We start from the raw sequence: 59,887 nt of genomic DNA on the forward strand, positions 1-59,887 counted from the left end.
TCCCGTACACTCAAGGAATACAACTAACCCGCAAGGCAAATACCTTAGTTCCTCTCTAGGGTAGTCCAAACAATATGATCATTCATGGCACATTCAATGAATACCCGGATCATTCATGGCACATTCAATGAATACCCATATATAACGCTAACGGACCATTTATGGCACATTCAATAAATGCCCACCTAACCTATGACATCAACAGTCATAAAAACACAATTTCAAAACTTGAGGCGTGGAGAGTTCTAAAAGAGTGCGGTAAATTTGTTTACGCATTATTGAACTTTATATCATATATTATTTCAAAGAACGAAAGAGTATCTTGATTCATGTATTTTTGGTTTCTGGCGTTATTAATTTCATGGATGTCTAAGTGTCATAACGTTGCATATCATAAAAGATTGAAATATCACATAATAGTTAATACACGTACACACGTATATATTTATATGTTGATATATACAGGTCTTAGCCTAAAGTTAAGCACCTATCCCAATAGACTTAATCATAGCCAAGTCAAAGGTCTTTATGGCTATGTCTCTTAAAATATAAATCTTGTCACGTGTCTAAAATACGCCATATCAACATCAAAGTCAACATATCATGGTCAAAATCAAACTGTCATTTCCATATTCGACAGGTTCAGGGTCATAGCTATGGTTCATGGCTAAGGTCAATGTGCATGGCTCATGAGTTCATGACCAAGGTAATGGTTCGGACCCAACTGGCCAAGCCCAAACCTTAGGACCCGGAAGTCTAAAACCAACTTATTTATTCTACCTGACCCAATTGGGATCTATATTAAGTCCTATGGACTGGCCCATGCAATATTAGAAACTGGCCTAAAACTGAAATAGAACTCGGCCCACAACTAACACTAAAACTAGTCCCAACACTTAATGAAATCGGGCCCAAACAAAACAATCTAATTGAAAAAGGCCCAACCAAAACCAAAATAGAATCGGGCCCAACAACAAATGAACTGGCCCAACCAAAAGTAAATGAAAAGAATCCGGTCCAACCACCTAAACCACCTAAGGCCCAAGCCCCAGGCCTAAGGAAAACCATCAGGTTGTCTTCCTCACCTCACCACCACCACGGCTAGAATCCGGCCACCACCATCTCATCTCCTCCTTCCAAATGGGTTTTGCTCCAAATCAAAACCCCTATAGCTTTAATGAAAGCTCCAACTTGATTCCTCACAACGGCCCGGCCAAAGACGAATTTCAACCCAAATTACGCGCGCCATTAGCGCCTCATTCAAGCTTTGTCATCCCCCATTCGACAGCCCACCCAACTCTCCAATACTCAATCATCCATACACCAACAACCAACATCACAACTAACCTCACTACAAAAGTGCAAAACCAACGAGGCGGAGGATGGGCGACGCCATTAGCGCTGTCGAAGCTCCAAGCTTCCAACAAGTACCTAAACTTCAATCCCGGCGTCCCCAACATAAACCAAATCAAAATCAAATCAACCACGTAACAACAAGATAGCCGTTTATACGGTTTCAAAACAATATATATCCATACCCCCACGGTATCCGATCCACGTTAGACGGACGAGGAGCCGCCATTGGCGGCTCCTCGAAGCTTTTGATTCAAAATAAAGAAGCCAACACTATACTAACATTAGCCCATTTAACACTTAGACATTATAGAGAATAACTACAGCAAATGAACAAGACCTTAGACTCGACATTATAGCAGAATATCTACAGAAAATGAACGAAACCTTAGACATTAACTTTTTGTCTTTATACCCGAAAACTATAAATCCGGTGAAATAGCAAAATAGCTACTCACCTTTAGCGCGCTCCTGTTCCCAGCAAAATCTCCAGCAAGAAACTTCTCTCTTTCCTCTCTGTGAAACTCTCTTTTCTGAAAAACTCTCTGTTCTTCACCAACCCTTTTTTTTTTTTTTTTTTTTTTTTTCTGTTTTGTTCAAAACAAAACCCCCGAAATAGGGACGAGAGTTTATCCCATAAACCCACGTCTCCTATTTCCACTAACACTTATCCTATTTTTATTATATCTATTATCTATTATTATTATCTTTATTATTATTATAGAAAAAAACAAATAATAAAAACACGGGGTGTTATAACGTGATTCTGTCATGACTCCCAGTAAGTTGGCCCAATATTGGTCCATTTCACCTTATACCCATATCCTGCTATAGTTTTTTTCTTCCAATTTGGTGTTGGAGGATCTACGGGTATAAGATGCACGTGACCCAACTAACGCACAACCCTTGCGACAGCGTAAAGCTCAACAATGTTGAAAAAATATATTAATCCCTCAAACAATGCAATGTCATTGATCGGGCTTGTAGCTCTGACATTATTGTAGGGATGTCAATCAACCTGAAACAAAATCAAATGTGTCATTAACAACTCCAATGATCAATTACAAAAAAATAATAATATAAACAAACTTAAATACTTAAACTTAAATATTTACATTGAAACAATTCATATCAATAAGTATCGCTCGATAATACTACAATGCATGCGTTATATCGTCATAGTGCAGAGCGACTACTGTGTGTCTATGAGCATGCGCCTAAGACAAGCTATAGTCCATGTTTGAGATTGGTCTGAATATCGGGAAGTACTCATAAATCTATGCCTAGATATATATACACAAATAGTTAACATATTGATAGAGTAATAAAATTAACATTAAAAATAATCTCTAAAATACTAAAGTTTTACCTATAGAATAGTCATGTAACCTGTAACTCCTTTCACCTTCGCACATGTGGCAGCCCCAAGACCTCTATACAAAAACGTCAAAATTGCTGCACCCCATGCATACTCTCATATCTCATTGAATTTCAACAACGATCTCAGATAACATAGAGGCACTCCAGTCCCAAACTTGTCAGTAAAAACGGCACATCTAAAGAAAAACAGGATAAAAGCTCTGACAGCCCGTTGGACTTCCTGCAAACTCGAGACCTTCTCCACCACCTTCCCAGCAGCGTCACATATGGGGTTATCATGAACCTTGTTAGCAAAATGCTTCCAAATGAATTCTAGCCTTACTTTTGAAGTGAACTTGCTAGCTTCCATCTCTGCCTTAATCAAATAAATTGGGAGACCCAGAGCACGGTGTAGAAGATTTATCGATTGTTGTAAGTTCAACGACTCACTATCCCCTTGCACCGCTCTTCCTCTAACTGTGACTCCACAGATTTGCACAACCTCGTCCAAAGTCACAATCATCTCCCCAAATGGCACATGGAAGGTGTTGGTCTCCGGATGCCACCTCTCCACAAAGCAAAGACCAATGATGGATCTATATGCTCGTGATAACTTAACACGATATCATACAACCCAGTCCTTCTCAGCTCATGGGCAAATCTCGGAGACCTTCTAAATTCATTCATGAAATCCTATTGGCAGAACTTCGCTAAGTGGGAAACACACTTCAACGCTCCGTGATCCTCCTGAAACAACCAAACACGCATTAGATATATATGAGCAGAAACAAAAGATTTTGTAAAAGAAAATCAAAGTACTAAAGAAAATCAAAATATTACCCTCTTCTCCCAAACATCGCGAGCGACATGTACCGCATAGTCCTACAACATCTCTGACTCATACGTGCCACCCCCATACTCACCTCTTTTGAACTCTAAATCATCATTGGATTTTCTCACAAAATTCAATACCAGAGGTGCTTCTTCCATTGGTGGTATGACTTCTACCACATTTTCTTCCACATCATCATCTTACTCCTCCTCCTCATCCGCATTGTCATCCTCTTCATCACCCTCCTCTTCCACTATACTCTTCCCACGATCCATATTTACATCTAAACCTACATTGTTATCGCTATTTACACTATCTTCACTCAATGAATGAACTTCAGGAACCTTTTTTTCTTTGTGGTCCCCTCTACGCGCTAATGTCGTTAAACCATCTCCCCGTTGTCTCTTTCTCTCAACTGCGTCACCACTAGAGGAACCGCCGCCTAACAACTTCTTCATACCCTTGAATGTAGTTTTCGCTACATTCTTCACATTCTTTTATCGAGGACCCATTGTTACAAAGAAAAATAAAACAAGTATTAGGAACTATAATAAGTTTAATCAAATCTAAATTAAATCGAAATCATATTCTGATTTTTAACACTACTATTACAACTCCAAAACTTCCAAATGTCCAAAAATCCCAACAAGAATTACTTCCCAACGAAACAGATACCATAATTACTATACCACTAAGATTATGACAAATGCCCCACAAACCAATCACTATTAACTCCTAGACCCTTCAACTTCTCAAGAACTTTGACAAAATCCTCATTAATTAATAGCACCAACCAATAGCGATGGACTACAACTTACTAACTTAACAACAATAAGTGCACTCAAACCAAATTTTTCATAATCCTAAAGTTTCAAAGCCAAGACTCCCTCACTGTACCCAAAAATATTTGTTACCTTTTTATACATTCTACCGATTTTATTATTCATCTTGCATTGTATAATAATCAACAATAGAAACCACAAATTGCATTGTATAATTTGTCGTTTTAGAGTCCAAACAACTTGCATTGTATAATAATCAACAATAGAAACCACAAATTATTCAACAATACAAAGAACATTCAAGAATATTTAAAAAAAAAAAACATTCAAACGACTTCACTAGGTCGTTTGGGCCATTTCCAAAACGACTTCACTGAGTCGTTTGATGCTTCTTCAAAACGACCTCACCAGGTCGTTTCAAGTTTTCTCAAACAATAGTTCGTTTTGTATAATTAAATCACCATAATCAACACACCACAAATTATTCAACAATAACATAACAAGTTATATAATTGATTTACAAAATACCTGTATTAGACGAGTGTTGCCCAAGAGAGAAAACGAGTGTTGCCCAAACTCAAATAGATGAGAGCAGACAGTGGTTGCCCAAACTCGAATTGGTGATAAAATGTACGGTTTTTGGTTTTTGATCATTGGTTTTTTTGTGAGTGAGTGCGCGAGAGAGATGATACTGGTTGAAAAGATTTTCCCGGGTTTTGCGATTTAGGTGGGGGTGTACTGGGTTTTCTTTTGGACTTCGTTGTTTGGGCTTGGGCTGGAGGCTGCCCAACATAATCTTCTGGGAATACAAAATGCGTTTTTTAGTGAGGTGGCATATATGCAACTCTCAAAAATTGCGTTGCTTGCTACCATTCCTTCCTGAATGGGTATTCCCCCATTTCTGAAGCAACAGTGACAGAGAGAGAGAGAGAAGAAAGATGGAGGATGTGGAGGAGAGCGGGATGTGCAGTACAGAGCAGCTAAGTCCAGAAGAAGAAAGGTTAATCATTAGAGACATCGTCCTAGAAGCTCAGTCTCACCCCACCGAGGGTGACGCCTTTTACCTCATGACTCAAAGGTACAAAATTTATTAATTTATTACAACAACACTACTTTTACTTATAAAAATTATATCTTGACAGATGGTGGCAGCACTGGCTTGATTATGTGAACCAGGACGATCTAGAGTACCATGAGTTTGCTGCTACTTCTTCAACTACTAGTATAAGGAAACCTACTTCTATTGATAATACTGATTTAATATATGATTCTGCACCTGAGGAGTCTAGTATGACAATGGAACTTCATGATACTTTAGTTGAAGGACGTGACTATATCCTTCTCCCACAGGATGTTTGGAAGCAATTATATGTGTGGTGAGTTTTTATCTTCTTCATACTTCATAATTATAGTTATTAGATTTACTAAATGAAAATATATGCATATATGAGAGTTAATTCTTTTCCTTACTATCTAAAGTCTTACAATGGTCACAAGTGGGTGTAGTAGCAAGTAGCTACTAGACCTACGAAAAGTATCCCAATTCCCGATTACAACTTACAAGTGTATCCCAATTGCTCATAACATCTGGGTAGGTCACCCCCTTAAGTCAAGGCTTTGAACGTGCCCAACTGTAAAGGTCCTTGATCGCCTCCACTACCATATGGATCTCCTTATCTCCTTAGTTCAACTATGCTTGTATTATTTTCCTACAATGCAGTCCGTATCTTCTTTCTTAGGAGATGCTCCACGAGCCATGTTTTCTTGCCAGAAAGCCGTAGTAATATTTATTTTCTAGTAAACACCTCCCTTGTATTAGTAGGTGCCTCAAAGGTGTACGGAAGGGTGAAAAGAATAGCTTCTAAATACCCTTGGAGAAGTCACAGGTTAGTAGAATAAGATCCACACTCTCTTCTTCCGCCTTATATAGAGAGTAAATGTAACCGAGCTTCTTCCATGAAAGCGGCTTTTTGTGCATTGGGTGTATTTTGTTAAATGGACTTCACAAAGGCTTTCCGTCAAGCTAGTTAGACCGTCTTGATCTTGAAACATTGAAGATTTTGATAGGTTTTGGAGTTAAAGAACTCTTGAGGTGTTGAAGAATTAATAGTACAACAATAATCAAAGTTATCCTGACCTTGTCATGTTGATTTTCAGTACATGGTTTCAAAATTAAAGCTTCTGTGTGGAGAGGTATGGTCTATATATTGTACGACGTAGTAATTTACTTAGGTTAGTGTGTTAGTGGCAAACAATAATAGGGTAATGGTGTTGCAAATAGATGGATTTGTTGGTAGTAAACTAGCAGAGGATCCTACCAAATATCTGTAGCTACAAGTGCTTGCTTATTCTAATAACTTGATAAGAATGAAACTGAATAAAATTAGAAATTTATAGTAAGTAACTGGTTAGGAATGCTTCCATAGTGTCACATAATTAACAAGCATCATGGTGCACTTTAGATCCAATTTAAAATCGTCTATTGATCTAGGAATCCGAAGGCATGGTTCAAGTTCGTTGTATTTTTCAGCTGGGGATCTGGTGATTTCCAAATGCTTGTAACTAGAACTTGTTGTTATGGCTCTCTTTCCCAGCGGTTCTGTGATTCTCAAAAATCGAAGAGAAATTCTTTTCCAACTTGGGAAAACAATGTGTTGTGCATGGTGATGCGTGTTGATCAGGTGCATGAGTGGGGGTCCTAATAGAACACATTATATCTAGTAGTTCTTTCTTTATATTTTTTTTTATTAAGACAGTAATAGGTTTACGGATCCAAAAAAAAAAGGTTTCTTTTTCAGAATAGATTTCATACTAGCAAGAAATCCAACTTCCTAATTGAGCGTTTTGACCATCTTTTGTAATAGGTCATTTTAGTTATGAGCATCCGATAAAAAGTTATTTTTCTTCATATCAATCTTCCACCCCCCTCTCTCACTCTGTGATATAGAAACCTTTATTGGATGTTTATCTTAGTGGTGTGTGCTTTGGTATTTTGCTGCCCAGTATCTTTTCACTCTAGAGAACCCCTTAGGAGACACAAGGGAGCTCATAAACCATTGGCAAGTATGTTAAAGGGACTGAGTTTCATGGACCATGTTCTTGAATGTTGCCCTTTCTCTTGGAATGTTGTGAATCTTCTCACTTGTTGGAATACAAGTCCAAACTTCTCTCCTCGCTTGGCAAGAGATCATTAGCTACCAGTTTCTGTGAGTTGAGGTGAACGGAATCAATGCCACTTTTGGAGTTTTTTGTCTGGGATCTTTCATCTGTAATATTGGTTATGGTTTCTTGTTTTTTGTCTACTTGTACGGTACCTGAGCCTACTTTTAAATTTACTAATGAAGTTCAATCTTTTACTGAACTGAAAAGCAAACATAATTAATGAGCATTGTACGTGCAGAATCTTTGAGCATCATGAGATATATTGTTAGCAACGAAACAAGGGACTGTAGGCCACCTTGAAAGTGCAGGGGCTTGTGAACATAAGGTTGCCATGAAAGTGCAGGGGACTTGTGATTATAATTATCAGAGAGTATATTAGGTTATTACCAATGGCATTTCCTTCACGAAAAGAGTGAAAATCCTTGCACTGCATTTTAGTAACTGGATACTTTTTTATATGAAAAAAGAAAAAGTTCTGATAAACCTTGTCAAGTGGGTAGTTGCTCTTATGTGGCTAAGAAAGTGTGGGGAATTATTTCTCTCCTCTCTCCACTGTCTGCCCGATATTTTTCTTGGGTTGAGAAGTATGTTCCTCAAAAAGCCATTGGTGGGTTTATTCCTTACCGGGATGTTACTGAATAAAACCATTGATCATGCTATTACGTGGACCATTTGGCTGGAAAGAAATCAAAGGATATTTGAATTTTTTTTGCAATTTGAATAGTATCATTTGTAGTTGCAAACATGCACTTTGGGATTGGTTAGATATCTTTGTACTGTTAGGAATGTGAGTTTTGATTCAGTCGTAACTGATTGTGAAGCTATAGTGTATCTTTGATGTAAATACTAATGGGTAGTGTGAACCTCTACCATTGATATTCTATTAAATTCTTGTTTTATCAACCCAAAAGGAAAAAATGGATAGCAGCTGTTATAAATTCTAACAGTTTTATGTTCCTATCTGTAGACCACCTTCCTTTTCACATTTTCTTAGAATAATTTATTCCATTGTGTCTATAACAAGTAGAATAACATATTTTTAAAAGTGGAAGGATCATGTTGCCACTAGTAGTTACCTTAACAGAAGTATTAAAAAACAAATCATTTTACCATTGGGCCATAAGTAGTGACTGTAAGATTGTAAAAGAAGAAAGTGCTGAGGTCCCTCTGTTCTAGAGCAGTTTCTGCATTGTTCTGGAACAATTTCCATGCTAATTGATCTGTGTATTATTTATTTGCAGGTATGGAGGAGGTCCTACATTGGTAAGGAAAGTAATCAATTCAGGGTTGTCTCAGACAGAGCTGGCTGTAGAAGTCTATCTCCTGCGCCTACAACTACTTGTGATGTCGAAAGGAGAAACTGCTACTATTAGAATAAGCAAAAAGGTAAAAGACTACTATTTGATAGGCTAGGATTTTGTCTTTAAGATTTCTGTGTTCCATATGTAAACTTATTGTTTGAAGGGATCATTTTGGACAGGAAACAGTTAGGTCACTCCACAAAAAGGCCTGTGAGATCTTTGAGTTTAATTTGGACCAAGTAAGAAGACTTCACATTCTTGCATCCACTTCTTTATGGTTAAATGTATTGACATACATTTGTCTCCATGTTGCAGGTGTGCATTTGGGACTACTATGACCATAAAAAATATGCATTGATGAATGATATGGACAAGACACTTGATGATGCCAACTTACAGATGGATCAAGATGTAGGTGCCTGGACTTACAATCCCCTTCATTTATATTTTATTTCGCTATAGGAAATGTTTACCAAGTTTGGTGTATAATTTTATTGTCCTACTCCAATTCCTGCACTGAATTTGGAGACCTTGTTATGTTGCATGCTCGTATTGCACTATTGCCTCTACCCCATTTTCCTACTTAGCAGAACTTTTGTTAAATTATTTTTCTCTTCCACTAACAGATTCTGGTGGAGGTCCTTGGTGATGATGTTGTGACAGGTCGTTGCTTGAATTCTGTACGAGAAAATGGGTTTGCTCAGAAGGATTCAAATAGATATGTAGAAGCTTGCAAGGGCAGCTTATCCGGGCAGCCTACAACCAAAGGTGTTTCTAGGAGTTGCAATGTGGAGCTTACCCAAAGCCAATACTTGGCTTCTCCAGTTGCTGAAGGGGATAGCTCTTATGGGATCAGTGGTGTTAGTACAAGGGGGTCTACTGGAGGGTTGACTGGGTTGCTGAACCTTGGGAACACTTGTTTTATGAACAGTGCAATTCAGTGTCTTGTTCATACACCTGAGTTTGCAAGATATTTCCGGGAAGATTATCATCCAGAGATAAACTGGCAGAACCCATTGGGCATGGTTGTAAGTAACTAGTTCTGCACTTGAGCTGAAGCTATTCACATCATTTCTTTTTCTCTTCATGTCACTAGACATTTTAGAAGTTGAATTGTTAAGTATCTCCTCTAGAGCACCTTATATATATAATATTTTAAATAGAAATTCAACAGGGTTTAGAATTTGGTTTTCTAGTCTAGCAAGTTTAGGAATTGTAATTCTAGGTTAGTTTTGCTTATGAATAGGATCAATTGGAACTGAAATTCAGAAAGAGCTGGCCGAAGCTGAGTTTAGGTTAGTATGAAGAGTTTAGGTTAGTATGAAATTTTCTAGAAATTTCACTTACGCGATTGTTGCTGCGGGAACTTTGTTTGGTGGTAAAATATTGCAAAATAATAATAATAATAAAAAAAAAAAAAAACCCTTCTTTTGGGTGGTCATTGCATCTACAGCCCTGACAAGTTTCTACCACAGTTACCATTGATTTCTCTGAATCTGCAACTAATACCAACTGTGCACTGCAGCTGTCTTCCATTTGTTTCCTGCTCAACCTGTCACATTTTTTTATTTCTTTCTAGTCTGGTGTAATTATTGATGAAAATTTCAGCCGGATATATATGTATTACAAGAAACATATCTAACAGGAGAACTTTTCATAAGGTTAAAATAATATGGATGGTGAAGTAAAGATAAGAAAGTATAACAATGAAGAGAGGTGTTTATCTATTATGCATCAGGCGGAACCTCTTTGGCCCTTTAAGCGAGTGATCCCAAACGATACTTTTGGAATCTCCACTTGGTGAGCTCTGCAGTGGGAAAAAGCAATGATTTTTTTTCCAGCTTAAGGGAATTATATTTCGTCGTAGCACGAAATGTGTTTTAGGTCTAAAATGTTTGCGAGGGGATCTGGTGCATGAATGCTCCACGTGTTTATTTAAGTTTTCCTTGGTGGTCGTGAGCCTGCTTAATCTAGTGCTCCTGTTGTTCTCTTTTCAGCATCATTATATTGTTCTTATAAGAGAATAAAGGAACCCTTTTTATGGTGTCTGGTATAAAATACGAGTAATACATATCTCAGATATGTGACGATCTGAGGCTTATTGCATGATCTCAGAGAAACTTTAGCAATTGGCAAGATGTGCCAAAACATTTGAAATGAGCAGAGACAAAATTAAGAAAGACAGTCCAATACTTAGGGCAACTCCTATTTCTAGCTTCTTGAAAATTGCAAAGTCCTGTTTCTAGCTTCTTGAATTTGACTCGTGATCGAAGTTTGTGCTGAGCCATATGGTAGACATTGAAAGCGCCAGCATAAAATTGATCTTATCAGTATCTTACGTAGTACATTCCAAAGTCGACAAGGCAAGTGCAATGAATGTTTATCAGCAAACCGTGTAAAATACAACTACTGAGATTGCAATGCTAGCTAATTACAGTCCTTATTTTTTTTTATCAATAAAATGTATATATTCATTCCAAAAAGTGTTACATAGTAGGTAAACCTTAGCAAGATGCTAATGATAGCTAATTACAGTCCCACTGGACAACTCAATTACAATAATTGACCTACAAGACGTGGACACTTTGAACTAATTTTATCCTCTATTATGAAGTGACCATCAAATGATTTGACGGTTTATCTGGGAAGAATTGTTGACTGTTAACTGCTCCATATGTTACTTTCTCTTTCTATGTCTTAATATGTAAAAAGATCAAACATTTTGCATTCGTGGTGTGTACATATTTTGAAGTTTTGATTATGTAGGGGGAACTAGCTTTAGCATTTGGTGAGCTGCTTAGAAAATTGTGGGCCCCTGGACGCTCACCAATCGCTCCACGTCCATTCAAAACGAAGCTTGCTCGTTTTGCACCCCAATTTAGTGGCTATAATCAGCATGACTCACAGGTTCGTGTACTTATAATATTTGTCATAACTCAGTTGAGATATTTTCTTTATCATATTACTTTGTCAGCAAAAATTTCTTCCTTTTTGCTAGGAGCTATTGGCATTCTTATTGGATGGACTCCATGAAGATCTGAATCGTGTAAAACACAAGCCCTATGTAAAGTCAAGAGATGCAGATGGGAGACCTGATGAAGAGGTTGCCAATGAATATTGGGCAAATTACATTGCTCGAAATGATTCTATAATTGTCGATGTGTGCCAAGTGAGTATTCTCCAAAATGTTCTTTTTTTCTTTGACTTGTGAATGAAACACCCTAATAATTAAATGTTTGGGGTATCTTTTTGTATTGGTCAAAATGTAAAGTGTCTGGAAATATAGAACTATGTTTTGTCTGTTTGTAAGTTGTAGGCGGACTGTGGATGACACAAATCTTAATGAAAGAATGCATTAAAATTTCTTGTAGTGCTGTCATGCTTGAACTATAATAGTTGAGAAACTTCAATAGCAATGAGCCAATGATCACTTAAAATAGATAAATGAAGATTGACAGTCCACTTATTAGAAGTATTGGATTACATAACGGTAGTTTTGGTATTTGAGTTGAGAAGATTGCTTACCTCTAGCTGTGTTGTAGTCAGGGTTAGAAAGAACTTGAAATATGTAAGGTCTGTAGTGTTAGTTCTCACAGTAAGAACACATCTCTCTCTCTCTCTCTCTCTCTCTCTCTCTCTCTCTCTCTATATATATATATATATATATATATATATTATCTCCAATGTCTAAAGGTAGTTTTGGTATTTGAGTAGAGTAGCTTGCTTATCTATAGCTGTGTAGTAGTTATGGATAGTAAGAACTTGACGTATGTAATGTTTGTAGTGTTATATCTCAATGGAAGTAAACATTTTTTTTCTTCTCTTGTTTGTTTTTTTCGTTAATATGCTACATACATGAGATTACTTGGTCTTAGAGTGGAAATGTTCCCCGGGGATCTCGGAAATATTACTTTCATTTTTGAGTGGTTGACTCTGTTTGTTTTTCTCATGTTGAGATGTTTAGTATAGTCCCACATGCTATGCTTAATGCCATGCAGTATAGTGTTAAAAGTGGATGTGGGAAATAAAAGATGAGTTTACCGTGAAATCCTTGTACTCGGTCTTGGCCAAGGAATTTGCCTTGTCAATTCTAGAGGCAATGGAAAGAATCATTAATTTCCCATATAGATTGTTTTGGAGAACACCCATCCCATTCCAAATTGCTTTCTTTGGCTGGCTTGCTTATTTGGGATGGATTAAAACGAATAATATTCTTAACCAAAGGGCTATGGATCTACAAAACCTTTGTCAACTTTTTAAAGGGGTGGTGGAAAGTAAGATTCACATGCTTTTTTCCCTTTGGACTTACACCCAAAGGGATGCTATTAAAATATTGTGTGTCTCTTATCAGTTGATGTGTATGTCAGATTTTGTTGAATCTGGTATCTTCCGTCAGGTCTGACTGAGAGAATTCCAACAAGACCAGTTTAAGAGCACATGTACGTTGGTATGCATGCTCACTAGCAAAGGTAAAGTCATAAGGAGATTGTGCGCAATAGATCCTTAATGACTCCAGTTAATAGGATAAGGGTTGTCAAAGAGAAAGAGGTGGAGAAACAAAGACATGGAATGGAGTGGGCAGAGCAGAGATTAAACTTGATTTAGACATTTAGTGAAAGCTATGTTGTTGGGACCATAGTGAATGCTCAGTTGGCTCCAATTTGGAATGAGTTATTTTTTTGTATTAGCATTACTTAAGCACGATTGATTATTTTAATCATTTATGGACTTTGTCAATGTTTTGATGCATACAGTTTCTTTGGGACCTCTTTATGCACAGTTTCATAATACGTTTCATTTAGCATTCATTTAAAAACTGTAGACAAGTATAGCACTCTCAAGGCTCATGCATCATGTCTGACAGTAATATTACACATTTATAGTTAATGTGCTCGTACACTTTTTAACTGCTGAGCGTGTGTTGGAGCCAAAATGTTTTATACTTTTATTATTAATTAGTCATGTCCTTTTTTATGCATACTTGATATAGCTGCCTAGTGCTAATTATACACCACCAAACTCGTTCTTATAATTTATATATCTGACTAATCCAATTTGACAGGGCCAATACAAATCAACCCTTGTCTGCCCCGTATGTGGCAAGATTTCGGTGACTTTTGATCCCTTCATGTGGCTTTCACTGCCACTCCAGTCTACCAACACAAGGACTATGACCGTCACAGTTTTTAGTAGCGATGGTAGTGTGTTGCCAACACCATGCACTGTCTCTGTCCCCAAGCACGGCCGGTGCAGGGACTTGGTCCAAGCGATTAGCAGTGCCTGTTCCTTGCAAAACGGCGAGAAGCTTTTGATTGCAGAGGTTAATAAGAGTCCACCATCTTGTTCAGTCTGCAAATTTTGTGCTGTGATTTATCTCATTGGACTGATTGTTTCATGTCTTGACAGATACGAGGCCACTTGGTTACTCGGTTTCTAGAGGACCCTGTAATGTTGTTATCCACCATAAAAGATGATGACCACATTGCTGTGTATAAGATACCCAAGTTAGAGAAGAACACAGTATTTCTTCAGTTGATACATCGCCGTGAAGAAAAGTAAGTTCAGTGCATATCTCTTTCTTTGTCATATAGGCTGCATATTTATTGATAATGCCTTGATACAACCACATTGACTGTGAGGTTTCAATCAGTTGCCTTCTGATTTTTTACAAATAATTTTTTTTAACAAGGTAACCGGTCTATAGGTATATTAGCCAAAAAAGGTTGCAAGTCTAATGTAGAAGAGCCACCTACTACAAACAAAAACAAAGCAGAAAACAGTAAATATATTTCTAATGAGTTGTTGCAAGGACATTACTAGACTGTTCAATAAAAGCAGTTGTTTGGCGTTGAGGTTTTAGCCTCTCTGATCAGGATCTCAGCTAACTTTTGGGGTTTACCTATATTGTCCTTGAAAGTATTTTATGTAATATTTTATGTCTTTTGTGCTGTTCTATAATTTACCAAATATCCTCTGACAGGGACTCTAGCGGTGCAGTGGTCTGGAAACCATATGGGACACCTCTTGTATCACCAATGTCACGTGATGACATCATCACAAGAGGTCATGTGCAATCAATTGTACATACTATGCTCTCTCCCATGCTACGAACTGAAGGGACTTCTGATCTCAACTCAAGCATGTCAGGAGCAGCGTCTCATGCAGATCACGAGGTTGGTTCAAGTGAAGCATTTACAGATTCGACAGCATTAGATTCCGGTGATAAAGTTCATAATATTCCGAAAGTAGTGCAAGCAACTAGTTTACCTCTACAGTTGGTGGATGAAAACAATGAATGCATTGACATTTCTCTGGGAGAAGAAGAGACAATCAAACTGCCCTCGTCGTCAACATCAATTTTGGTTTATATTGATTGGTCACAGAAGCTATTGGAGAAGTATGATAACCATCACCTTGAGAATGTGCCAGAAGTGCTTAAATATGGCCCTCCATCTAAGAAAGCTCGCACAGAACCCCTCTCCTTGTACACCTGCTTAGAAGCTTTTCTGCGCGAAGAGCCACTTGTCCCTGAAGATATGTGGTAAGTTTGTCCCTCTCTCTAGTCTCTACACTGCACACTAGCCTGCAAGTCCAGTTTATTAATACAAAGTGAGTTTGATCGATCAAAAAAACATAAAGAAAATAAATATGCAAGTCCAGTTTAAACTGACTTAACTGTGTTCCTACCTTAGCTATTTTGTCTTTTTGTCTGGAGGCATATTGCCTGCTAGCGTTCCACATATTTTGTTTTTGTCCCATTTGCTTTTAAGGAAGTAACATATTCTTTCTGCTATGAAGGTTTTGTCCAAAATGCAAAGAGCAACGTCAAGCAAGCAAGAAGCTTGACCTATGGAGACTTCCTGAAGTACTAGTTATACATTTAAAGAGGTTTTCATACAATAGATCAATGAAGCATAAGCTGGAAACATATGTCAACTTTCCAATTCATGACCTTGACTTGACAAACTATGTAGCTCACAACAAGAATTCCAAACGACAGCTGTATGAGCTTTATGCCTTGAGCAACCACTATGGTGGCATGGGAAGTGGACATTACACAGCTTATATCAAGGTGAATACTTGTCCTTAATACATGCTCTACTTGTGTATTCTTTACAGAGACTAAATTCTATGCAGGTGATGTCTGGTATGTACAATTACCATCATTGTCCTGGAAGGGTTGTACATTTGATCTGTACAATCTGACTGGAATACATAAGAATCTTATGCCTGTGAGTCTGTGACAATGCTAACATGGTTGGACTGTCAGATTCCGTAGTTTTAGCTGGCCATCTAAAACCAATCGAAATAGTCATTCTAGTTATTCGAAATTATCAGATTTAGTCTGTTACTTTATTATCTTCTTTGCTATATGCAGCTTCTGGATGAGAACAGGTGGTATAACTTTGATGATAGCCATGTATCTTCCATCAATGAAGAAGATGTAAAGTCTGCTGCTGCCTATGTACTCTTCTACAGGAGAGTGAAGAGTGAACATGTCTCAGTGAGCAATGGGGCTCAGTCTTGTAGTGGTCAGAACCACATTTTGTCCCCAAAGTAGATCATTCAGTTTTCCCAAGAAGAAGCAAAGATGTGTGCATGTATATAAATGGAAGAGTATTGGAAATAGGTTGGCCTGTTCTTTGGAGGCATTGGAAACAGCAGCTTAATTTAAAGAAATTGTTCCATCTGGGAAAAAATTTGTATCAGGCTTTCCATTAGATATGTATGGCTCCATATATTTATTGGGTGCCCAAGTCACAGCCAAAGGCTTTGTTTCAACAATCATCGTCTCCTGTCATCAGTTTTTTGTTCTGATGATAAGATTTACTAGGACTGTATGACTATCAACTTGGATAATTTAACACAGTAAGACATTTTGTAGCTAATTAACTCTGTTTCTGTTTTCAGTGTTAATGAAGTCGTAAAGCAAACAGTATTTATAACATGAATAAGAGCGTACTTGTGATTTACTTAATGGTTATGCTTGTTTGCCTTCGAATTTTTCGTGTAAATTTGAGCAGCAAGAATAGGGACGTTCCTAGCCTCCTCAGTGTTGCCGTGTTGGTAGGTGGTTCTACCTTCAAAAGTCCTTCCTGCCGGATGTTAATATAGGCTATTATAGGTAGACGATTGACAGCGAAAAGGCCCTTTGTTGCCTTGTTAGTGGTTTTTTATATACGAACACCTGCAATAGACACTGTTTTGTAGGAATGGCAATGGGTCAAGTTCGAGTTTTACACAAATGATGAGTCGGACCTGGTTAAAATTTGCCAAATGCTAATCCAAACCCATTGCCTAGTGTTTTAATTCAAAATTACTTCTTTGAAAAAAAAAAAATTAGAAGCAGATAAAGGACATCGATTGTTTTATGATTTACTGTATAAGCATATAAGTTGACAAGTTCGAACTAGACGTGGATATGATGCACAAACCAAAATGAAAAAAAAAAAAAAAAAAAAACAATAATAATAATTCCATTGCCGGGATTTGAACCCGGGTCGCCTGGGTGAAAGCCAGGTATCCTGACCGGGCTGGACTACAATGGATTCATGTCATTGAACCGACTCTTTTATATTAATAATCCAAAAAGCCGTTAAAAAAGTAGAAAAAACCGTTGTAAATAGAATATCCAAGTTTTAACACTTTTTCAGAGAATCCAATTTAGAGAGAAATAAGGAGCTGCTTCCTTACTTCCACAAGCTTTCTAGAGCATTCTAGAAGGTCATGTTGCTGATACAAGCATCTCCTCTTTCTTTTCCTGCTCCACTCAGGTACCCTCCCCTTTTCCTTGAATACTTTCTTGAATTTGTCAAAAAAAAGTGAAAGTTTTGTAATTTGAATGAAGTTGGAGTGTTCATTGGTAGAAAATGGGAATAGGAATTAGGAACAACTATACAATGACTGTGTATTTTGACTTGAGTTTCTCCAGTGATAGTTTTGATGTTGGAACTACAAATGAGAACAATGCCGATAAAATGCACAATCGTATGTCAAGAGGGAAGATATTAGCATTTTGTTAATTCAGTTCACGCAAGGTACATGGAGGTGAATTCGAACGCAAAAGCAGGTCAGCATCACAAAAGACTCACAGGGTATATCCCATATCTCGTTGTGAACCTTAGGCCAACTGTCTTTTGTTCCTCTTCAACCGAGCTTCCCACATACTGGGAAATGGTATCATGCTTCAAATGTTATTTCCCTTCCGCGAGTTTAATCTCAGCTTCTATGAGGCTAGTTGCTCTTTCACTGATCTGGGCACACATTAGTGAGCCTCTGAAAAAATTTAAGTACTCAAAATCCACATAAAAAGGAGGAAGGATACATGATGGGATCTTGATTAGGGGACAAATCCATTCTAGCTACGAACTTACCTATAGCCAATGGGTGAATTCTTTTTTACTAGAAAAAGATCATATCTGGTTGAAGGTGGCTAAGAAAAAAAAAGGAACATCCTATTGCCACAAACTCCCTGTGGAATTACTGTTTGGAGGGACACTGGCCGAAACAAGGAAGGAGAAGGTGCATAGTGGTGTGGATAGGGAGGGTATTTAGCTAGGCGGTGCTGGTGGGGAACAATACAACAGTGTGGGTAATACTGGTTAGGACGAGGATGGAGCTGGGAGAGAATGAACCTACTACTGAGATTCCTTCCACTTCTTCCGTGCTTGGAGGAATAGAACGGAGGTCAAAGGTATTGGTGTATTGCTATTTGCTAATCTAGTATAGATAGGTAATTTGGGTTCCGTACGGGCTATGGGGTTTAGGAATTTTGTCTCTTGCTAATCTCTTAAGGTTGATGTAATATTTTAGATTATAGCCTTACACTTCTTCTATATATTTAAAGGAAAAAGGAAGTATTCTTTGGAGGGGCAAATTACTGGCCCAACTTTGCTAAAGAGCTCATTGCAAACCGACAGGTGAAACTATATTTTGAAACAATATGTGATTTGGTGACAGACCACTTAAGGAGCAATGTTGGGATTTATATTCGGTGGCTTTCGACAGCAATACACTTCTTTTTGTTTATACAAAGATTAGAAAATCGAAAAAAAAAATGGAAGTTAAATGTGTGTGCTTTGAGTTAAAAAGATTAGACATTTGTTGAAATGAAAATTATCCTTTTGATTTATTTAGTTATTTCTGTGGATTGGAGTGAAAATGGAGGATTTTATAAGCAGCATGGATTTTTTTTTTTACCAAAACAGAATATAGTTATTTGGAGAACTTTTTCTAAAATGAGTGGTGGATGAGGTTCATTTTGTCTTGGGACAAACGACGGCTGGGATTTAATGTCTATACGAAATTTGAATGTAAGTTATTTTGAGAGAAAATAGGAATAGAAACAATGTTTTCATTTGGAAACAAGTATACATTGACTGCACATATTCATTTGAGTTTGTTACATATCCAAAGATTGTGCTGGTTACTGATAGATTCTGCTATATGCTATAAGTATGAAGATCCGCTTTAAAGCAGTTCTTGAGGCTGTTAAGTATATTTTTAACAACTCAAATGGTGGGACGTTATTACACCTTCTCCTCTGTTTGTGGACACGCCTAGGTATCCGCAATAAGTTGTTGTGTATGCAACTATGCATATTGCTAATATCGCTGATATAGCATGCACCCTGTTAGTTACCCCCCTTCACTTAAGGGCTGAAGCAGATTGTATTGTGGTTTATCTCATTAACCACCTTCCTTCTTCCCTTTTACAACGGTTATTTCCTTTGCATCTCCTTTAGGGGCGGACTCCTTACACCGAGTTGTGTGCTTGTCATCCGCCTTGTCAGTAAATATTTTGCACACAAACTACTGCTACATTTGGTTGAGTGTGTTTTCTTGGGTTAAAAGAGCCAATGTATTCCAACATAAAAATGGGGAGATACTGTCACTGTAACTCCCCTTGCTTTTGCCTTCAGCATACTACCATTGCATATTAACTTACAAATGTATCACGATTCCTGAAAATAAATTATATCTGTATCTTCATATAATATTTTGAACTAGCGGGTACCTAGGTCCTTGGCCCGCCCGTGGTGTAAGTCCAGGTATCTTGTATTTTTGGTATGCTAATGTTTAAAGTAAGTGGACCATACTATCGTTGCTTTTATTATTCTCGCTGTTGTGATTGGAAATTGTAAGATATCACTTGGAGCTCTTGGTCTCTTTTGAAGGTGTCCAGTGGCCTACCGGTCATTGGTCATGCTTTGGGAGGGTGGACCCAAGGTCTTGGAATCCCACCTTCACCTGGGAAAGGTGGTTTAGGGGAATAAAAACATTGTACGTATATATATCTTTGTTTAGTGTCTACTCATTTCCGTTATCTGTTATAATGCATGACATATCACAAATGCTTGTCTTTCATTATTGATTTGAGTTTTTTTTTAAATAAATGGCTAAGATTATAGTCCTAGCAGAAAGTAATGAAGCAGCTGTAAGCTCTTTGATAACAGTGTTGTTTATTAAGAGCGAAATCAACATCTATAAGCTCTCTTCTATTCATCCTCTATATCTTTTTGGATTTCCTAATCGCATACATTTTGATGTCCTAAATGTCTTAACTAGAGTATGCTGTTTTTACATTTTTGAATTCCAAAACTCTTTCCACTATGTTGTCACCTTGTGTGGTTTTTACATTTTTAATATATTGGTTATGAGCTGTATAGTGTTTTCTATGAGTCTATCATATTTTTCTTGCATTCTTATGTTAATTCATCCCTTGAATGCAGAGGGAAAGCAGAAATAAGAACCACAAGGTGCTCTTTGCAGCATCATGCATCAAGCAGTAAAGTTGTTGCTAGACGTGTCTTGTCAGGCCTTGCTGTTTCCCTTATATTTATTTCTAGAGCAAATCAGGTAAGATGATTTCAGTTTGTTGGTTTTTATTTCTTCTTTTGACCTGCATATTTTACTAGCATGGGCAAAATAGGTTATTTGTTTATTTTTGGGATTGTCTAAATTGAATATGAATTTTTAAGCCTACTGAACGTGAACTGTGAAGCTTGAAAATCCTCGGCAAGAGAGGTACTTTATTTGGAAGCCTATGGTCCTCAACACTAGGTGACGCTATCTTGCTTGCATGATTTTTTTTTTTTGATCGGTAAAGTATAACTTTATTAATATAATTAAAGATAGATACATAAGGATGAGATATCCTCCATTAATGCATATAGAAAAAGAAAAGAAAAGAAAAGAAAAACCATAAAGTGACAGGTCTCTTAGCCCGATAATCTCATTATGGACTCCCATCGAAACCCAAACGCCTCAAAAGGTATGTCTCATGTCTCAATATGCACCTTTGACCAGAAATATAAAAGAGCTTTGATTGCCAACACAACTTTCTCCATAGGCATTGTTGTTCCCTCAAAGTGTCTCTGATTCCTCTCCAACCAAATGCCCCACAGAATCGCAAAAGGCAACATGCTCTAAAGTCGTCTCCCCTTCTCATAGTGGACTCTCAAGTCCCATGAGGCTAATAACATCGTCACCGAAACCGGACAAACCCAAGAAACCCCCGACTCTAGAATAAAATGACACCAAACCCGCCATGAAAAAGGACAAAGCAAAAGAATATGATTCACAGACTCCCCATCCCTTAAACACAACAGACAAAAGTTGACAAGAACTTCTTTGACAAGTCTTTTTCTGAGATTGTCAATAGCCAAAATTTTACCAAGAGATGCACACCAAACAAAAAAGGCAACTTTTGGTGGAACTTTAGAACCCTAGATAATATGACTAGGAAATTTAGGAAGGGCATTAAGATCATGACGGGAGATTAGAGAACAAAGCTTAAAGTAAAAAGATCTAGAAGAAAATCTCCCTTTCTTATTAATAGACCAAAGCCTCTTATCTCTGTCCGGTCTCACGGAAGGAATAGAGTCTAACATCATCATGAGAGCAGCCACACTCACTATATCCCTGTCAGAGAGAGCACTATGAATATCCAGGTCCCAAGCAATAAAACCATTGTGTTCCCTCATGAATGATCGAACTGGCAGGTTCCTTAAGTCAGAAATGGCATATAATCTAGGAAAAATGTGTGACAGAGGCCTCTCATCTAGCCAAATATCCTCCTAAAAGAGGATGCTATCACCTTTGCCTAAAGCAAAACTAATATGTTTGTAGAACGCCTCTTCCACTCTCTGAACGCCTTTCCAAATACCACAGCCATAAGGTATGGCCACATGACCACTCTTCCACCCCAAACCATGTTCTCCAAACCTAGACACAATCACTTTCCTCCAAAGGCTCTCCCTTTCCTCCCCAAACCTCCAAAGTCATTTACCTAGCAAAGCAAGATGAAACTCTCGTAAGCTTCTAATACCTAAACTACTTTCCTGTCTAGAATGACACACCTTCTCCCAACTAACCAAATGAAACCTATGCCTCTCCTCACTGTCATCCCAAAGAAAATTTCTAATAATCGCCTCCAATTTAGCGGCAACACTCTTAGGCATGTGGAAAAGGGACATATAATAAACCGGAAGACTGGAAAAAATACTTTTAATCAAGATCACTCGATCACCTTTAGACAAAAAACGTCCCTTCCACCCAGCTAGCCTACGACTAAATCTCTCAATAACCGAATCCCAAATAGAACTCGATCTATAACTCGCTCCCAAAGGACGACCCAAGTATCTAGAGGGAAGACTACCGATGTTACAATCTACAGAGGCCACCAAAGCATCCAAATTATCCCCCTCACATACCCCAAAAATGGTACTCTTCGCCATATTCGCCTTAAGACCCGATACAGCCTCAAAACAGCAAAGGATACCCCTAAGATACCTCACTTGCTCTAAGTCCTGCCCTACAAAAACCACTGTATCATCCACGAACTAAAGATGAGATATCAAAACCTGGTCCTTACCAACTCTAAAACCCTCTAAAAACCCTAACATATTAGCCCTCTCAATCATTTTACCAAAAACCTCCACAACCATGAGGAAAAGAAGCGGGGATAAAGGATCCTCCTGTCTTATACCTCGAGAACTCTTAAAAAACCCCGCTGGCGAACCATTTATGAGAATAGAAAAAGAGGCCGATGAGACACATCTTCTTATCCAACCCTTAGTCACCAGAACGTGAAGCGGGAGCGAGAGCGAGAGCGAAAACGGGAGCGAAAAAGCGGCTAACTTGGGAAGCTCCATAATCCAAAGCGCCTTCAGAGCGCCGTATACACTTAGGATATTTTAAATAATTTTACAGTAAATGCATACCATATTACTATGATACATATTTATTTTTGATCGAATAATTTTACAGTAAATACATACCATATTACTTTCACAACTAAATTTAAGTAGGCACCCAATTTTACATAGACAAATGTTGTAAAAATGGAAAAAACGCCTAATAATACATTGATACCCATGAAGTCCAAAGCCCAAATTCATTGATGTTGGCTCATAATTACCACTTTAGCTAGGCACAAAAATCAATAAGTCGGAAACAGAAGAAAGAATAGTGTGTTTGAAAATAGGGCCCCTTTAAAATAACCATAATTTATTCACTTTCTCACTCTTCTGTCTCTCTTCCTCGTTCTCAACTTACAGTTAAACCAAACCAGAAGCACATCGGAAAAATTAACTCCCATAACCCCCCAAACCTCTAAAATCTCAAGCCAAATAGGATTAGTAGTCTCAACTTAAGAAAATATGAAGATTAAATTTAAAATTTAAATAATTTTTGGGTTGTTGTATCATGGGTAAGGAGACGCTTTTCTTCAATAACTCAAAGAGCGCGGTTTTGTAATTTAGGGAGCACGGTTTCTAGAAACAAGGAGCGCGGTTTTATGGAGCTTCTGCTATGAAACCGCGAGAGCGAGGTTTGAGATCGGGAGCGATAGGTGATATACACGGTTTGTGTGACTAAGATCCAACCCCTCAACTTAACTCCAAAACCCATACGCATCATAACGTAATCTAGAAAATCCCAACTCACATGATCATATGCTTTAGCCAAATCGATTTTACATAAGATGTCTGAGTTGCCGCTCCCTCTTCCTGTCATCAATAGCCTCGTTAGCAATTAACACCCCATCCAAAATTTGTCGTCCAAAAACGAAAGCCCCTTGCTCTTGAGCGATCACTCTAGATAACACCTTTTTTAATCTAATAGAGGGAACCTTTGAAATGATTTTGTAAGCACTTCCGATAAGACTAATGGGACGTAAATCACTAATATCCTCCGCCCCTTTGTTTTTTTGGAATAAGCTTTATGAAAGTGTTATTAAGGCTATGGGCTAAAAAACTCAACTCATAAAAATCTCGGACCATATCCATAAAATCGTCTTTCACCACTCCCAAACTTTTCTAAAAAACTCAATTGGAAAACCATGTGGACCCGGAGATTTATCACTCTTCAGACACTTCATAGCTTCCCATACCTCCTCCTCCTCCTCCATGCTCTTTTCTAACTCATCCATTTCTCCATCTGAAATGCAATCTAAGCCAAGATTATCAACCCGAGGGCGAATACGATTAGGCTCGGTATACAACTTAGAATAATATTGCACCACCTTATTTTTGAGATTATTTTCCCCACTCACCTCCTCGCCTTCAATTAACAATCTCTGAAGAAAATTCTCTCTAAATCTCGCTTTAGCACATTGGTGGAAAAATTTAGTATTAGATTGGCCCTCCTTGATCCATCTCTCTCCTGACTTCCGTCTCCAATAAATTTCTTCTAAGTTCACCACCTTCTCAAAATTCACTTTCATGTTTAAGTGACTACTCCACTCTTCCTTGGATAGAGGACTTTCCTCCTCCTTCAAATCTAAAATCCCTATGTCACTTAAGAGTTGATCCTTTTTCCTATCAATCCTACCGAAAACCGTCTTATTCCACTCTTTAATCTTAAACTTAACAAACTGCAGTTTCTTAGCAAACCTAATGCTAGGTCTATCGCCCTCCTAATGAACCCCCCACCATTCTCTAATCTTGTCCACTAAATTAGGATCAGAGAACCACATGAGCTCGATTCTAAACGGGGTAGGTTTGCCTCCACCAATCTCTTTAGATAAGGTGATAGGGTGGTGATCCAATGTCATACTAGAGACCATAGCTTGAATCAAACGAGGCCATCTCTCCTCCCAGTCACTACTCACAAGAAATCTATCCAAAAACAAAAGGGTGGGATTCTCATGCTTATTTGACCAGGTGAACTTGCCCCCAGTGAGGGGAATGTCCATAAGCGCACACCTCCTAACCCACTCATCAAACTCTCTCATCTTAGAAGTTATACGACAGCCACCCGTTTTCTCATGAGAAAATCTAATCACATTGAAATCACCCGCTATACACCACGAGCCTCCCCTACTGAAGGCATAAACATCATCAAGTTCTCTCCAAAAAGATGAAAACTCCTCTTTATTCTCCCTAAAAGGCCCATAAACAGCAGTAACTAATTTAGAGTCTGCTTCCCCCACAAAATTGCAGACAAGGGACACTGAATAAGATCCAACAATATTATCAACAATATTATCACACAGCTCCACCTAGGGCAGGGATCGGGTCGGGTTCGGGTCGGATATGGCTATATCCAAATCCGAATAGTTTTATAATATCCGAACCCGAATCCGAACCCGATTATATTCAAAATTTAATATCCGAACCCGACCCGAACCTGATTATATCCGACTAACCCGATCGGATAACACTAAAAATTCAAAAAAAGCCAAAAAAATATATCCGAATCCGAATTCGAATCCGACAAACCAGAATCCGAACCCGACCCGAATAAATAAACGGACACAAAAATCGACCCGAACTATTCGGGTCGGGTTCGGGTCAAACCCGACCCGATTCCCTGCCCTAGCTCCACCTTGTCCTTATCCCATATAACACAAATCCCACTTGCCGACCCCATCGAAGGTAAATTGATCCAATCAATGTCATTAATGCCCCAAATCTCCCGAGCAATTGTAGGAGAGAAACACCGAAGTTTGGTTTCCTGTAAGAGAACTACACTAGGTTTTTCTCTCCTAATAACCTCTTTAATACATGGATGTTTATTCTTATCGCCCAAACCCCTCACGTTCCAGCTCATAATTTTGTGATTCATAAAGAAACATTTAACTTCCCCCTCCCTCTTCTAGAACTACCCTCTTGTATCTCCTCTCCATAATTAATGGAGGATGTAAGGTGAAGCACCTCTTTGGATGTTCCTTTTCTACCTTTCACCCATGAAGGAGATCGCCCTCTACCTGACTTCGATTCACTCCTTCCCCTACGACCTCTATGATTAACAGGCTGACCAAGAGAAGTTTGAACAGAGGCAAAGATAGATTTAAGAAGGTTCAAAGCTTCTTGTTCCCTCCCCTCGTAAGATAAACCCGATAGCCTAATAAGGTCTTCGATATGACTAGACAGCCAAAACACAGTGGTGTCCTCTAAAGAATCAGGATTTGGAGCCATCATAGTTATAGGTGAGACCTCTCCCAAACGATCTAACGCACCCTCCTTGCTTGCATGATTAATATGAATTATATGCAGGTAACCACCGAATGATTTCCAATCACAAAAATCTTATAGAAAAGGTCGACCAATTGGAAGTTATAATACGATCTAATAATTCTACTTTTTTATTCTCCAATAACCACCTTAGATAATAAAGAGGGTATCTGTTGCCTGAAACATGACTGAGGTTCACTCTTGCTGCATTCATTCTTGTTTTCTTCTTGCTTAAGTTAATTTCTAACATATACCTGAGCCCGTTTGACATTTTTGTGTATAGTTCAAGCATGTGATGTTTCAAGTGCGCAGTTAATCTGAACTGGTCTATATTCTGTATAACAATCATTTGGTTAGTGAATAGATCCTGGGGGATTGGTGTATAATCTACTATAACATCAAAATTTTGTTTGCTAAGCTATTAATAACAAAAAAGTATGTATCCAAGCCTTTAATGTCCCAACATAAACACTGTCAACATTTCTCAAAATGGAAATGTCTCAAAAGTAGAAACCTTGCGAAGAGTAGAAAGTAGTAAATATAAACTACTTTTCTGTGGGGTAACTCATAACGTGTTGTTTTACATCAGGAATCTTCTTATTGAGATGTTGGCATCATAAATAGAGGTTCCGTTGAACTTGATACGAGTGATTACTCCAGAAATTTGGAATTCTGTTGGAAGCAAACGATATATTGAAATGTATTAATAAATATTGTTTTGCAAGCTGTTTGAGGCTACTTCCTTTCTTCTGTGTAGGTCATCGCAGCAGAACTGTACCATCGCTTAAATTTGTGGCAACTTGCAGCTGTCACAGATAACAGTTTAACGCTTAAATTGGACAACGGGTCTGATGAAAGGAGTGGTAAGCTAATGATGATGAGAGGTATGTCAGCCAAAAATTTTGATCCTATTAGATATTCTGGAAGGTGGTTTGAGGTCGCTTCACTTAAACGTGGATTTGCTGGCCAAGGACAAGAAGATTGTCATTGTACACAGGTAACTGCTTTTCTCATTTCAGTTATGATAGTGAAGAAAACTTTTGTTGTTCAGAAAAAGGTTCGTCTGAATGAAGATCTGTCACTCTCTGCTTTCTTAAACTGTCATACATAACGTCCTTTGCAGCACAAATATAGACACACAATGTTTAGAGTCTGTCAGGCATAATTGAAGGAAATCGTATCTCATGGATCATTTAGAGGTGGTACCTTTGCCAAAATGTACAAAGTATGGTTTCATTACTATGATTTACCTTCACGGGTGACACTTTCAAGCTCAATATCTGATACCAATACAAAAAAAAAATCGATTTCTGATTCTTAATTTAGCTTGAATTTTCCTGTCCACGTTTTCTCTTTGATGGTATATTGGGACTTTTGTGTCTTTTGCAGCCCTATCTTCTTTAATATGTAGAGACAGTTAAGGGTAATGTCTTAGTTTATGTAGGGATTTACAGATAGGAATGGGGGAAATTTTGCTTAACTTTAGTGAGTGATTTAGAGATTTCTCTTAGCATGTAAATTTCCATTTGCAGGTTATTTATTTAATAAGAACTAGATTGTCCACCTTGTGGACATAGGAATTAGGCACCTTGTCGAACCACATAAACCCCCGTGTTTCTTTCTTTCTGCTTTTAGTTTTTGCATCTTGTGTCTTTGCTCCTTGACAATATGCCGATATGAGATCCTGAGGCTATCTCGTTTTTTCTTAACAATGAACTCTTGTATAAGCATTTTTTTTCGATAAACATATATAACAATTTGTTGAACTAAATCTAAGTACGCAATGAACCTAGTAATAACAGTTTTTGTTTTCATTAAATTTATATAATTAAGAAAATTATATCAGTAATGGAAAGATTAGCTGAAGCTCATTATATAGGGTAATAGGGACCAAGAGCCCAACCCTACCGTTGCCTACCCGCTAATAATACATATAATCCCCTTCATTAAGTGTACAATCAGCAAAATAAAGGAAAGCAAAACAAATTAAACAGGTGGAGTCCAATACTCCTCCACCAGGCCTGTACCCGAACCAGACTCTCCTTCCTTCGTACCTCTTTCTAACCCACTGTTCTATTCTCCATATCATACCCACTGTAGTCTTCTCCATGAATCCATATCATACCCATCCTCCATACCATCCCCATCTCAGAGATCCACATTGTCAGCACCTGAGTATTCCAAGTCTAGTTTAGCACTTAAGCTTCATCATTATGATCGTCGAAGTCGTCATAGTCTTTCCTCTCTTCAGTCCAATCACAATACTCTTTATTTGTACCTGAACTGAGTAAATCGCAGCTCATTTGCAAGTAAAAGACCCTGGCTTGAAAGTATCAGGAAAGTCATAACTGACAATTGTCGTGTAATTTTTTTCTTTTGAGTTGTAGCAAGCAACATGCTATGAATGTGTGCAAGGCCGAAGACCAAATCATGTAAAAGGTAGGAAATAACAAACAGATACAACTCACAGTATCCATTTGAGCCCTCTATGAGGAGAAAGAAATTTGCAGGAACCGCCCCAAGGCTGAACTATATTTGTATACTCTTACACAATGTTAAATTTCTAAACCTATTATATCAAAGCGAGCTAACGTTTGTATAGCTCTCTCTCTAAATAGGGAGAGGTAAACCACAAAAAAATGGAATAGCTAACCATATTACAACATAAATATAAAGGAACTCTTAATACTCTGAATACAACTAGTAGGCAGGTCATATGTACCATGAGCTTAAAAAGTCAGTGCTTATTATTATCTGATTACCAAGGTTTCCAGTATTTTCCAATTGCAGGGCGTGTATACATATGATGCTGACGCCTCCTCCATTCAGGTGGACACATTTTGTGTTCACGGTGGTCCTGATGGATATATAACTGGTATAAGAGGAAACGTCCAATGCCTTTCTGATGAAGATACGGAGAAAAAGGAAACAAACCTTGAAAAGAAAGAGATGATTAGAGAGAAGTGTTACCTTCGTTTTCCAACATTGCCTTTTATTCCCAAGTTACCATACGATGTGATAGCTACTGACTATGATAACTTTGCTCTTGTTTCAGGAGCTAAAGACATGGGTTTTATCCAGGTATGATACATATATTCCCGTATTGAACTATTCAATCATTGCTAGATTTCGCAGACTTAAGCTCTGCACTTACTTTGTCAGTCTGTCTTTGGTTGGGTCAATTAATTGTCTGTTTTTTTATTGCCAAGCTGGTTTTAAATGACATCAGTAACGCGGTAATGCTGGCGGCGTACAAACCCCAGACCACTGCTATCATCCCCAAAAGTTTTACGAACTAAGCTAGCCACCAGCAATCCACTTGTCGATAATTAAGAAAAAGATTTTTATTTATTTTTTTCGAAAAAAGAGAAGGAAATGAACCACTACTGTTAGAGAGATGTTCTCTTTGGCCATTGGATTTCTGTCAATCGATATCATAATTACCTTATTCAATTTTGCCTTCCAAACAGAGATTGGGACCACCTATTGCCAAGGCAATATTTACATTTGCCAAGGCCACAACTGTTTCACAACTAAACATGGCCAAGCTATATTACCTTCAATACCTTGCAAAACAATTACTGGCTTGGTAATAGATCAATTCCAATGGTTTTATTACTATCATCCAAATAATATGAACTTTGAAGAGACCCTAGTTTTTAGAACATTCTCTAGTTGTAAACTGCTGTAAACTGTTTTTATGATGAAGTTTTTCAAGCTGTGGGTTTGGATAGCTATACCCTCTTGGCTCTATTTTTCATCTAAAATAGGCCCATAATATGTCCTCCCCTTCATCTAATTCTTAGATATATATTATAGCTATACCCTCTTAGCTCTATTTTTCAAGGCTTCACACAATCTCCAATTTGTTGTAAACTCTAATACTAATTACGATAAAAATTATAGTTATACTCTCACCAATTTGTTGTAAAAAAAATTTCAAGGCTTCATCTAATCCTTAGATATATATTATAGTTATACTCTCACCAATCTATTTTTTGGAGCACTCACATAGACTCCAGTTTTTTTCTAAACTCTATTACTAATTACGAACAAGTAGGATATAAATAAAGAACCAATCATATCTAGAGTTTCACAGAGTCTCCAATTTTTCCTAAACAATATAGCTAATTACGGGAAAAAAAAAAAAAAAAAAAAAAAAAACAAAAAAACAAAAAAACTAAATTGCTAAAAACAATAGTTTTAGCCAAAAACGATTTTCGTAAAACTCTTAAGCCACAACGAATAGTTTTCACACCAATCTCATGTGAAGTTTAACATGATAAAATTTCTTTCTAGAAAATAACAATGAAACTATGAAAGAACAAAGGAAAAAATAAATGGAGTTGCTTGAACATTTACTTTATGCATTTGTTAACCACACATGTGAATGAGAAAAAAAAAAAAAATAAATAAACTAATCATAAAATAAGTAACAGTACGGGTATACACCCAAAACAAATAAAATTGTATTATATGCACTATATATATGAGCCTAACAAATAAAGTTGGATCAATTTGATGTATCATCCACAGTGAGATTTAGACATTTAGTCATAGTTAAGAATTTCAAAAACTACAATTCCAGCAACAATAATTACGACATATTTCAATTAAATTTCTGAATTTTATAATTTCCAATTTTAGCGTAATAACGAGATTCAATTAAAGTGGACGTTGACTTAAATAAATTATATAATTATTGATTTAGTTAAAGTGGACGTTAGGCTTAAATAAATTATATACCAAACCAAACTAAAACAAATTATATGTGGAAAACTAAATTATACAAAAAATAACATCACAAAACATATAATAGAAAATGAAAAAAAAAAAAAAAAATAACAGCAAACCAATAGTGACAAATATTTTAAAATATATATAATAATGCATGAAACTAACGTCAAATAACAATTAACGAGAAATATAAAACTAGATATAAATGCATCGAACTAACCTCAAATAATATTTAACGGGAAATCAGAAATTGGATGCACATGCAAGTATTAAAGTAATCTTAAAAAGTAATTAATGGACAATCGGAATATGGATACACTGCATTAAACTAACCTCAAAGAATAATTAACAAGAAATCAAAACTTGGATGTAAATACATCGAACTAACATCAAAAAATAATTGTCAGAAAATCGGAAACTGGATGCAAATGCATTGAACTAACCCTCAGAGATTAAATTAATGGGAAATCGGAAAATAGATGCAACTGTATTGAACTAACGTAAAAAAAATTAACTATAAATTGGAAACAAGATGCAAATGCATGAAACTAATCTTAAAAAATAATTAACGGGAAATCGGAAACCGGATGCAACTACACTGAACTAATTTTAAAAAATAAACTGGATGCAAATGCATTGAACTAACCTCAAGAAATAATTAACGACAAATCAGAAACTGGATATGATGCAAATTCATTGAACTAACCTCAAACAATAATTAACGGGAAATCAGAAAGTAGATGCAAATGCAACCTCATTAAATAATAAACGAGAAATCGGAAACTGGATGCAAATGTATTAAACTAATCTCAAAGAATGATTAACGGGAAATCGAAAACTGGATGCAAATGCATTGAACTGACCTCAAAGAACAATTAATGGAAATGGAAATTGGATGTAAATGCATTGAACTAACTGCAAAGAATAATTAACAAGAAATCGGAAACTGGATGCAACTGCATTGAACTAGCTAATCTCAAAAAATAAATAACATAAAATCAGAAACTGGATGCAAATACATTGAACTAATCTCAAAATATAGTTGTGTTATATGTTGTGGGAATGTCTCGATAAGTTTATATAGTTTTGCATTTAAAATGGTGTTTATCTTATCTTTTTTCTTATGATTGAGAACACTTTGCTATTCGAGTAGCTTCAATTCGTCTTATTAGACAATCTTGCAAACCTTCAATCAAACTTCTATTATTAAATAACAAAATGAAGTTGAAAGGTTTTATCAATGGCGAGTTATTTTTTTTTACTAGAGAGTACGTGGGGGTTTCATGTTATAAGAAATTTGGATGAGTGATCAATACAATATTTGTATATAATAGTTATGCATATATAGTTGCATATATTTTTTAGAATAATTAATGTGACAGGACCCGTTTGTAGATAATCTTTGAAGATCCCACATAGTGAGTCAGGTGTAATTTAAAAATAATTAACGGGAAATCGAGAACTAAATAATTTTTTATGATCCCATATAGTAAATCAAGCATAATTTATTTTTATGTCATGTTTGCAAAGACACTACAGATGGATCAGTAGAAAGTTGATATTATACACCACATTGGATAGTTAAAAGGAAATTGAAAACTGGATTCAAATACATTGAACTGAGCTCAAAGAGTAATTAATGGAAAATCAGAAACTTTATGCAAATACAATAAACTAAACTTAAAAAGTAATTAATTGGAAATCGGAAACTGACTGCAACTGTATTAAACTAACGTCAAAGAATAACTAACGGGAAATTAGAAATTGGATGCAAATTCTTGAAAAATATTTAACGGGAAATCAGAAACAGTATGCAAAAATGCATTAAACAAACCTCAAATAATAATTAACAGTGAATCGGAAACTGGATGCAAATTCATTGAATTAACCTCAAAAAATAATTAACAGGAAATCAAAAACCGAATGCAACTGCATTGAACTAACCTCATAGAATAATTGGCGGGAAATCAAAAACTAGCTACAAATGCATTGAAATAACCTCAAAGAATTGTTAACGGGAAATTAGAAACCGGGATGAAATTACATCGAACTAACCTCAAAGCATAAATAATAAGAAATTATAAACTTGATGCAGATGTATTGAACTAACCTCAAAGAGTTATTAATGATAAATTGAAAACTAGATGCAAATGTAATAAACTAATCTAAAGACTAATTAACGAATCATCGAAAAATGGATGCAACTACACTGAACTAATCTCAATGAATAATTAACGGGAAATCATAAATTTGATACAACTGCATTGAACAAATAAACCTAAAAAAACTAATTAACGGAGATCGAAAACTTTTGCAAATGCATTGAACTAACCTCAAAAACAATTAATCGGAAATCGAAAATTGGATCTAACCGCATTGAACTAACTCAAAGAATAAGCGAAAAAAAAAAATCTGGATGCAATTGCATTAAACTAAAATCATATATTAACTAATAAGCCGAGAAATCGAAATTGGATACAATATCCTTGATGAATATTTAACGAAAAAAATCGAACCTGGATGCAAATGTATTGAAATAACCTCAAAGAATAGTTAATTGGAAATCGAAAACCGGATGTAACTACATCGAACTACCCTCAAAGCATAAATAACCGTAAATTGGAAGCTAGAAGTTTAACTAACCTCGAGAAATAATTAATGGGAAATCGAAACTAGTTCTGGATGTATTGAACTAACCTCAAAAGAGTAATTAACGGAAATTGAAACATGGATGCAAAATGCAATGAACTAATCTCAAAGAGTAATTAATGAAACATTGAAAACTAGATGCAACTTCACTGAATTAATCTTAATGAATAATTAACGGGAAATCAGAAACTTGATACAACTACATTGAATTAACCTCAAAGAGTGATTAACGAAACAATGAAAACTAGATGCAACTGCACTGAATTAACCTTAATTAATAATTAACGGGAAATAAAAAACTTGATACAATTACATTGAATTAACCTCAAAGAATAATTAATGGGAAATCGGAAACTATATGCAACTACATTTAACTAGCATCAAAGAATAATTAACGTAAAATCGAAAACTTGATGCAAATGCATTAAACTAACCTTTCATAGTTATATTATATGTAGGGAGAATATAATGTCTCAATAAATATAGTTTTGCATTTTAAGTAATGTTTATTACAATTCTTTTATTATGATTGGGAATGTTTTGCTATTCAAGTAGTTTTAATATCATCTTCGCCACATTAAGCATTCTCACAAAATTTCAAAAAAACTTCTATTATTAAATAACCTAATAACAAAAATATATCGATGAGTTTTATCAAGGTTTGGTACTTTCTTTTTATAGAGAGTGGCGCAAGAAAATTGAATGAGTGATTAATATAATTTCCATATCTCATAGCTGTGCATAGTTGCTAATATTATTTAGAATAATTTAATATAACGACAGCCGTTCGTAGGACGGGTTTGAAAGCTAGTTATTGTTGATGAATACATCTTTTTTGTGTTCTTACTTCTTAGGTTTACTCACGGAACCCAGTTCCAGGACATGCGTTTATCGAGAAATACAAGTCATACTTGGAAAACTTTGGGTACGACTCAAGTAAAATCAAGGATACTCCTCAAGATTGCGAGGTGATGCCTAATAGTAAACTAGCTGCGATGATGTCTATGTCTGGAATGCAACAGGCTTTGACGAACCAATTTCCCAATCTAGAACTGAATTCCTCTGTTCAATTCAACCCCTTTACAAGCGTCTTTGACACATTGAAGAAGCTTGTTCCACTCTATTTCAAGTAGTTTGAGCTGCCTTGGGTTCTAATTTTCTGTTTATATGTAAATTAAATACTTTGTGAAGTTGGAATGAAAGCTTGTAAAATTGCCTTTGTGTACAGACATGCTACTTATATTGTATAATGAAGTGTCAGTTAAGCTTTACAACATAAGAAGTTAATTATCTTCAGAGTTGTTCGATGGTCAATTTTTATGATCTTCAATGTTTTGCTCTAAAGCAATTTATGGGTTGGAGAGCTTAGGTCCATCCACCACTATTCAACATATTCTTAAACAAATAGCATCATCAAAATACCATTTAAATAGCAAGTTAAACAAATATATGAATACAGTAATTTATGAAAATTAGGGCAATTGGTCCTGTTGAAAATGAGAAATCACTAATTAACAAAGAAATATACGTGAAAATAAAATTTAAAGTAAGAAAAACTGATCAATTCTAGATTAAGTCATGAGTTGACACGTCATGTTCTGTCTTTCTTTGTCAGTATTCCATGATGATGTGTTTGTTATCATTTACAATTATACTGGAAGTCTTTTTAGATATATGTTTGATCTCTCTAAAATGTGATCTCTTTCTTTCTCTCTTTTGAATCATCTTTCCCTCTCTCGTTCATTTGCTCACTCGCTTTTGAATCTTTCCCTAAAGGTTGTGTGTCTATTTTTATTTATTTAAAATAGTCGGAGTTCAAGTTAGAAAGATTTCTCATGCCATTTCTTTTTGAAGATTGCTTCATTACAACTTTATATACGCTTAACATGCGGTTATATTTTTTTAAAAAAAATAAAAAATAAATAAATACCATGCGAAAATGTGATCAATACATGTAATCTAATTGAATATTCCAATCATATGCAAGATAGCCAAGTAGGGACTTTTACTTGAAGGGGCACATTGCAGCTGAATAAAATAACCATAATTCTCATTGTATATATCCAGCTGCAATGTGCATTAATTACTTGTTTAGATTTTTATATATGCAATAAAATAACTATAATTTTTGTATATGCAATATTGTATTTTTATCAGAATTTTGATCTGCATTAATTAAAAGTAAAGCAAACCAATTAGCTTGCCACTGTTTGATTTTTTAAAAAACAAAAAAGCTTGAACTCTTAAAAACTCTCTACTCGCACTTTTAAGATACATATGCGACATTAATCATACAATTATTATGAAATAAGAAAGGAAATTCAATATGGTCGCCAATATAACTTGGTGACAAAGATAACCTTAAGAAGATTATAGAGCAAATTTATCACCGAGTTTATTTTCTTATTTATTTATTTTTCCGTTTTATTATTATTATTATTATTATTATTATTATTATTATTATTTTCTCCTATTTGATATGGTATTGTTGAAAAAAGTAACGATCCAAATATAAAAATTCTGATAACGCATATATATTGTATTTGTTTAGATTACTTGACTTTGTCAAACATATTGGTAAGACGTTTTTCCTTTTTTTTTTTTTTCATTTTTTGAGGCGAAAAGAATAAAATTAGAGCATGCTGAGACACCTTTGCAATTTGGAGAAATAGAGAACGGTTGAAAAAATAGCATAATCTGATGAATAAAATTGAAGATGAGAAAATGTAGAGTTTGTTTTTTGTTGAGTAAAATTGAAGATGAGAAAATTGAAAGTTTGTTTTTTGTTGAGTTACGTGGTGGTAAACTGGCAATGACCACGTAACTCAACATTTGACCGGCATTGACACAAGTGAAAGAGTTGGAAAAGATCTGGGAAAGCAATTAAGATAGCTTGATTTTTTCAATTGTTTTTAAGAGTTATGAGTTTATCTTTTTTTTTCGTGACTTCCCATTCTATGTTACAAAAACTGCATGTGAATGCATAAATTGTTTTCGCAAATCCATTTATATTAATAGAGACATGAAAAAAAAAAGTGATCTTAGACATACCCAACAAAACACTCCCGTACCCTAACTTTAAAATAAATAAATAAAATGATTTTAGACATATTTAATTTCCTAAATTATCCTTCTTTTTTATTAGGCATACCCAGACTAAAACAAGTCATTTACTCTACGTGATTCAGTTGTAGAAGAAAAAGACCGCGTTGTTGTTGTTTTTTTTTTCTCTCTAATAACCTCTTATTCTTTTATCTCATCAATAAATATGTTTTTTTTTTCTTCTTCTTCTCCAATAAACTCTTATTCTTTTATCTCATCAATAAACATGCAAACACCCACTTTTGATTTGAATCAATCATACCAAAGTAATGAGGATGAATACCAACCGAATGAGAATGAAAAAAAAAAATAAATCAACTAGATACCTCATAATATTTCTTTGCTTGTTCTGCAGGAGCAACAAATGGTGATGTCTGGGCATAGAGAGTCAAATTTACAAATGGAACTGAACCGATACATCCCCACTACAGCAGCCTTTGGAGGCATCTGCATTGGAGCTTTGACAGTTCTGGCGGATTTCATGGGCGCAATTGGTTTTGGAACTGGAATTTTACTTGCGGTCACAATAATTTATCAATATGTTGAAACTTTTGAAAAGGAAAAAAGCCAGTGATGGCCGTAGGGTACTCTGTCTGCACCTTTGATGCAATTTTTTTTTTATTAGTGCTATCAGTTTGTTCTAGATAGATGTGCAGCAGTTTCAAGATACTACTATCTTGAATTGCTTTAAAAATGTTACTCTTGTACCACTGGCTCATTGCAAGTCTTTAACACACGAGCCTCTATGAGATCGCTCAAAGAAAGATCCCTTTGAAAGGCTATATTGTTTCTTTGAATGGGTTTATCTTTTGTTGCTCTTTTAATTTGTTATGGCTTTTTTGGTTATATTGATTCCTATTGATTTTGCCCCTAACTTATTAGCCCGGCTAGTGTCAGATATAGTGAATAATCATCTATTGTGAATCGTTTGTATCTATTAACGCCCAATGTATCTATTGTGAATCGAACCAAATTCTGTTATGTTGAGATTTGCTACATATAATGGCATTCTATAAATGCCCAATGTATTGTGTATCTTGAAAAGCCTCAATGAGACCATTAATGTACACCAATTATTCTACTGAGGAATTTTTTTGGTCCATGGATCATGAGCGAGGAGTGAGAGACATTATGTTGGCTTGTGGATGTCCTCTGAGTCAAGAGAGGCTTTGTCATGAGTTGGTGTGCCTGATTCATGACGAAGTTGACTGCTGATTTGTCCATTTTTGTTTCTACTTTCGTTTTATAAGCTATCAAAGTTTGCAAATTTTGAAATCTCACTCATTTGCGATAAGATTTTGACCACTATAAGCATCTCTGTTTCAAAAGAAAAGAACATCATAACTGGAATCCGCTCTTTATGCAACTGAAGGATAATTGTTGAGTATACCTTTTGAATGCAAGAAATGGAACCGCTATACCATAAAACTTAATCCAAAAATCTTGTCTTCTCTGTAACATGCAGCCTGGCTCTTATGTTGTCATGTTACCATAAACTTATGGTACTTTTCTCCATGGCATCTCAAATTATCTAAATTTGAAAATTTACACATCACACAGTGGATAGACCTATGGTTTAATCCACCATCAACATGGCCAATTGAACTTGACATCTGGACTGAGTTATGTCTCTATCTAAATCGACATATATGGCTTGAAAGATGCAATGCTTGCATACCAAAATGCAACCTAACTTGTTTAAACTGCAGATGTTAGTCAACAAGTTTTTCCAATTATCTACTCACTTGGAAGTCAAAACTCCCATAATTCTGACGGGCCTAGTGATTCCCAAACAGGCATTTTGGACTCCACCACATTCCAATTTCTTCAAACTCAACACTGATGCTTCCTTTGTTAAAGGGAAACAATCTAGCTACGGCTATATTCTTCGAAACTTTAAGGGTGATTTTATTGCTGCAGGACTTGGCCATGGATGGGACCTCACAGCAGAAGATGCAGAAAGCCAAGGAATGCTCCAAGCAATCATTTGGAGCAGGAAGTTCAGACTAATGCAACTGGAAGTTGAGACTGACTGCAAAAATGTCAGCACTTGTAGATGTTGGTTATTTTGGGACTACGACCTGAGGATTTGGTTTGATAGGAAGTGGCTGCACTCTTCTTAGGATAAGAGTTGCCTACGTATCAAGTTTCTCAGGGTAAACTTGAATCAAGCCTTACATAGTTCATCTCTCTCTATTTATAGATGTGTGCTTGAACCGTTATGGATTGTAGATCCACCTTGTGTGCTATCTTGGTGATTCGCCATTAATGTGTTGTTACTTGGTTAATGTTTCCTTGATTGTGGCGTTGATTGAGCTCCAAGATTGTGTTAGTTGATATCTTTCCATGAATGGTTGTAATCTCTTTGGTGACGACACGGATCTTTGGGTCGTTGGTACGATCTGATGTTGTGGGACGAGCTGAAGTAAGACGTCCTGCCCTGTGGACACGTGCTCTGTGATAAGTGCTCAAAAAGTGCTATTTAACCTTCGATTATGCCTCTTGTTTAGCCATCTTAGTGGACTAATAGTGTTTGTAAGTTATGTTTTATGATTCTACAGGTCAAAGAGAGAGTTTTGTGGAATATTAGAGAAAAAGGGGTAAAACGGAACAATTCAGAGCATTAAGGATCACATGGGAAGCCCGTGGACAATCATGGAGAAGGCCAAGGAATTGGAGCTATTAAAGATGCGACTTGGAACCTATTTTAAAGCCTATTTGGAAGCCCAAGGCCAAAGGATTCGTTTCTTGGACCAAAGCCCAAAAAAATGATAGAAAGATAGAGCGAAGAGACAAAATTCGCTAACGCGTGTGTGGGACGATGGATCGGCGCCCAGACGCATTGCTTGCATCGAGGAGGCGATGAATAGTGCGCCCGTGACGCATGAATCGACATCGTGAGCCAATTCCTTTCGGTTTGGAGACGAAGTTGGACTCTAAAAGAAGTCTATTTGTATTAGGAAACAAATGACGGTTTGGAATGCTTCTAGAGCTCATTGTAAATAGAGGACCTAAGTGCCTCATGTAATTAGCTAATTCACTTATACTCTTGTCTCCAAAACTTGAGGCAGAGAGAGATTAATAATAAAATATCGGTTTTAACTAACTGAGTCTTAATAAATTAGTCTTTCTAGTCTTATGTTCTTCGACTCTTCTTCTTCTCGTTCTTCGTGTTCTTCCTTCTTTATGGAAGGCTAATCTTCTCCTTCAAGGGAGAAGATGAAGTCGGTGCTTAGGGTTCAATGATTCTTTTAGTTCATGGTGTTCTTCAATCAGGTTAGTTCTTTATGTTTTTAGTTATTAGTTCCATTGCCCAGACCAGGGGGATGGAAGTATAGATTAAGGTTTTTATTTATTGCAATCGAATATCATGCTAGTTTAGGGTTTTATTTATTGCAATTGAATATAATGCTAGAATAGGGTTTTATTTATTGTAATTGAATATTATACTATTATTCTCTACTTTTCTTCTAGTTGTGTAGTGTTTTAGAGTAAGGGAAGTATTATTTGTGTTTGCCTTAGATGGTGATTCATTGAATAGCTGCCCAAGCTCACATAAAAGGAAAGAAGATACTAGTAACATGAACATAGGAACAACCTTAAGTAGAGTTATTCGTTAACGATGTTTCGTCTAAGAGGGCATCGGCACTCGCTCGATTGCCTAATTGTAGTCTACTTGTAAGAACAACCATGAAGCAAAAGGTCATTGAATCAAAAGTATTGGTGGATTCTAATCTCTTGAATTCCCTTTCTTATAAATTCTCAATAGTTTAGTTTAGTTTAGTTTAGCATTAGAATCTATAATCATAGTTTTTAATCCCGTCATGTCCTTCATATAAACATACACTTAAAAGTGGAACGATACCCTACTCATCCTTTACTTATTGAGGGATAATTAGGTTTTGATACGTTTCTATTTTGTTCAATGACCATCATCTATCTACATCATCCATATACCATCTCATCTACAAACACAAAAAAGAGGCAAGGTCAAATGGCGCCGCTGCCGTTTTAAGTTGTTTATGTTTAACATTTTCTTTCAATATTAGAACTTTGGATATTGAGGTAATTTTAGCCGCATCATCCATCCTTTTAAGAAAGAAAGAAGCTTGAAGGACATCTCGAAGACAAGATCTACCATCCAGGTTAGTCGAATCTTCATTCTTTTTATTTCATTCTTCGTATAGCTGCATCGTAGTTTAGTTTTATTGCTTTCTTAGTATAGTTGAATCATAGTTTAGTTTTATTGCTTTCTAGTATAATTGCATTTAGGACCTTTTCAATAATTGAAGTTGTAAGCCAACACAGCGAAACATCAAACTTTAGTGTTTCTTGTCTGAATCTTGACAAACGGACTATCGTCTGTGGGCCGTGGTACTTAAGCAATCCAAGTGATTCACCATAACCCTAGAAGAGACAGCTTTAGACAACGGGCAAGATACTAGCTGCAAAGCCCAACCCAGTTAAAGGAAAGTAGTTTTGCATATTAGTATAATTTAGAATAGTTACATATTAGTTTAATTGCATTCAAGCATAGTAGGATAGTTTTTCATCATTTTCGCATAGCAAGAATACTAGACAAGATTGATACAATGGCCACACGCAATGATGGAGGTGTTATGGGCACCAATAATCCTGAAGCTATCCCACCTATGCAAGCACAGCAGAGGAAGAAGCTGAACGATTTCTATTCGCCAATCATTGGAGACCCACCCAAAGAATATTGTTTTTCCGAGAGAATCTAACGGTTTGAACTTAGAGCATCAATAATCTCTATGCTTCCAAAGTTCAATGGTTTAGATAATGTTCACCATATGTTCACATGAACAAATTTCTATCGACCCACCGAGAACTTTCAAGAACCAGAATATCAAAGATGAGAGTATCAAGTTGATTCTTTTTCCGCTCTTACTTTCGAAGGTAAAGCCTACGAATGGTTAACCCGCGACCGATCAATTCAATAGATAAGCGGGAGAAGTTGAGAACGAAGTTTATGAACAAGTTCTACCACTTCTAGAAGACGGATGCCATGCAGAAGCCATCGATAATTTCAAAAGGAAGGTGGAAGAAGAATATCATCAAAGCCGAGAGAAATTCAATAATCGCTAGTCTCATGTCCACATCATGGATCGACAAAGAGCACATTTGGCTCATTTTTTCTATTGAGGACTCTCGATGATGAACAAGCAGATGATACAGTCAATGCACAAAGGCAAGTTTACATCAATGGATGGAGAGGAAGCTTACAACTTTATCGAAAATTTAGCTGAAGAAACACAACAATGGACTACTAGCAACGAGGATGTCGCTAGCAGGGAGGGGGAGCCAAAGCAATTTGGTTACCAAGCACATGAACAAGCAGATCAAAAACTGAAGTCTATATTGGCCAGCCTGGCCACCAGCATTGAAACTCTGAGTAAGAAATTCAACCAGTTCTCTATGAATCCCTCCAAGATCAACAAGTCTTAAGCTAAATCTCCCCCAGTCATGCAAGCTAGCCGATACTGTGAAGTCTTTTCGGACACTTCTCATGCAACTCTAGAATGTTGTGGTTACTATCAACATGCATCAGTTGGAGAGTACAATGTGAACTCATTTCAGAGGCCCAATCAAGGTGGTAATAACTTTCAAGGCAATTATGGAGGCGATTTGGACCCCGGTGTTCTCAAGATCAAAGTTATATTCCACAGGACAGGTCAAGCTTCATAGTTGGTTCCTCAACAACAATTATACTCGCCGTGAGAATTCCAATACAAGTGGAGAGTTAGTGCCTGATCCTAGGAGAAATTATGTCGCACCAGCCAACCTGGAGAATGTTATTACTTTGCTATCACAAAAAAATCAGAAGTTTGAAAGTGTTCTAGAGATTCTTGCACAGTCTCAGCTCAATCTCCAGCAATCTCAGGCAAGTCAATGTTCTAGAATGGAGTCTCTAGAGGCTAAGGTCGACCAACTCACTACTGCTTTGTCTGTAAAGACACAAGCCACTCAACCTAGCTTATTGGAACCAATATCGAAGAGTGAAGATGTATGCCACATTGGGACAACTTCTAGTACTGATCAAGTCCATGATCATGTCAGCTCAGTTACTAGTCTCAGATCAGGATTGAAGATAGACAACAAGGTTGACTTACCTTCTCATGATGACATTGCTACAGAGCAATCGGTCAAGATTTCCAATGAAGTTCAAAAAGAAGTGGGGGAAATCCTTCCACTCCTATTTGTCAAGATGACCAAGACAAGATATGCAAGAATGCCAAAGAGAAAGAAGAGCAAACACATGCTGATGTATGTGTTTGTACCAAAGACACCTTTTCCTATGTTTTTTGCTCAAAGCAAAAAGGACAAGCAATTTTTAGAGATGAAGGAGGCATTTGAGAAAGATAACATCAATATCCCCTTTCTCAAAGTGATCAAGCAATTGCCATCATATGCCAAATTCTTGAAGGATGCATGCAACATAAAGAGAAGTACTCATGTTCCAAAGCGAGCGTTTCTAGTTGGACAAACAATATCTATTATCCATCAGCAAGCTCCAGTCAAGCTCAAAGATCCAGGAAGTCCTACAATATCATGCAAGATAGGAGATAAATTCACGGGTAATGCTCTTTTAGACCTTGGTGCTAGTGTTAATCTCTTGTCATATCATGTGTACCAGGCATTGGGCCTGGAGAACCTAAAGCCTACACAAGTCAAATTGAAATTAGCTGACCACTCTACCAAGATTCCCAGAGGCATAGTTGAGGATGTTCTTGTTCAAGTAGCCGATTTCTACTATCCAGTGGATTTCATTGTGATAGACACCCAGGAGGCCTTTGATAAAATTCCAATTATTCTAGGCCGACCTTTCCTCTATTACCGCTAAAAGCTTTGATAAATTGTCACAACGGTGAAATGAAGATCAACTTTGGTAAGATGTCCATGGACATAAATATCTTTTCACGTTGCATAAGGATCGTGATGATTTGAAGGTGAAGAGGTGTACTTCCTTGATAACATGATAAAAGAATCCTTCCCATTCGAAGATACAATTGAGAGTGCTCAATCTAGAAAACTATGATGAACCCGAGAACCCCACCACGAGGCGTTGCTAGCCATGTTCTTGGAATCTCTAGAAAATTTAGGATTTAAGTGAAGCGAGAATGGAAAATTTGCAGAGAGAGTATCATACTTTGAGAAGATGAACTCTACATTTCGGGGATGAACAACGGACTTACGCTTGAGAAAAAAATGGGTTACTAGAGAATCGGCTTTTAAAGAAGTTTTGGAAAAACAACAGAATCTAGAAACTGAAATGAGTCTTCTAAAGCAGAAAGTGGACCATATTGATAAGAAGCATTGCACTGTTGAAGCTTCTTCTACACCATCATTGTTTGAACTAGAGAAGTATGTGAACCAGTCTACTGCTCACCTTGAGAGCAGTCAGCCAGACATCCATTATCATCACTGTGGTGGTAAAGGGCACATCAGATACTATTGTCTTGTTAAAAAGAAAGATTTTCGTTAATCTTCTACACAGAGGAACCACAAGGCCTATCACACAATCATCAGACCTGAAATAGTTCAAGGTAGATAAGCAAATTCACCAGCAATCTTTCTTGCATATCAAGGAGTATTTTTGATAACCCACAAGGTGAGACCTCCTCGTCCTCCAAACATTCGTCAAATTTGGGTAAGAAAATCTGGTCTCCTCACTCCAAATTGATAATGCATGATATATAGTCTTAGGGATCTGACTTAAAAAGACCTAACCAAAAAAATTAAAAAAAAAAAAAAAAAAAAATCTTGGTAAAAGGAAATGTTCTTATTTTTGGATTAATTTTGATATTCGGCATCAATGGTAACATCTTCCTTTTTTCTCATTCATTTCATTTACTTAATTTCTATACATTGAGGACAATGCATATGTTAAGTTGGGGGAGGGTGTACTTGAGAAATGAATTTCGAAAATTAGTTTTCAAAAACAAAAATATTTTTTTTTCCTATATCAGTAGCATGAGAAAAATGAATTTTAATGATGAGTCTGGGATATAGATTCTATACTGCTTAGTGTTGAGTTTAATAGATAGTTGATATTATTGATTTCATTACCGCTTAGACTATTTATTATGCTCGGACATAGTTCTTGTTGATAGAATTCTTTATCAAGGCACCACCACCATAATACTTGGTCAGTTTTGTGTATTTTTGCTAGAAGAGAGATTTAAACCCCTAGTAAACTGGAAGTAGAATTTTTAGACTTAGCTCGTGAGACTTGAGCTTTATACCCATTCTTTGGAGAGTTCTTACAAAAAATCCGAGTCTTAGTGACTCAACATCTTTCAGTTCTTTATGTCGTTGTAATATAGTCTCATTATTCGTTGATTTGGTTAATCACGAAGTGACATCAACTGGGGTGATAGCCATTAGATCGTGTAGTCTATTCGAAACAGAGTATCATAATGATAAGTCAAGTAGTGAACTCATTCAGCCTTTATCCCACTTAGTAGGACCATCATGTTAAACCCTTTTGAGCCTTACAATAAGCCATTTTCTTTCATAAAACCATTTACCCTTTACCCAACTCCAGACAAGGAGTATAGCTAAAAACCTTTATCAGCCATACCTATATGTTTCTGAGAATACGAGGGGAACAAGGAGGACGAAAGAGCACAAAAAGAAGATTCCAAGGAAATATCAGAGAGATACAATGAAGACCATCATTATGTTCTAAGTGAAAAAAGCTAGTGGAAAACAAGCATATCCAGTACTAATCAAGGATATACCACTAAGTTAAAAAAAAAAAAAAAAAAAAAAAAAAAAGTTGAACATAATGGATGGAAAAGCTAAGACAAAGGAAGAATTTTCTCTGCAATACAGAATTTGAAGAAATCTTCCAAATAATAAAGCAAAACCCTTAGTGTTTTTTAGAAACAACCTTTGAATCCTTTTTACCTTTCCTTCATAAACCAATACCCAAGCCAAGTTACAACCTATGACTTATCACTACAGTGTATGGTTTAAAGTCTAGAATAGGTGAGAGGATGCTAAAGTGAAGGACCCGACACTTCATATGTGATTGACATTCTTTCCATGAGACTACTGTCATCTAGAAGTCTGTTTTTCAAGGTAGTATGTGGGATGTTCATATGCATTATTCTTTTCCCCACATATATGAGGTAAAATAGTAGACCATCTTCTAAGAGATTTTTTTCTGAGAGTATGACCGGTGAGGATTAAAAGTCGAGATTATCTACCTATGGTAAACTAGAGATTCCGTTTCTTGGATAGGAGAGTATAGGAGATTGACTAAGTACACACATAAGCCTTGATTAAAAATTTTGTTAATTTTTACTATCTCCCATCATAATTTATGAGTCTTTTCAGCAATGTAGTTAGCAATAGAGACTCTCTGTTGGAGTAAGCACTAAGTGGGTAAGAAATTTCTCTCTCTGAAAAATACTATCATTCTTGAACATGTTATTGATTGATTTTGTGGGTATATCACCTGAAAACCCTCACGAGACTATAACTCATCCTTTTTGGGGAACTTAAAGGTTTAAAGCCTTGTTGCATATGGTAAATACAATTGCAATGCCTGCGAAAATGAGTTAGGATTTTATTTTTGTTATTAGGATGTGATTTTGATCACTTATCTATTTTTTTTATCTTATTTGCTAAGAAACTAGCAAAAGGCTAGTTGGGAGTTGTGATAAGTGCTCAAAAAGTGCTATTTAACCCTCGATTATGCCTCTTGTTTAGCCATCTTAGTGGACTAATAGTGTTTGTAAGTTATGTTTTATGATTCTACAGGTCAAAGAGAGAGTTTTGTGGAATATTAGAGAAAAAGGGGTAAAATAGAGCAATTCAGAGCATTAAGTATCACATGGGAAGCCCGTGGACAATCATGGAGAAGGCCAAGGAATTGGAGCTATTAAAGATTCGACTTGGACCTATTTTAAAGCCTATTTGGAAGCCCAAAGCCAAAGGATTCGTTGCTTGGACCAAAGCCCGCAAAAGAGGATAGAAGGATAGAGCAGAAGAGACAAAATCGGTTAACGCGTCTGGGACGCATGGATAGAGCGTCCAGACGCATTGCTTGCGTCGAGGAGACATGAATGAATAGTCAGGCCCGTATGAATTTAACTTGTAGCCAATTCTTTCTCAGTTTGGAGACGAAGTTGGACTCTAAAAGAAGTCTATTTGTATTAGGAAACAAATGAAGGTTTGGAATGCTTCTAGAGCTCATTGTAACCTTTATAAATAGAGGACCTAAGTGCCTCATGTAATTGGCCAATTCACTTATACTCTTGTTTCCAAAACTTGAGGCAGAGAGAGATTAATAATAAAAGATCGGTTTTAACTAGCTGAGTCTTAATAAATTAGTCTTTCTAGTTTTATGTTCTTCGACTCTTCTTCTTCTCATTCTTCGTGTTCTTCTTTCTTTATGGAAGGCTAATCTTCTCCTTTAAGGGAGAAGATGAAGTCGGTGCTTAGGGTTCAATGATTCTTTTGATTCATGGTGTTCTTCAATCAGGTTAGTTCTTTATATTTTTAGTTATTAGTTCCATTGCCCAGACCAGGGGATGGAAGTATAGATTAAGGTTTTTATTTATTACAATCGAATATCATGCTAGTTTAGAGTTTTATTTATTGCAATTGAATATTTGCTAGTGACATGCTTTTATTTATTGCAATTGAATATAATGCTAGAATAGGGTTTTATTTATTGTAATTGAATATTATACTATTATTCTCTACTTTTCTTCTAGTTGTGTAGTGTTTTAGAGTAAGGAAAGTATTATTTGTGTTTGCCTTAGATGGTGATTCATTGAATAGCTGCCCAAGCTCACATAAAAGGAAAGAAGATACTACTAACATGAACATAGGAACAACCTTAAGTAGAGTTATTCGTTAACGATGTTTCGTCCAAGAGGGCATCGACACTCGCTCGATTGCCTAATTGTAGTCTACTTGTGAGAACAACCATGAAGCAAAAGGTCATTGAATCAAAAGTATTGGTGGATTCTAATCTCTTGAATTCTCTTTCTTATAAATTCTCAATAGTTTTGTTTTGTTTTGTTTTGTTTTGTTTAGCATTAGAATCTATAATATCTATAATCATAGTTTTTAATCCCTTCAACCCCCTTTCCAGTCCTGTCCTTCATATAAACATACACTTAAAAGTGGAACGATACCCTACTCATCCTTTACTTATTGAGGGATAATTAGGTTTTGATACGTTTCTATTTTGTTCAACGACCATCATCTATCTACATCATCCATATACCATCTCATCTACATACACAAAAAAGAGGCTAGGTCACTCTGTAGTGTAGAACGAAAGGTACTTACAACACTTTTTTGGAGAAGGGACAAGCCAATATCTCCAGTCCTGTCCTTCATATAAACATACACTTAAAAGTGGAACGATATCCTACTCATCCTTTACTTATTGAGGGATAATTAGGTTTTGATACGTTTCTATTTTGTTCAACGACCATCATCTATCTACATCATCCATATACCATCTCATCTACATACACAAAAAAGAGGCTAGGTCACTCTGTAGTGTAGAACGAAAGGTACTTACAACACTTTTTTGGAGAAGGGACAAGCCAATATCTTTTGGACTTCTCAACTATACCTTAATGATGCACTATCTAATTTGTCATTACTAGACAAAGTTAGCTTTACATGGGTCAGCAGGACATGTAACAAAACTGCTCACACCATAGCTGCTTTTGGGAAACTACACTCTAACTCTGCAGAATGGATACTAAACCTCCCTTTATGGCTTAGGGACATTCTACGAGAGGATCGAGTGTCTGTAAATTCAACCTCTGTAATATTTCCTTCTTAATATATATCTGATGATGATTATCAAAAAAAATAAAAATAAAACTTAATCCAAGATTCCAACTATCAAATAAATTTGAAGAATCTCAAGATACGAATTTGGCTGGCACTGCTTATGTTTCCATGGTGTTACTACTTGCTAGCATTCCTCGTACATACGTATACCATAAATGAAGACAATATAAAGTTTATTTATTTTATTGAGTTTCTATCTGGAAACAGAATTGCAAGTAGGGCTAGAAATGGAGCGGGTTCGGGTCGAATTTTCACTCAAAACTCTTTACCATATTTAGATCTATCCGGATTCGGGTCGGATTTCCGATATCCATATCCATTAAAAAACACCAAAAAATGCACTATTTTAATGATTTTCATATATAAATGTAAGATATAAATTAATTTTTAGGCATCAAAATATAAATCTTGTTAAAATGATTCGGGTTTTTGGATATTCGGATCGGATTCTAGTCATAAACTTAGAAATCATATCCGTTAAAATGGATTCGGATATGGTCGGATTCGGGTAGCATCCGGTACCATTTCCAGTCATAATTACAAGGCCTTTTTTCTTCCCCATGAGATACGCTTTTTGTTTTCATGAGCATATAGTAAATGTCTAGCATGATTTATCATCTTTTTTATGTAACTCCGCATGTATGAATCATGCATGTTACCCAGGTTTGACAATGGTGAAGGATGGCAGGCTACTGTTGTGTTATGCAGTGTATATTTCCACCTACTAGACAAATCTCTCTCGCACCTTTAATCATCACGTACGACTTACTGTCCCATTTTTTTTGTCCCCAAGTTCTGGTATCTGATTACGTGTGCATTAGAGTATTAGACTACTGAACTGCAGATGGCGCAGACAGTCACAGGTTCAAAATATAGCAGTTGCTAATTTTACACAAAGGCATTCTGTCCAGAAACTGCGTCATCTCGCCAATTGTCAGGACTCGGGACGTTCAGGGCGTCACCATCCAACATTGTGAATGAGATTTCCACTTTACCGTAACAAAGTTCAAAGGATCGTTATATAGATTGGAAGGTGGGTGTGCGTCACTAGAAGACGGTATTGTCCTAGCTAGACTTCTTGGAGAAGTCTTTCGAGAAATAACCAATGACCAAACCCGTAATTAACAATGGGAACCTGCATGCCTTTTCTCATTTTAACTCTTAACAGTCTTAAGAGTTCACACTGATGAGCAACAGGTTGTAATGTATAGTTCAAGTTCAGGAATCAGGATACCAACATTTGTTATATTGGTGGTGAACGACAAAATCTCAGGATTTTATTTGATAATGTCGTGCAAAGTTCGGATTGACCTGGACACTTTGTAGGGTACAACAAAACCAATTCAGTGTCAATGTATTAAGAAATAATATGCATTAAGCAGAAAATTTTCCAAAAATTGTGATCTCCAATTTCTGATCAAGTATGAATCAAGTACATGGTATCTCAAGTTCTCAACCACCTAAAATCAATCTCGTAAACTCGTACATTATGAAATCAGACAAACAAACAGTAAAGGAGATTTAGTAATTGTCAGGAAGTAGAGGCTGTAAAGTAAAGCCAGGAAGGTATTCAACTCTCAACATCCTAGCCCGGTCTAAAGGTGCAACCATAGTTCGTGATTCCGAACGAAACTCCGGAATTCCGCTCGGAATTTCGGTTTTTCAAAAAATCGAAAATTTAAATATAGTGTTGAAATAATCGAAATTCCGAAAGAATTTGAAATTCCGAATTCTATAGGGTCGAAATTTACTGGATTTCGGTTTTTGAATTTACCGGAATTCCGAGAATTCCGAAATCCCGAACTATGGGTGCAACTCTTCCGATAGTGCAGACAGTAACAATATCAATGGTAAAACGAAAGCTTATTACGGTCTTTCACTCTTTGGTCCTTGCATCATAATTAAGTTATGATTAGGAAACCAAATATTTTGACTTACGGTGATCAGATTTGATTTTTTTTTTCCCAATAGAAGATAGAGCAGGGAAGAGGAAGAAAAATGCCAAATTAATTTGGGTACATTATTAGATTGAGTCAGTTATTGAGTAGTTACTAGCCATTTGGCCTGGCCTATGGCCGGACTTGCTATATAGATAGCTAATGACTCAAAAACCTAAAGTCCACTTGAATAAATAATATATGTATATTGATAGCTAATGATTCACTGCTTATAATATATATACTTTGTTTGATGGACTTATGTTTTTTTTAATTTTTTGTTAACCATTAATTCAATTGTTTGCCATTAATTTATATAAAATGGATATTGACCATTGATATAATTTTTTTAATTATTGGTAATGTTTGATAATAAAAGTTTATGAATTAATATGTATCAACAATCTTACTTCCAAAATATATTGAGCAATAATTGATGAGGCTAAAAGGCTCTATTTTTGTATTAATGGGCCTTAGAGTGTATTATCATTCTGATCATCAGGATTTGTCATACAAACTCATGGGTGTATGATGCATACAGTACTTCCTTATCTCTGCATTTCTTGACTTCTCTCTCTTATCTATAGAGATCTAACAGACTCAAAAGGAGAAAAATCTCTGAAGAACAAAAAGCTAACACTATTTGAATGCCCCGTCAGAAACCTAATACTATTTGAAACACCACGATGAGTCAATGGCATTCCAAGTTCCGCTGCTATTCCTGAAGCAGCAGTGATGCCTGCATAATAGTGCGCATTGATCACATTTTTGCACAAACTTGACACTGTTCAGCTTGATAACAGAATAATTCATATTTGGAGACAGAAAGACATTCTTAATCTATCATACCTGGTATGACTTTCACTTGAATTCCTTGTTGTTGCAGGAACTCCATCTCCTCTCCACCTCTCCCAAATACCTAAAAAATGGAAAAGTGCTTTCAGAGAAGTTTCACAATAAAAACATACACCGTCTACACAAACTACTTGTACAACTTCTCAAGTAATAATATTGGATAAATTTTCCAGTGGATCCCCTCCTTTCAATCTCACAACACTGGCACCGACTTCTGCGAAACTCAAGAGAAGCTCATGAATCTCTCCTCCTGAACAAAAAGCGTGATTTCAATTTCAAAAGATAAGTGATTGTCTAACTTCAATTGCGAAACCACACCACTACAACCCTTATTCGAAAGAGGCCTTTGAAAACCAAGAAATCACTCAAATCGGTCACCACAGATGTGAGATGTCTAAACACAATACAGAACTAAGGGAAACATAACAAACCCAACTTGCAAATAATCATTCCTATCATTTCAAAAGGCTAATCTCACAAACTCCAATATCTGCCATCTCAATCACTTATTACTTTATCTTGTTTTGAGATTCTATTCTTGCCAAATCGCATTCTATGTTTCTCATTTTCCAAATGTAATCAGTATCATTACCATTTAGGCATTATGGTTTCACTCAATATTATGTTCTTCTAATTCACACCACTCATCAATCATAACATTTTGATTTCTCTATCTAATACTCTAAAATCTGAATAAAATCACACAGGTTCCAATTAATACAGATAATCAGCACACAAATAATCAAAACTATAGAAAATGAATCGGTTAGTATCAAACCTGAGTTCTACTATGATATCCATCGGATCTTGCCAACATACAAAAGCCTTGCATCACCTCTAACCAAATTCAAAACTTCGTTAGACACCAATCTATCATACAACAAAAGATCAAGACTTTCAATAACTCTCATAGCTTTCAATGTCAATAACTCTGGATCCCCGTGTCCGGTTCAACCAAAAACATTCCCAACCTCTCCATTCCCTCTCTCCCACCTTGTTCTCTCTCTCTACTTTCAAAGACATAAAGCAACTTTTTCAGCTCAAGTACTTGTAAAGCAATGTCATTTTCTCTAATGGTGTTAGAATCGTCATCATTTTGAAGTGAACACTGAGAAGTAGTATTGTTGTTGTTATATAACCAGCTATCTCTTTGGTATCTCTCAAATGAATGTTTTTCTATGAAGGGTGAAGGAGCAGTTTTGTTAGAGTAGGAGCAGGAAATAAGCAAATGTGATTTTTTAGATGAGCAGTGTGGAGAAGAATAAGGAGTTGGGAGAGATTGGTGGTATTGATTCAAAAGATTCATTATTTTTGGGTCAAACTGAAATCAATTAATCATCAGTTGTTGCCCCTGTGTTATATACTTAGTTTTAAGCTGTCTTTTTGAGAGAATGAGAAGGTGGAAATGTTGGAAGTGGCTTTCTGATTATGAGATTGTACTCAGAGCCATATCGAACCTGCAATCTAGGCTTGATTGCTTCAAACAGCGCCCCATACAGATATAATCACATCAAAAGCTTACTTTGAGTAATCTTATCAGATCTTGATTGGATTCCTTGAACAGCAGAAACAACTACAATTGGTAGTTAACCAAGTCAGTAAGTACAACTGGCTCCCCATGTGTACGAACCAAATGTGTATTGTAGATAGTCAAACATGTCAACATCCCTGGTGGCAGGGACAGAATATTCCCTAGGTAATTTAGGCAGATCTCTTAACAGTCTTGAGTACTTCAAAGCTGACACCGTTGCTCGTACCTGATAACAAACTTATTGAGCCCAGAACTCCATCGAGGAAAAACAACAAAATTAATTTACCTCAGGGAAAGAAACGATTGCATTTGTTAAAGTTGGAGCATCTAAAGGTATAATGTTATAGGCGATGGGTCCTCCGTCAATCAATGTCGATCGATTCAATCACTTTCGTTTCAAATTTGAAAAATCAAACAATCGGTCGAGAGGAAAATTGATTACTCCAACTCAATAACATAATGAAATCATACATGAAAAAAGAAAAAGAGGGAGGAAACAGAAAAAGTTTAATAGCAATCGAAAGTAGTAAGTAGGAAATGAAATGTAGCACATGCAAAGTCAAAGATAGACCTCTACCGGGACCAACCTCTCTGCATCTTCTGGAGGTATCTCCTTAGTAAGCTCCTCTAGTACTTCCCCTAAAACCTTCAGAGTGGCAAATACCCTTTTCCTTTTCAAAGTTTTCCGCTCCAGCTCACTTCGAAGGGTATCTCATCCTATACATCTATATTGTACTTACCTCTTACTATACCAATCCAAAAAAGAAACAATAAGAAAATCAAGCATATACATTCTAACAATAAGAAAACCAACCAATGGAGCTATAATAAGTAAAAGTCTAAACTATTCTATCCATGTTATCTAGTTAATATCAATTGGACTCTCTTAATCAGTACCAACAATTCAAAACTTTCTACATATACTCACTGCAAGATTCTTAATATGAGTTGGCATTTAGTAATATTCCCTTAAAATCCAACATCAGACGTGGACTTGACTCACTAATCCTACCTTTTGTTAAACTGCATGCATTATACCCCTACAATCTTTGTGCCTATATAAGCTTGTTCTTACTCAAACTTTTACTGATGCAAACGTAGTCCAGAAATAAGTAAAGGCCGGGTTTGGCCGAGGCACATTGTTAATATTAATCTGCAAGAGAGGAAGAGATCTAGAAAGAGTGTCAAAATTGTGCGCCTTGGCATTGGAATAATCGGTAGGTTTCTCCTTTAATTGGAGAACAAACCAATTCATTTCAGGAAAAAAAACACACACACACACATATTACCTTTCTCAGTGTACCACTCGGGTAGTAATCTCTTGCCACCACTCCCAACACATACATGAAATCCCGGTGAAGTGGTTTTTTTTGGGTAAGATATCTGTGCGGACTGTGGATAGTTTTTTTTTTTTTTTTTTTTTTTTTTTTTTGTTTTTTTTTCCGCGAAGGATTTTGTGTTTTTATCTTTTGTTTGAAGAAGAATAAGAGAGAGTTTGAAGATCCTTTTTGACCTTGTTTAAGAAGAGAAGAATAAGAGAGAGAGTTTGAAGAGATGAATTTTTTTTTGGAGAGCTGGGAGTGTTTTGTAGAATTGAAAAAAAAAAGTATAGAAAGAAGTTTTTATCTATTTTGGGTTACGAACAATTGAAATCGGCAAAAAAAGGCGTAGAATTCATTTTTTTTATGTAAAATCTGATGTGTCAATCTGAGAGAAAAAAGAGGGGCTGACGTGGGTCACTGGGAGCATTCTCAACTACTCAGTATTAATGGTTTTAGATTGGGTATGACAAAAATTTAAGATAGTTATGGGGTATGGGAGTGTTTTTATGGGTGTGTCCAAGATCACCCAAAAAATATATATAATTAATTAATTAATTTTTTTTTTTTGTTGGCAGAACCTAGAATTAGGGGTGCCGGGTCGGTTTTGGGTCGGGTCTTAGCGGTTTCGGTTTGGATTTTACTATTTGTGGTTTTATCGGTTTCGGTTTTCAACGGTTTTAGTATGAGAATTATAGAACCCAACCCCAAACCATAAAAACCCATGGGTTTTTATCGGTTTCGGTTCTAATTCGGGTCTTTATTATTTATTATGATTATTAAACAATTTCAATCATTTAAACACTAAAACTTATTTTTATTTTTTTATTTTCATACATGATAATATTTTATATATAATTAGTGATGTATCAACAATCATATTTACATCAATTTATGAACACGTATCAATCATACATGTTAAAACATTTACTATTCATGTGGTAATTTAAACATTTGATATAGAAATTAAAATAATCAAATATCTAACCTTATAATTTTGATTATTTGTTTTCTTATATTAATTTGATCGTGTGCGTACACATGCAATCACATATACTTGTTACCTTGATATATTTTACGTGCATACACACATATTTGTATACGTGTATTAACTCACATTTTAAATCGAACATGTAAGTACATGCATCTTACAATTACATCTCATCACTAATTTTTAACATGAACACTATATATTGGTTTATAATAAGTGTGTGTACCACAATATATCAAACATGTGTATCCTATTTAAATATACACGTACATAAGTTAATAAATATAAAATGTATTAGTTAATTCACAATATACACGTTGACATTATTATTAACATCTATGATACACTTGTTTAACGTATAGTTATAAAATATACATTTAACAACACACATTCACTATTATACTATATATATTTAATAGACTTTTACACGTAAAAAATATATTTTATATTATAATGTATGAGTTTGATTATCTTAAATGTAATATAATACTAAATTTTATATATCGAAATCATAATAATCGGTTATGGTTATGGTTTTGGTTTGGGTACCCACGGATTTTTTACTATTCGGTTCTTTATCGGTTTGGTTTTTAACGAACCATTTTAAATGGGTCTAACTTTTTAAGACCAGAACCGAAACATTCGGTTTTGGTTTCGGTTCGGTTCGGGTAGGCACTCCTACCTAGAATACAATTTGATTTATATTTATTTGATTTGATTATTATTTTTTTCCACTATGTCCAAGTCCAGGTGTTTAGAAAGAGAAGTTTCTTCTTGTGTATAGAATAGGAGAAACTTTCATAATCCGTGAGCGTAGCGAACTCTTGAGGTCGCTTTTCTCAAATCACCCAAAAAACCACTTGCTACGTGTCACTCTCTCTCGTAATCCATCCGTACCCCAAATAACCCTTCGTTTGTGTCGACCGCCCCTATTTTCTCATTTTCCTTTGTCTTCGCCTCCAATCTCCCAATCTCTCCTCCATCAAGCCTGTTCTCACAATCTATCTTGAAAAACGCTTGAGAATTCAAGTGGGTTTTCCTTCAAACCGAACCAATTGAAATCTTTTGTGATGTTATAAATATTAGATAAATAACTTAATTACTGTCTTTTATCCATTTGTCCAGATTCTTCGCTCGGCAATCAAAAATGATTCGGACGAAGAGTTTATAGATATCGGTGTAAAGGGTGGTGTACTTTTTGTCGTAGTGGCTTCCACTTTTCTGTTAAACTCTTGTATTTTTTTCATGTCGTAAGTGATTCATTTGGATTCTAATCGTACTCTTTTGCATTGGTAATTCTTTAATCCGAGGTATAAAATTTTCCAGTTTTTTCTTGTGTATTTCATACTCTGTCTCATACTTGTGTTTTATGTTATCTTTATGAATACAAATGGTTGCATGAAATTGAGATGAGCATATAGCTTCCAGTTATAGTCTGTCACTCTCTCTTGAACATTTTTCCTGGAATACCTTTTTCTTTCTTGAGGTTGCATCATCCATCAATGTTCTTTGGATATAAACAATACTGCTTTTATGTGAAGGTGTGAAGTATATGCCCTTACTTACACTTCTACTTTCTCTTAAGAATTGAGATTTTCGACCAATTATTTGGGTTTTTAGAGGAGGAATAAGTAGTATTTTTCTTTCTGAATGTGTCCCTCGAAAATATCAACTAGTTTGTCCTCATATGTCATGTTTGGGTTTTCCCCGTCTTAGATGTTAGCCTTGGGTGTTGACTATGAAGGGTTGGTTTACTGAGTTCATCGGTTCTTCTCTTCTAACCGATGGGAACGAATTTTCCTACATCGGGTGTAGAGGTCTATTGTAATCGTGTGCTAAAAAGAGAGTCACCAGTTGCTAGAGGATGTATGGGTATAGTTTTGCGTGAGGATCTTACTTCCTATGTATTCCAGGATTTCCAAGGAAAATTAGGAAATAGATATACTTATCATTAAGATGGACGATATCACGATAGTAATGGAAAGTATTATGAACATAGTAATTTTTTAAATAGAAATCCTCTTGGAGGTCTATATAGTATTATAGTTTCACAGTTCATCAGTTATGGCTCAATCAAATGATGTGAAATGAGAATTATGATGTATGAATTTCAAGCAAAATCTTATTTTAACACCTCTTCATTAACTTATAGGTTGCTCATGCTGATACTAGTGGCGGAGAACGATGGGAAAGTATAACATTTGCTTCCCTGGTGCGGTTACGATATGATAGGATTTGGAGATATTCTCTTCCCTGGTGCACTTGTCCCATTTGCTTTCAGGTACTATTTCATGTAATATGTTTACCAGGAAACTTGTTATGGATGTTCGAAAACCTAGAGAATGATGGGAAAGTATAACATAGCAAATAAATCAGTAGATAGTAAAAGAGAACATGGAAGAGGGAAGGTGCTTATTTGTGGAGATTAAGGGCGGGCATGATCTTTGCAAAGGAGATAGAGAGGAGTTTGTTGGAGCTGCATCGGGTGTTTTTAGACATGGTGTGATGGTTGAAGCTCAAGGGGAGCAGATGGATGATATTGAACACCATGTGTTCCCACGTGCATTATGTGAAGGATGGGACCAAGAATCAAGAGCGAAGGATCACTAGAGGAGTAGCAGGAAGTGGATGTGCATTGGTCTGATTTTGCTCCTCATCCTTATCCTTGTCGTCATCATTCCGCTTATTACTAGTTTCAAGAAATCCTAAGTTGGTTGAGAGTAATATACAGGAGCTTTGTTGGAACATTATTTCATTCATAGCTTTGGTTGTGTCAATTTTCATTCGGCCCTTTCGAAGTCTTTGGGAGTTTTCAAGCTCCATATGGAGAGAATATCATCATGTATTTCAATTTGGAAATTGGGTGTTTTATGTTTTAGTTCTATGTAGTTAGAAAATTGTGTGAAATTTTAAGTATGAGTACTTGAAGTTGTAGATCAAAACATCTTAGAGCACCATCGTGTTCATTTTTTTCCGGCAACTTTTTTGATGGAAAAATTATTGGGTGCATATTTCATGTTTTGACTTGGGGAATTATTTGGAAATTGATATGAAAATATTTATCATGCCTTCCTATTGTTATGCAATTGTTTGAAAGTTAAAACTTAAAAACACGGATTTTTGCGTTAAGCTTATTGAACTGGTGGCTCAAATTTACAAGAACGTTCAATTTACTAAGTAGTTTTCCCCGTTTCGAGGATAATATTTCGTGTTCTTCAAAAAAAAAAAAAAAAAAATCAACACTAACGAGAACACTTTTCCCACGGAGCAAATGTGGTACACTTTTTTGTAAGGACATATTGGACGGTCTCACTCTAAGGAAATCAAGTACAGTACCATACTAATATGTGAAACGATAGCCAAATACCAAACTCCAAAAATCTGATCTAATTTGGCTACGATGAGATAACCACACCCATAATAGTCGAGATTTTTTGTTGGGGCTAGAGAACCATGCTCAACCCGGACACCTAGGTACCAAGGACGGACTGGGACAAACACAAGATCTAACAAGTTTATGCACTTTGATGATTAACTACTTCTCATCCCTAACTCCTTCAAATTTGAACTTCAATGAACACAATTACGGGTTGGTTAATCTATAAAAAGTTTTATTATTGTTTTTGTGTGATCTAGTGAAAGTTAGTGGTTTTTTTCGTTTGTGCAATCAATAAAGACAAAGGCTTCTTGAAACAATAAGACCCTCTTTCCCCGCAATGTCGTAAAGTTATCCCCGTTTAGTGATCATAGTGTGTACTATCTGAGTGAGTATACCCTTAAATTGCTAAATTTCTTTGTGTCATATAATCATATCGCCATATATCGAGTTATAGGCCACAAGTCATGCATATCACAATCCTAGTGTCTAAGATCTAACTCAATCTAGCATTACTTGTGAAATAAATTTCCCGAACAAGTATCATTCTACCCACTTCAGGAAAAGAAAGAAAATTCCAAGAACAAAGAAAATACATCGTTTGACATACGGTTTAGTAGTTTACACACAAAAATCCAGCAAAAACCGTAAATCAAGTCTCGTTTGGTCAAGACCATATGATATCACATTAGGATTCATAGAACATCAATAAAAATCACATTATGGTAAAAGTGCCTCTTTTCATAAAACATACGAAAATCACATTATGGTACAAGTGCACGGTTTCGAGGTACCCGTCCTTCCATTCGTTGGTACATGTTCGATACGGTTTGTATGTAGTCGATGGATCAATCCCATACCGCTTATGCAAATGAGAGAACAGAGATTAGAGAAGGGTTTCATAGTAAGAATTTCAAGAAATTGACTATAACAATGAAATCCATTATCCCCTATACGAAAAATGACTCCCTACATATTTGCCTCAAGTGTAAATAGAAATGCAAGGAATTTTGGAAGTAAAGCATACCTTTTCCCTCATCGGTTAAGCTCCAAATGCTATATTTTATGAGTGGTCGTGGAACTTGACACCTGGAAATAACAAGGTGCTTGTCGTCACTTTCATAGTATCACTATTCACTATCTACTAAAAAAATCAGATTTCTTTTTGGGGTACATACAGTTCAAAAGTGGTTTTTATGTTAGCTTAAAATTAAACTGAACAATTCCTATTTGTGTGTGCTCAATGTCTCATGAGACCAAGAAGAACACTCCATAATTAAATGCAAACTG

General features: G+C 36.1%; 3 protein-coding genes and 1 non-coding gene across 5 annotated transcripts; 2 read left to right on the forward strand and 2 right to left on the reverse strand.

Moving 5' to 3' along the window:
- The first annotated feature begins 5,196 nt into the window (after positions 1-5,196).
- UBP5 (ubiquitin-specific protease 5) lies at positions 5,197-16,767 on the forward strand. The gene is made up of 13 exons (XM_086557232.1): positions 5,197-5,404; positions 5,469-5,702; positions 8,730-8,874; positions 8,969-9,028; positions 9,105-9,200; positions 9,416-9,817; positions 11,556-11,696; positions 11,788-11,958; positions 13,852-14,109; positions 14,196-14,344; positions 14,770-15,330; positions 15,588-15,861; positions 16,168-16,767. The coding sequence occupies exons 1-13, from the start codon at positions 5,265-5,267 to the stop codon at positions 16,348-16,350; spliced, it is 2,814 nt and encodes a 937-aa protein (XP_086413358.1). The 5' UTR covers positions 5,197-5,264; the 3' UTR covers positions 16,351-16,767.
- Positions 16,768-17,264: 497 nt separating this feature from the next.
- On the reverse strand, positions 17,265-17,338 carry TRNAE-UUC (transfer RNA glutamic acid (anticodon UUC)). Its single transcript has one exon. It is a non-coding gene; the product is annotated as a tRNA-Glu (tRNA).
- Positions 17,339-17,400: 62 nt separating this feature from the next.
- Positions 17,401-34,915, forward strand: CHL (chloroplastic lipocalin). Of its 2 annotated transcripts, XM_086557234.1 has the most exons (6): positions 17,403-17,563; positions 20,521-20,647; positions 27,005-27,244; positions 29,038-29,210; positions 29,303-29,328; positions 34,488-34,915. In XM_086557234.1, exons 1-5 carry the CDS (start codon positions 17,517-17,519, stop codon positions 29,307-29,309), a joined length of 594 nt encoding a protein of 197 aa, XP_086413360.1. In that variant the 5' UTR covers positions 17,403-17,516; the 3' UTR covers positions 29,310-29,328; positions 34,488-34,915. The 2 variants fall into 2 exon arrangements, with proteins under 2 accessions (XP_086413359.1, XP_086413360.1); XM_086557233.1 differs by having other exon boundaries at positions 17,401-17,563; positions 29,038-29,328.
- A 16,086-nt stretch (positions 34,916-51,001) lies between these two features.
- On the reverse strand, positions 51,002-52,295 carry LOC147504179 (S-adenosyl-L-methionine-dependent uroporphyrinogen III methyltransferase, chloroplastic-like). Its single transcript, XM_086604033.1, has 3 exons — positions 52,159-52,295; positions 51,375-51,444; positions 51,002-51,264 (listed from the first exon to the last, which is right to left on the reverse strand). The coding sequence occupies exons 1-3, from the start codon at positions 52,210-52,212 to the stop codon at positions 51,107-51,109; spliced, it is 282 nt and encodes a 93-aa protein (XP_086460159.1). The 5' UTR covers positions 52,213-52,295; the 3' UTR covers positions 51,002-51,106.
- Between the last annotated feature and the right edge of the window lie 7,592 nt (positions 52,296-59,887).

Source organism: Coptis chinensis, chromosome 4, assembly GCF_015680905.1.
Source record: "Coptis chinensis isolate HL-2020 chromosome 4, ASM1568090v1, whole genome shotgun sequence".
NCBI lineage: Eukaryota > Viridiplantae > Streptophyta > Magnoliopsida > Ranunculales > Ranunculaceae > Coptis > Coptis chinensis.

What these genes read in the sequence shown, in the direction of transcription:
- UBP5 (XM_086557232.1), top strand. Translation starts at nt 5,265, where the DNA reads ATGGAGGATGTGGAGGAGAGCGGGATGTGCAGTACAGAGCAGCTAAGT. An exon ending in TAATTGTCGATGTGTGCCAA is followed by an intron (nt 11,959 to 13,851) that starts GTGAGTATTCTC and finishes CCAATTTGACAG; the next exon opens with GGCCAATACAAATCAACCCT. An exon ending in ATACATCGCCGTGAAGAAAA is followed by an intron (nt 14,345 to 14,769) that starts GTAAGTTCAGTG and finishes ATCCTCTGACAG; the next exon opens with GGACTCTAGCGGTGCAGTGG.
- CHL (XM_086557233.1), top strand. Translation starts at nt 17,517, where the DNA reads ATGTTGCTGATACAAGCATCTCCTCTTTCTTTTCCTGCTCCACTCAG. An exon ending in TCTTTTCCTGCTCCACTCAG is followed by an intron (nt 17,564 to 20,520) that starts GTACCCTCCCCT and finishes CCTTGAATGCAG; the next exon opens with AGGGAAAGCAGAAATAAGAA. An exon ending in AAGATTGTCATTGTACACAG is followed by an intron (nt 27,245 to 29,037) that starts GTAACTGCTTTT and finishes TTCCAATTGCAG; the next exon opens with GGCGTGTATACATATGATGC.
- LOC147504179 (XM_086604033.1), bottom strand. Translation starts at nt 52,212, where the DNA reads ATGCAAGGCTTTTGTATGTTGGCAAGATCCGATGGATATCATAGTAGA. An exon ending in GATATCATAGTAGAACTCAG is followed by an intron (nt 51,445 to 52,158) that starts GTTTGATACTAA and finishes TCCATTTTTTAG; the next exon opens with GTATTTGGGAGAGGTGGAGA. An exon ending in TCAAGTGAAAGTCATACCAG is followed by an intron (nt 51,265 to 51,374) that starts GTATGATAGATT and finishes ACTATTATGCAG; the next exon opens with GCATCACTGCTGCTTCAGGA.